Source organism: Anomaloglossus baeobatrachus, chromosome 5 (assembly GCF_048569485.1).
Source record: "Anomaloglossus baeobatrachus isolate aAnoBae1 chromosome 5, aAnoBae1.hap1, whole genome shotgun sequence".
Classification (NCBI taxonomy): Eukaryota; Metazoa; Chordata; class Amphibia; order Anura; family Aromobatidae; genus Anomaloglossus; species Anomaloglossus baeobatrachus.
The window spans coordinates 282329199-282401287 of NC_134357.1; positions in this window are offsets into that span (position 1 = coordinate 282329199).

A 72089-nucleotide genomic window follows, 5' to 3' on the forward strand; every position below is an offset into this window, starting at 1 on the left:
CCCCTCCTGGGATCCCCAGGGGTCCTCTCATAGGTACATGTGTGAGACCTGATCACTATGCGCCTGTGTAGTCACACCTCGGTCAGCCTTCTGGATTACCTGTATTGTACTGTCCCCAGCATGGGTGCAGTACTCAGTGGTGCCTGACCAGGTCAGGGGCGCCACATTTCTAATAAAAATATTTTTCTGTGTTGTGTTTTTTTTTTATCTTTACTAGAAATTCATGGTGGCCATGTCTAATATTGGCGTGACACCATGAATTTCGGGCTTAGGGCTAGCTGATAATATACAGCTAGCCCTAACTCCATTATTACCTGGCTAGCCACCCGGCATCAGGGCAGCCGGAAGAGTTGGATACAGCGCCAGAAGATGGCGCTTCTATGAAAGCGCCATTTTCTGGGGTGGCTGCGGGACTGCAATTCACAGCGGGGGTGCCCAGAAAGCATGGGCACCCTGCACTGTGGATTCCAATCCCCAGCTGCCTAGTTGTACCCGGCTGGACTCAAAAATGGGGCGAAGCTCACGTCATTTTTTTTTTTAAATTATTTCATGAAATTCATGAAATAATTTAAAAAAAAGGGCTTCCCTATATTTTTGGTTCCCAGCCGGGTACAAATAGGCAGCTGGGGGTTGGGGGCAGCCCGTACCTGCCTGCTGTACCCGGCTAGCATACAAAAATATGGCGAAGCCCACGTCATTTTTTTTTTTGGGGGGGGCAGAGAAATCCTGCATACAGTCCTGGAAGGAGGATGCTGAGCCTTGTAGTTCGACAGCTGCTGTCTGCTCTCCTGCATACACTATTGGATGGAGGATGCTGAGCCTTGTAGTTCGACAGCTGCTGTCTGCTGTCCTGCATACACTATTGGATCGAGGATGCTGAGCCTTGTAGTTCTGCAGCTGTCTGCTCTTCTGCATACACTAGTGGAGAATGAAGAACACATTGAAGAAGGAAATGACATCAGACCTTTTTTTTTTTTGTTCACTGATAAAAAACGCATAAGGACGTCCTTATGTCCTGGCTGAGGTAATCTATGGCACGGCAACCTCACCACCCCTGAGTCCAGGTAATGAAAAATTAAGTGAGAAGGTGGAAAGAGGAGCATTGCAAAAAATGACCCCAGTGGATGATGTTGAGGAATTTTTAATTGTCTTTGAAAGGACTGCAGACCGGGAGAAGTTGCAGCAGGATTGGTGGGCAGAGTAGCAGAAACCATATTTAACTGGCAGGCTACAAAAGGCTTATAATGACCATACCATGCAAGGCTCAAAAGAGTACTCCAAGTTAAAAACTGAGATATTAGGCCGCTTGGGAGTGACTTTGTCCACAGGGTGCAAAGAGTACAGCACTGGGCTTATCGCAGCGACAAACCTCCTCAATTCCAAATGTTTAATTTGCTGCATCTTCTCGAGAAATGGTTGCAGTTGTAGTCCTCCACCCCAGCCCACATGGTTGAGAGCGTGTTTATGGACAGATTTAATCACTCCCTTACAATACCAGTGCTGACCTGGGTTGTCCAGGGAGATCGCTGGAATGCAGTTGACCTTGTTGGCGTAGTGGAATGGTACCAGAAATCCTTGATCGAAAAATCCTTAGAGAAACCAGCTGTCATTGTAACCACCTACTAGGGTACCTAAAATGAGGCCAACTCTCAAACATTGTGTACTATAGCCACAAGCGGTGGGCGGCCAAGGTCCCCAGGGACAGGAGAGGGTTTGCCAAAGTCCCCAGCTTGGGACATATTCTGTTGGCATTGCCTGCAGATCAAGTTTCTCTCCTATCTGGGATCTGCTGTCCACAGTTACATGTCCATCATGCAGATCCATTGTACAGGGGAGGCACTTGAAAAGGAATATTGGTACCTGGACAAATCAGTCATGGTCAATTGGGTCAGTTAAGTTTGTGAGTCATACACATAGTAACAATACTTATTACTCTCCCAAACATCCTTACAGCCAGCCACCCCTTTCCACATCCCGTGAAACATTTAACCAACTCTTGGCAGTATCTTCCAATCAATGATCTTTCAGCTAATCACAGTTTTTCTTAGTAAACCGTCTCCATTAAACATCTTCCCCAATGCCACAAGATGGCCTTCATTCTATTTTAAGCAACTTTCTTTTATTGCATGCTTGCCATCACTTTTCAAGACTATCTGACATGTCTTTCCCACTGTCTCGTACTCATTCTCCCTTTTCCTTCCTTCTGCAGGTTATTTCCCATCTTGCTTTATTCTATACTTGAGCACAAGTTCCTTTACTGAATACTTATGCTTAGCATGGGCTCCTCTACTGGTTCCAATTCCACTGTACTCTATTTCTGGAATTTCAAAGCGAGACAAACGGGGCTATGATCCTTCCCTCTCCCTTTCTTGTTTTATCTAGGATTTAAATCCTTCTGCTCACGGAAAGAAAATAGGAAGACTTCTACGCTTCACTCACAAAAAATGCAAAATTATATCAAGTGGGAAGCCATGGCTATTGTATTTTATGCTCTATAAACCATCCACTAGCCAAAGCAAGCTAATTCGATCACAACTATACAAAACAAGCAACAGTAATTTCTTGAGGAAGTGGCATCATTGTATCATTTAATCACACATCAAATCTTTCTCCTTCTGGATTCTGCCTGGTCGTGATATACAACTCACCTAGACTTAGAGAACATCACCAGGAAGGTATGGAAAAATTGGAAGCCTCTTACCTTGCTTTCTGCAATGCATCCGCTATATCTGTCCATTCTGGGAGACATTACGCAAAATAGTCCTGATAGGAGCAATAGTTGTTGTCCAGCCCATCCAGGAAAGCTAAATTAACTGTGGGTGCAACGGACCCACTAGAGTTGATGTGCAAGGCACAATTAGAGATGATATGACAGACAAGCTTGGAGAATCAAGAGATGGGACACTTGTGTAGTGCTCAGTATAATGATTTTACTTTATTGGAATGTAAGGGTTTATGAACACCCTTACTTTTGAAGAAAGAAGGTTAGGTTTTGCGGCAAATAGCAAGTTATGGTTATACAACATCTTTTATTTGACTGTGACTGCAGAAACAAGTGTTTGGGTAAAGGATATCTCAGTCCTTCAGGAATTCAAGAACAATTGAGAAATGCATAGGCGAAGTGTAGTGTAAATATGCTATGTGGGGGATTTGAAACATAAAATGGAGATGAAGCAGACAAAATTAATTCTCATCTCCCACAATTTGCAACAATGAAGTTAGAAAACCCAGAGATGCAAGATACCTGATTAATTACTTTTTATTTACTATAAAAGAAGAAATAGTGAGGCAAGCACGAGCTAAGGGTGCTTTGGATTTTGAGCACAGTTTTAGTTCTTAGCAGACTTCTCCAGAACAGCTGTAGCAAAACACAGAGTTATGTGCTCTGTTCTGGAGGTGTTGAGAGAAAGAAACATTCCGTACATGTGGGGCTTCCCTTTTCAATTACAAGTGTGCAACCACAGGGGAAGTTTTCTTCTACGAGATCCACAGGGGTTACAGCTACTGCTTGAGGATTTGGGTTTACCAATGATTACTATAACAGATTGGCCGACAAACTCACTTGCAGTCCCTGATTTGTATGGCAACTTTCATCTCTCACGGCAACCACAGAGAGAAATACACAGACCACCCAATCAACCTCAATCAGTTGAACAGTAACAGACTGAATTCGTAACCTGCTTTTGATACCCTTGCCACTTGAGGTTCCTTAGTGGTTTAATTAATTTAACCAATGTAATTAGACTACTGGGGTTCATATCATAATATCCTATACAATGCCTTGCGAAAGTATTCGTCCCCTTTCAATTTTTCAACCTTTTACCATATTTCAGGCTTCAAACATAAAGATAAAAAATGTTATGGTGAAGAATCAACAACAAAAGAGACACAATTGTGAAGGTGAACGATATTTATTGCTTATTTTAATTTTTTGTGACAAATAATAAACTGAAAATTGTGGCGTGCAATATTATTCGTCCCCTTTAAGATAATACTTTATAGTGCCACCTTTTGCTGCAATTACAGCTGCATGTCGCTTGAGGTTTGTGTCTATCAGTTTTACACATCGAGAGATTGAAATTCTTGCCCATTATTCCTTTGCAAACAGCTCGAGCTGAGTGAGGTTGGAAGGAGAGCGTTTGTGAACAACAGTTTTCAGCTCTTTCCACAGATTCTCGATTGGATTCAGGTCTGGACTTTGACTTGGCCATTCTAACACCTGGATACGTTTATTTATGAACCATTCCATTGTAGATTTTGCTTTATGCTTGGGATCATTGTCTTGTTGGAAGACAAATCTCCGTCTCAGTTTCAGGTCTTTTGAAGACTCCAACAGATATTCTTCAAGAATGGTCCTGTATTTGGCTCCATCCATATTACCATCAATTTTAACCAACTTCCCTATCCCTGCTGAAGAAAAGCTGGCCCAAACCATGATGCTGCCACCACCATATTTGACAGTGGAGATGGTGTGTTGAGGGTGATGAGCTGTGTCCCTTTTACACCAAATATATCGTTTGGCATTGACATTGGCATTGACTTGTGGCAAACTTTAAACAACACTTTTTATGGATATGAGTCGACCATCAGGGTTTTCGGTAGGGGTACTCTGGCGCCGTGACTACGGATACTTTACTCTCGATGGCGTTATCACAGGTGGTCGGTCCCGGCTTCGTGCCCTGGGCGCTCACTCTGCAGCTGTGGAATGGGGTTCAGGGATGATTTTGGGGATATACGTGACGCCACCTGTGGTGTCTGGTAAGCGGGATATACCAGCGCTGCCCGTGGCCGACCTCTGAGGCGATGGTGACGGCAGCTTAAGATCTCTCAGCTCCTTACAGGTGGAGATTTCTTACCTCAGGGTGGCAGGTCGCTGACCAGGAGGGAAGCGACCGAGCGGTGATGGCTGCCTTCTTCTCTGAAGGGTCCTGTAGAATGGTGGAGAGATGACACACCGAGTACACATCAGCTTAAACAAGTCCTTTTTACAAGCATCTGGTTTATTTTGCACAGTTCACAGCAGCAACAGTTCGGTTACCAGAAGGCCAATGGTCACAAGTTTCGTAAGAGATTTGATGACAGAGTCTCTCTCTGAGGTAACCTTTCTTTGTTTCTTTCTCAGTCTCTGCTCTGAGGGCTCTGTGACTCCCTCTTTAACCCACTCGTTAGTCTCGTCACTGGTTTTCCCAGGGGTCTAATGCTGCACGATTTCTTTATCTATCCCGCAACAGCGTCGTGAACTCGGCTTGGGGTTAGTAGTCAGACTCTTGATGGGTACCGGGACTCCTCTTATTTAGGATCCCAGGTTAACGGTCAATGGTTTTGGGGATAAACCTGACAAACCTCCTCGGTCCCGTTATACCGCTGTCGACCTGAACTCTTCAGCCGGCTCTCGCCAGACCTAAAGCGTCCTCTTTCTGTCTGGGTTACCCCTTTTCCAGTGTCTTTCTTTTCTTTTGGGGTACCCTCGCTCAGGACGTCGGGCCTATGTTATTTCTAGCCCTTCTTTCAGTCATCAATTTACTCTCATCTCTTCTTGTCACTCCTTACTGACTGACTGTTAACTGACTAACTGTCACCCAGTCATCCTGGCAACCACGTCGCGTCTCACGCTCAGCTAGGCTCCACCCCCCTATGGACCTACTATATAAACAGTCCCAGGAATATGAAGGTAGGGGCTGCTGAGTCAATGTTACTCAATCTAATATAAGACTCTGCATTTCTTCTCTCTTTCACCTGTGACCAAAGAGCACTTCACTTTGCTGTTAAGGTGCTGTATTCCCCAGTAGTGCCTAACCACAGGGGCGCTACATACCCCCTTAGTTAATCACACTCGTCCCCGAGTGTGGCAACAAGGTTTGGGTTAAGCTAAACATTTTCTTAGAATTTACCCATAACATATTGGTAATATTTACTCTACTTTTTTTTTTAACAGAGTCTTAAAAATGAAAACTACAAAAATTGAATAAGATAGGTCACCAGCTCATACAGCATTAGTCAATTGGCCGTAAGATGTTAAAGAAACTTTTGCCACACCCAGTCCTTTGGTCTTCACTTAAAATGCATCAACACAAAAAAAAATATATCAACAGTTACGAGTGCTTTAGTTTAAGAGTTCTAAGTGTGGTGAGGTTCCATATCAGTCATAATCACTGTAGGCCTATTGGCCCTGGAGTCACCTTCCTGGCCCCTATACAGCATTATGCAAACTTCCTTTACCCCTTTTATATATTAATACTATCTACCTATTACACTATTTACATATTCCACTTTCTACATTTTATTCTCTGTATCTAAGTGGTGGACAGCCAAAGTTAATACATGTTGTCCTGCGTAAAATTGGTATACTTGAGGGTCTACGTACTCTCCTAGTGAAAATGGCAGGTACACCGACTGCAGAAATCTCTGATTCCATTACAATGGGTGGTTCTTCTGCTCTGGGAGTTTCACTGGGTTGTGGAAAAGTCACCATCGGTATCAAGTATATGCCATCTACTTGCGGCCAATCTGCAGGAAGTTCTCCTAAAATTGTCTTGACTATTCTTTCTTTCTCTTCTTTTCTCTGAATAGTAATTCTCTCTACTGGTGGCAACTGTTGAGGGTATTTCTTTAAATGATCCCTGGACACCATTGCTGTTATTTCACCTTTGTCTTTGCTAATCAAACAGGTTTTCTGGTTGTTGAAGTTTGATGGTTGTACAGTGTGGGGTTCTGCCTCCCATTGATCATCTAACTTATGCAGTCGTCTTTTTCTCTTTAAGACTAATTCACCTGGTAGTAAGAGTGTTCCTTGAGCACTTTTGTTAAAGTTTTCTTCTTGTTTATCCTTTGATTTTTCCAGGCTTCTCTCGACACATTCCTGTTTTTTCTGATATTGCTCCTTTCTTTTTACTTCCCAATCTGCATCTGAGCTATTTTCTTCAGGAACTATTATGTCCATCTCCAAATCCACCGGCAATTTTCCTGGTCTTCCTCTCATAAGGTATGCAGGGGTGCAATTTGTTGAGCTTACTGGAATGTTGTTATACATGTCAACTAGATCTGGTAACTTCTCTGGCCATCTGTTCCGCTCCTTCAAGGGCAGGGTTTTTAGCAGCTCTATCACAATGTGATTCATTTTCTCACACATTCCATTAGTCTGAGGAAGATAAGGCGTAGTACGAATTTTCTTGCATCCGTATAATTTACAGAATTCATGAAATAGTTCAGACTCAAAAGTTGGGTTTTGATCTGTTAATACTCGTTCTGGATATCCATGTGGTCCTTCTCCTGATGAAGCAAGCTTGACTGGCGCAACGCATCATGCTCATACACTGGAACTCCTGAATCTTGCATTGCAGCTTTGGTAATCCTTGTCAGTTGCCATTGAGACTTATTTTTGGCTATTTTAGCCTTGCTATATACTAATTGGTGATAGTTCTCATGGCTCCCAATAACTATTAGGTGCAATGCAGGCAAACTTGAATATAAATAGGATATATATGTAAGAGTATATTGAATTCCCTGATGGGGGGTGGGTTTCATCATTGCTAAAATTGTTGACTATATTCCCAAAATACTCTGATCATGTACAGATGTGTTCTATGCAGGAGACAGTGATTATTGTGTATGTCTGTTTTTAAATGATTTTAAATGTGAGTGTTTTACCACCTTATATTTAATAAATATTGTAATGTTTGCACAAATCAAGGTCCATGCCAATTAATATTCATTATCTTGAAACCTGGTGCCTTTTGTACCATTTTTTTGTATTGTGGGGAATCTTTGTCAAGTTTGCAGCTTGGTTCGGTTACTAGCTTTTTCTCTAGGCTCACTGCCGGATCATTATCTTGGGTTTCTTTCCAATTATAGTGAGGCAACGGGTTTAATGCTATATTCTGCTGGTTTTGATAGATAACGGCCTCTGTCTCTTCCCATTTTTTGTTCTTATGGAAAACTGGGAGTTCTACTTCCTCCAAGTCATCCTCCTCTACTTCTGATCCTGGTAGATATGCCTGAGGATTCCTAGACAGGGCATCAGCATTGGCATTTTTACGGCCTGTCCGGTACTTGATGATAAAATCAAAATTTGACAATCTGGCCATCCAGCGTTGCTCCAGTGCACCGAATTTTGCAGTGTCCAGATGCGTCAATGGATTGTTATCCGTATAGGCGACGAATTTTGAAGCAGCCAGATAATGTTTAAACCTTTCCGTTATGGCCCAGACCAAAGCCAAAAACTCCAACTTAAAAGAACTATAATTTTCAGAGTTTCTTTCGATGGGTCGAAGTTTCCTGCTGGCATAAGAAATTACCCTTTCTTTTCCATCTTGTACCTGAGATAATACTGCTCCTAGGCCTACATTACTTGCGTTTAGTGGGTAATTAGATTATCGGTCTGGCGAGCGCTAACAATGCACAGGTTCCATAAAGGTTAAGGTTGCTTTATTATTAAAATATTTCAGAATGCTCCTGTTATTCAGATACAACGCGTTTCAGCATTACAACAATGCTTTCCTCAGGTATAACAGGGGTGTTTCTCAAACAGTAAATATATAGGGGTTGCACAGGTGTTTGTTCTTATGGGTGTGCCTTTACTTAGAACTTTTGCTTCCTTTATACAAAATATAGTGAGATAAAATTTATTTGATTTCATAATAAAATGGTTATTATAGAGATAGTTGTTAAAATCCTTTTAGGGGTATTAGGTATATAGTATAAATAAATAATATATAATAAAATTTATTATGTAATAAAAATTATTTGAATTAAAATTAATAAAATTTTATAATTTTATTAAAAAATCCGTTTGAGAGTTTTATTTTTCCTTTGTATATTTCTTATAAAATTGTGTTCTCTATATTTCTACTATGTTTATTTATACTATATATATATGTATTATAATATCTTTATATATGAAGTTCCCTTAAGGATTTTTCTTGATTTCTCTTAAAGGGATTTTTTCTCTCTTAAAGGGATTTTTTTCTCTCTTAAAGGGATTTTTTTCTAAAAGGGATTTTTTACTATAGGAATCAGACATTTAGTGATCTTATCTGGCTACATTGTCCAATGTTAGATTGTGCCCTTCTGGGGCTAAAGTGCCCAATTTAAAGATCCAAAAACTTTCTCTCCTGGTTAGTTTCATTAATGCTTCTGGGTCTTTATTATCGACAGAGTCTATAATGATGAGGGTCATCTTTGTGTGATCCCTGTTGTGCTGAATACTATAATGTTTTGAGATACTGTGTTGCATATAACCATTTTTAATATTAAGCCGATGTTTGTTTAATCTGGAGTGCATCTCTTGTATTGTTCGACCCACATATTGTGTGCCGCATGGGCATTCTAGGAGATAAATTATATATGTAGATTTACAATTGAAGATATATTTTATTGGGAAGGTTTCCCCTGTGGTTTTGGAGGTGAAAGTTTTAGCTCCTTTTTTCATGACTTGACATCGGCCGTACAGTTTTTCCTAATTCTCCTGTATTGTCCGTATGGGATATTGCGTATCCACCTTGGTAGGTGTCCGCTATTAAATTTAAGGTAGCTATTGACATCCACCTTCTTAAAATGTGTAGACGTTGTGATATTACCTGTTCCATTACAGGTGATCTGTAGGTCCAGATATTGGATAGTATGCTCTGAATAATTAGTTTGACATTATTGAGGCTACTGGCGCGGCTCCTCCTTCTGCAGGGACCCAGGACTCATTGTCCTCACTCATGGCGGAACCCCCTTAGTTAATTGCGGCTAGTTGCAAAGCCTTTAGATACAGTCAAAGTTCAGCACTCACTAGGCTTTTGCATAGACAGACCCACCTTTTGTCAGTTCTCGGGTCTTTTCGGAATCAGCCACTGCACTTCAGATAGTCTGAGCAGAGTGCTGAGCAGGACTTATCCTCGCTCTCCTTTTCACCTGTTGTGTGGCGCAGCTTCAATTTCTGTGGTAGCTCGTGCCTATTTCAAACCAATGAGCAACGCCGTTTAATTACAATGACTATGGCGGTTCTGCGCGCACTTTACATAGCCAATAAAGTCTTTTTAGGCACACACTGTTGGTTTTTAAGTACGATCCTGTTCGTGACGCCAATTGAGTCGACCATCAGGGTTTTCGGTAGGGGTACTCTGGCGCCGGGACTACGGATACTTTTCTCTCGATGGCGTTATCACAGGTGGTCGGTCCCGGCTTCGTGCACTGGGCGCTCACTCTGCGGCTGTGGAATGGGGTTCAGGGATGATTTTGAGGATATACGTGACGCCACCTGTGGCGATATACCAGCGTTGCCCGCGGCCGACCTCTGAGGCGATGGTGACGGCAGCTTAAGATCTCTCAGCTCCCCACAGGTGGAGATTTCTTACCTCAGGGTGGCAGGTCGCTGACCAGGATGGAAGCGACCGAGCGGTGATGGCTGCCTTCTTCTCTGAAGGGTCCTGTAGAATGTCGGAGAGATGACACACCGAGTCCACATCAGCTTAAACAAGCCCTTTATACTAGCATCTGGTTTATTTTGCACAGTTCACAGCAGCAACAGTTCGGTTACCAGAAGGCCAATGGTCACAAGTTTCAGAAGAGATTTGATGACAGAGTCTCTCTCTGAGGTAACCTTTCTTTGTTTGGGGATAAACCTGACAAACCTCCTCGGTCCCGTTATACCGGTGTCGACCTGAACTCTTCAGCCGGCTCTCGCCAGACCTAAAGCGTCCTCTTTCTGTCTGGGTTACCCCTTTTCCAGTGTCTTTCTTTTCTTTTGGGGTACCCTCGCTCAGGACGTCGGGCCTATGTTATTTCTAGCCCTTCTTTCAGTCATCAATTTACTCTCATCTCTTCTTGTCACTCCTTACTGACTGACTGTTAACTGACTAACTGTCACCCAGTCATCCTGGCAACCACATCGCGTCTCACGCTCAGCTAGGCTCCACCCCCCTATGGACCTACTATATAAACAGTCCCAGGAATATGAAGGTAGGGGCTGCTGAGTCAATGTTACTCAATCTAATATAAGACTCTGCATTTCTTCTCTCTTTCACCTGTGACCAAAGAGCACTTCACTTTGCTGTTAAGGTGCTGTATTCCCCAGTAGTGCCTAACCACAGGGGCGCTACATACCCCCTTAGTTAATCACACTCGTCCCCGAGTGTGGCAACAAGGTTTGGGTTAAGCTAAACATTTTCTTAGAATTTACCCATAACATATTGGTAATATTTACTCTACTTTTTTTTTTAACAGAGTCTTAAAAATGAAAACTACAAAAATTGAATAAGATAGGTCACCAGCTCATACAGCATTAGTCAATTGGCCGTAAGATGTTAAAGAAACTTTTGCCACACCCAGTCCTTTGGTCTTCACTTAAAATGCATCAACACAAAAAAAAATATATCAACAGTTACGAGTGCTTTAGTTTAAGAGTTCTAAGTGTGGTGAGGTTCCATATCAGTCATAATCACTGTAGGCCTCTTGGCCCTGGAGTCACCTTCCTGGCCCCTATACAGCATTATGCAAACTTCCTTTACCCCTTTTATATATTAATACTATCTACCTATTACACTATTTACATATTCCACTTTCTACATTTTATTCTCTGTATCTAAGTGGTGGACAGCCAAAGTTAATACATGTTGTCCTGCGTAAAATTGGTATACTTGAGGGTCTACGTACTCTCCTAGTGGAAATGGCAGGTACACCGACTGCAGAAATCTCTGATTCCATTACAATGGGTGGTTCTTCTGCTCTGGGAGTTTCACTGGGTTGTGGCACCCTATCCTAACAGATCATATACCTCATAAACCAATGGTTATATACAGGAAAAATAGGAATATAGGAAATATGGTTGCACCCAGCAACACATCCATAAAACCAAAAATAATCAAAACAGACAATCCGAACCTTTGGGGATGTTACCCCTGCACAGCATCCAAATGCCTTTGCTGTCAAGTCATGAAAAAAGGAGCTAAAACTTTCACCTCCAAAACCACAGGGGAAACCTTCCCAATAAAATATATCTTCAATTGTAAATCTACATATATAATTTATCTCCTAGAATGCCCATGCGGCACACAATATGTGGGTCGAACAATACAAGAGATGCACTCCAGATTAAACAAACATCGGCATAATATTAAAAATGGTTATATGCAACACAGTATCTCAAAACATTATAGTATTCAGCACAACAGGGATCACACAAAGATGACCCTCATCATTATAGACTCTGTCGATAATAAAGACCCAGAAGCATTAATGAAACTAACCAGGAGAGAACGTTTTTGGATCTTTAAATTGGGCACTTTAGCCCCAGAAGGGCACAATCTAACATTGGACAATGTAGCCAGATAAGATCACTAAATGTCTGATTCCTATAGTAAAAAATCCCTTTTAGAAAAAAATCCCTTTTAGAAAAAAATCCCTTTAAGAGAGAAAAAAATCCCTTTAAGAGAGAAAAAATCCCTTTAAGAGAAATCAAGAAAAATCCTTAAGGGAACTTCATATATAAAGATATTATAATACATATATATAGTATAAATAAACATAGTAGAAATATAGAGAACACAATTTTATAAGAAATATACAAAGGAAAAATAAAACTCTCAAACGGATTTTTTAATAAAATTATAAAATTTTATTAATTTTAATTCAAATAATTTTTATTACATAATAAATTTTATTATATATTATTTATTTATACTATATACCTAATACCCCTAAAAGGATTTTAACAACTATCTCTATAATAACCATTTTATTATGAAATCAAATAAATTTTATCTCACTATATTTTGTATAAAGGAAGCAAAAGTTCTAAGTAAAGGCACACCCATAAGAACAAACACCTGTGCAACCCCTATATATTTACTGTTTGAGAAACACCCCTGTTATACCTGAGGAAAGCATTGTTGTAATGCTGAAACGCGTTGTATCTGAATAACAGGAGCATTCTGAAATATTTTAATAATAAAGCAACTTTAACCTTTATGGAACCTGTGCATTGTTAGCGCTCGCCAGACCGATAATCTAATTACCCACTATATGCACACTCCCTTCTGAGGGATTCGGTCAGAGCTGCAGCAAGACATAGGCACTCCATTTAGAAGTGAAACCCTAGCTGGAGGACGGTGGATCGCTGCAACACTCCAGAACCCAGAGTGCCGGGGATCCTAGGAGAAAACCAGCGGTCCTGTTTCCGGACATCTCCAACAAAGATCACGATCCAATAGGATCGATATTAAGGCTTCAAACTCCCAATCCAGATAAGATCGGAGGATCTATACAACTAACACCGGGGTTGTGCGAGGGCGCACAACCTCACCAGGTGAGCAAACCCTTATACTTCTAAACTTAATATTAGACCCGCAGGTACTACTCATAAGCGCTATTTCTCTTTTTAGGTACATTACTTGCGTTGGTATACAGGACAAATGGTAGGTTATAATCAGGATATGCCAATATTTCCTCACCAGTCAGAGCAGTCTTCATCTGTTGGAAGGAATCTTCTTGCTCTTTACTCCATACCAATGATGGTTCTGACCTTCTTCGTTTAGTTTAGCCTACCAGTAGGTCTTGTAAAGGTGCTGCCATTTTCGTATAGCCCCTTATAAAACTCCGGTAATATCCTACCAAACCCAGGAACTGGCGTACTTCTCTGATGGTGGTTGGTCTCTGCCAATCTTGAATAGCTGTTATCTTCTCTGGATCTGGAGCTATTCCATCTGTACTAACTACATATCCAAAATATTGGACTTTTGGTTTCAGCAGGTGACATTTTGATGGTTTAAGCTTCATTTCATATTTTGCTAGAGATGCAAATACCTCAGCCAAGTGTTCCAGGTGATCTTCATAGGTGTTGGAGTATACAATTTCATCGTCTAGGTACAAGAGTACGGTCTCAAAGTTCTTGTGTCCCAGACAACATTCCATGAGCCTTTGAAATGTTCCTGGTGCATTACATAATCCGAATGGCATCCTATTAAATTCACATAGCCCCATTGGTGTTGTAAATGCCGTCTTCTCTCAGTCTTCCTCTGCCACGGAGACCTGCCAATATCCACTAGTGAGATCTAATGTAGAAAAATAATTAGCAGTCCTCAATGCAGCAAGAGACTCCTCTATACGGGGTAACGGGTAAGCATCTTTGTGAGTGATCTTATTTATTTCCTAGTAATCCACACACATCCTCATAGTGCCATCTTTTTTTTCTAACTAGGACTAAGGGTGCTGCCTAGGGGTTACAACTATCTCTTATAACCCCTGCCTTTCTTATGTCCCTCAGCATCTCTTTTGCACACTGGTAGTGTTTTGGTGGCACGGGTCTATGTCTCAGTCTAATTGGGGGATAATTCCCTGTGGATATGTGATGACGTACCCCTTCGCCCTTCCCAAAGTCTAACAGATGCTTACTAAACACCTGTTCAAATTCTCGTGCTACCCGATAGATTCCATGTTTTTGATAGGAAGGGGTGGTATCAGTCCCTACATGCAACTGCTGACACCATTCCTCCAGCTGTCTCTTGGAGTTGTTGTCCTCCGCTTGATTTGACGGGGGCAAAAGCTTTATCGACTGTATATGGCTGTCACAGACAGTGTACAGCTTTGCTACTGTAGCGTACCTGGGTAATTTTACTTCCTCTTCCCCACAGTTAATGATACGAATTGGTACTCTTCCTTTGCGTACATCCACCACCCCTCTGGCTGTCAGCAGCGTAGGTCTGTGCTCTGAGTATCCTGGTTCTACAACTGCCTGGTATTCCTTTCCTCTAAGACCAATAGCTGCTTGACACCAGATCATCATTTTACTTTTAGGTGGTAACATAATCGGAAATTGGTCTGTAACCCGTACACTGGCAATTTCCCCTCCAGACAGATTTACCTGTTGTCTGTGTGTCAGGACTCGAATCTCACGATGTAGCACTCTCCTCTGTCCATGATCAGCAGCCACAGCAATCTGTTGGAGCAAAAACAATACTTCCCCAAGGCAGTTTTCAATTACATTTGTTCCAAGTACCATGGAGGGGCATTTGTTGTTAGGGTCATCTTCTACCACACATAATCCTTGGTCTTTTAACTCTACTCTCCCCAGTTTTAATGTGACTTCCCTAAACCCAACCTGGTTTAGGGGTAGTCCATTGGCTGCTAGTATAACCAAACTAGAATCTGGGGGTCTAAGATCGTCATCAGACCAATTGTGTTTGTACAATATATGTGGGATGGTGGTTACTTGTGACCCAGTGTCCAAAAGAACTGACATGGGGATTCCTTCTAGTGTAATATTAAGGTACGGGCGGCCTCCCACATACTGACTACGCCAGTCTTTTGGGGCCGACTGTCTTATTCCTGAGGCTCGGCCCTTGGGCCCCAGGAACCGCCGGTTTAAAAGACATCCTCTTGCGAAATGGCCTAGCTTGTTACAACGAAGGCAGACGGGTTGTTCTGAAGAATCCGTGTGGTCCATGGCTCTGCGTTGGAATGGTGCGTTGGTCCCCTGAACGGGCGACTTGTTGGCCCCCTCCACGGGCGACATGTTGGTCCCCTCCATGGGCGACATGTGCCTTTTCTTCTTCCATGGAACATCCTCAGGAGAATCAGCTAGCTGTGTTTTACTGGGTAGTTGTGACCCTGGCTGGTTCTGCAAGAGTGTTAGCACAAAGTCCATCTTTTTAGTCAGCTGCTGTACTTGGTTGCGCAAATCATCCTCTCTGCTTGATGTCTCAGCCACCTTTACAACCTTTACCAAATCTTTGGAAGCATTTGTTATGCCGGCGGGAGAAGTATCCACCTGCCAGGACAGGTCCACTGACTTGGCCGGCAACTTGTACTGTAATACTGTTATTGCTCTATCTTTTATAGCATCAAAGTCAACATCAGGGTGATCTAAGACCCACATATGCACCTGCTGACGACTGACTTCTGACCTCAAGCCAGCTATTAACTGTTCGGCAAGCATTTTATCCTCGTCGTCCACACTTGCTGGATCCACTTGCTTTAAGGACTGGAGTGCTACCTGTAAACGTAAGGCATAATCTCTGATGGTTTCCTTTGGCCCTTGTTCACATTGGTAGAATATCATCCTCAACTCAGCCCGGGTGCGTTTCTCAAAAGCAGCTTTTAACTTGGCAAATACAGTTTCTACGGAGTCTCTGTCAGTATCTTTCCATGACTCCACCTCCAGCTCTGCTGCACCGATTAATTGTCCTAGCACCATAGTGGCTCGCTGTTTCCCGGTCATAGCATACATATCCAGAACCGCACATATTTTCCTCTTAAAAGCTGCCAGAGTGCCTGGTTTCCCTTCATAGATTGGCAACCACTTTGCTCCGGGCACATACGGCAAGGTTATTGACATTATTGAGGCTACTGGCGCGGCTCCTCCTTCTGCAGGGACCCAGGACTCATTGTCCTCACTCATGGCGGAACCCCCTTAGTTAATTGCGGCTAGTTGCAAAGCCTTTAGATACAGTCAAAGTTCAGCACTCACTAGGCTTTTGCATAGACAGACCCACCTTTTGTCAGTTCTCGGGTCTTTTCGGAATCAGCCACTGCACTTCAGATAGTCTGAGCAGAGTGCTGAGCAGGACTTATCCTCGCTCTCCTTTTCACCTGTTGTGTGGCGCAGCTTCAATTTCTGTGGTAGCTCGTGCCTATTTCAAACCAATGAGCAACGCCGTTTAATTACAATGACTATGGCGGTTCTGCGCGCACTTTACATAGCCAATAAAGTCTTTTTAGGCACACACTGTTGGTTTTTAAGTACGATCCTGTTCGTGACGCCAATTGAGTCGACCATCAGGGTTTTCGGTAGGGGTACTCTGGCGCCGGGACTACGGATACTTTTCTCTCGATGGCGTTATCACAGGTGGTCGGTCCCGGCTTCGTGCACTGGGCGCTCACTCTGCGGCTGTGGAATGGGGTTCAGGGATGATTTTGAGGATATACGTGACGCCACCTGTGGCGATATACCAGCGTTGCCCGCGGCCGACCTCTGAGGCGATGGTGACGGCAGCTTAAGATCTCTCAGCTCCCCACAGGTGGAGATTTCTTACCTCAGGGTGGCAGGTCGCTGACCAGGATGGAAGCGACCGAGCGGTGATGGCTGCCTTCTTCTCTGAAGGGTCCTGTAGAATGTCGGAGAGATGACACACCGAGTCCACATCAGCTTAAACAAGTCCTTTATACTAGCATCTGGTTTATTTTGCACAGTTCACAGCAGCAACAGTTCGGTTACCAGAAGGCCAATGGTCACAAGTTTCAGAAGAGATTTGATGACAGAGTCTCTCTCTGAGGTAACCTTTCTTTGTTTCTTTCTCGGTCTCTGCTCTGAGGGCTCTGTGACTCCCTCTTTAACCCACTCGTTAGTCTCGCCACTGGTTTTCCCAGGGGTCTGATGCTGTACGATTTCTTTACCTATCCCACAACAGCGTCGTGAACTCAGCTTGGGGTTAGTAGTCAGACTCTTGATGGGTACCGGTACTCCTCTTATTTAGGATCCCAGGTTAACGGTCAATGGTTTTGGGGATAAACCTGACAAACCTCCTCAGTCCCGTTATACCGGTGTCGACCTGAACTCTTCAGCCGGCTCTCGCCAGACCTAAAGCGTCCCCTTTCTGTCTGGGTTACCCCTTTTCCAGTGTCTTTATTTTCTTTTGGGGTACCCTCGCTCAGGACGTCGGGCCTATGTTATTTCTAGCCCTTCTTTCAGTCATCATTTTACTCTCATCTCTTCTTGTCACTCCTTACTGACTGACTGTTAACTGACTAACTGTCACCCAGTCATCCTGGCAACCACGTCGCGTCTCACGCTCAGCTAGGCTCTACCCCCCTATGGACCTACTATATAAACAGTCCCAGGAATATGAAGGTAGGGGCTGCTGAGTCAATGTTACTCAATCTAATATAAGACTCTGCATTTTTTCTCTCTATCACCTGTGACCAAAGAGCACTGCACCTTGCTGTTAAGGTGCTGTATTCCCCTGTAGTGTCTAACCACAGGGGCGCCACAGATATCTTTGAGAAATGGCTTTCTTCTTGCCGCTCTTCCATAAAGGCCAGATTTTTGCAGTGTATAATTGATTGTTGTCCTATGGACAGACTCTCCCACCTCAGCTGTAGATCTCTGCAGTTCATCCAGAGTGATCATGGGCCTCTTGGCTGCATCACTGATCAGTCTTCTCCTTGTTTGAGATTAAATTTTTGAGGGTCTGCCGGGTCTTGGTAGATTTTCAGTGGTATGATACTCTTTCCATTTCAATATGATCGCTTGCACAGTGCTCCTTGGGATGTTTAAAGTTTTGGAAATCTTCTTTTAACCAAATCCGGCTTTTTACCTCTCCACAACAGTATCATGGACCTGCCTGTTCCGTTCCTTGGTCTTCATGATGCTATCTGTGCTTAAAACAGAACACTGCGACTATCACAGAACAGGTGCATTTATACGGAGACTTGATTACACACAGGTGAATTATATTTATCATCATCAATTATTTAGGAAAACATTGGATCATTCAGAGATCCTCTCAATGAACTCCTGGAGTGAGTTTGCTGCACTGAAAGTAAAGGGGGTGAATAATATTGCATGCCCAAATTTTGAGTTTATTCTTTTTTACAATAGTTTAAAATAAGCAATAAATTTCGTTCCCTTTCACATTTGTGTCCCACTTGTTGATTCTTTACGATAACATTAAAATATTTATCTTTATGTTTCAAGCCTGAAATATGGGTAAAGGTTTAAAAATTCAAGGGGGCCAAATACTTTCGCAAGGCACTGTAGATTACTGGAATCTGTTCAAGCATGTATAAACTATCTGATAGGCTATTGGAATCCATGTATGTTTGTAATTATTATAAATAGGTTAATAGAACCTGTATTTGTATATTATTATTTTAGGGTCAGTTATTTGAACCCCTGTGATCTTATAATCATTATCTAAATGGTTATTGGAACCTGCATATGTATACAGCTCTGGCAAAAATTAAGAGACCACTGCAAAATTTTCAGTTTTTCTGATTTTTCTATTTATAGGGATATTTTTGAGTAAAATATAAATTGTTCTTTTTTTCTATAAACTACTAACAACGTCTCCGAATTTCCAAGCAATAAATTTTGTATTTATTTTCTGAAAATGAGAAATGGTCAAAATAAAAAAAAATGAATTGCTTTAAGACCTCAAATAATGCAAAGAAAACAAGTTCATAATCATTTAGAAGCAACAATACTAATGTTTTAACTCAGGAAAAGTTCAGAAATCAATATTTTGTGAAATAACCATGATTTCTAATCACAGTTTTCATGCGTCTCTTGGCATGCTTTCCACCAGTCATTCACACTGCTTTTGGGTGACCTTATGCCACTCCTGGTGCAAAAATGTAAGCGGTTCTTCTTTGTTTGATGGCTTGTGACTATACATCTTCCTCTTGATTACAATCCAGAGATATCCAATGGGGTTTAGGTCTGGAGATTGGGCTGGCCAGACAGGGTTTTGATGTGGTGGTCCTTCGTTCACGATTGACCTCGCTGTGTGGTATGGCACAATGTCCTGCTAGAAAAAACAGTCCTCAGAGTTGGGGAACATTGGCTGAGCAGAAGGAAGCAACTGTTTTTCCAGGATAACCTTGTATGCGGCTTGATTCATATGTCCTTCGCAAAGTTTAATCTGCCAATCCTCCACCAAATTTCAAAGTGGGTGCAAGACACTGTGGCTTGTACGCCTCTCTAGGTCTCCATCTAACCATTAGATGACCAGGTGTTGGGCAAAGCTGAAAATTAGACTCATCAGAGAAGATTACCTTACTCTAGAAATTAGGTAGGAATTGGGCAGATTAAACTTTGCGAAGGACGTATGAATCAAGCCGCATACAAGGTTTTCATGGAAAAACAGTTGCTTCCTTCTGCTCATGCAATGTTTCCCAGCTATGAGGACTGTTTTTTCTAGCAGGACAATGCGCCATGCCACACAGCTAGGTGAATCAATGTGTGGATGAAGGAACACCACATCAAAACCCTGTCATGGCCAGTCCAATCTCCAGACCTGAACCCCATTGAAAATATCTGGAATGTAATAAAGAGGAAGATGGATAGTCACCAGCCATCAAGCAAAGAAGAATTGCTTAAATTTTTGCACCAGGAGTGGCATATGGTCACCCAAAAGCAGTGTGAAAGACTGGTGGAAAGCATGCCAAAACACATGAAAGCTGTGATCAAAAATCATGGTTTATCCATAAAATATTGATTTCTGAACTCTTTCTGAGTTAAAATATTAGTATTGTTGTTTCCAATTGTTTATGAACTTATTTTCGTAAAAGTTATTTGAGGTGTGAAAGCAATGCATTGTTTTGTTATTTTGACCATTTCTCATTTTTACAAAAATGTACACAAAATTTATTGCTTGAAAATTCAGAGACGTTGTCAAAGAGAAGAATCAGAAAAACTGACAATCTTGCAGTGGTCTCTTAATTTTTGCCAGAGCTGTATAACTGATTTCTAATAGGTTATTGGAACCTTTGTATATACGATAACAATATTTATTGGGCAATCAGAAGTTTTATATATATATATATATATATATATATATATATATATATATATATATATATATATATATATATATACAGTGCCTACAAGTAGTATTCAACCCCCTGCAGATTTAGCAGGTTTGATAAGATGCAAATAAGTTAGAGCCTGCAAACTTCAAACAAGAGCAGGATTTATTAACAGATGCATAAATCTTACAAACCAACAAGTTATGTTGCTCAGTTAAATTTTAATACATTTTCAACATAAAAGTGTGGGTCAATTATTATTCAACCCCTAGGTTTAATATTTTGTGGAATAACCCTTGTTTGTAATTACAGCTAATAATCGTCTTTTATAAGACCTGATAAGGCCGGCACAGGTCTCTGAAGTTATCTTGGCCCACTCCTCCATGCAGATCTTCTCCAAGTTATCTAGGTTCTTTGGGTGTCTCATGTGGACTTTAATCTTGAGCTCCTTCCACAAGTTTTCAATTGGGTTAAGGTCAGGAGACTGACTAGGCCACTGCAACACCTTGATTTTTTCCCTCTTGAACCAGGCCTTGGTTTTCTTGGCTGTGTGCTTTGGGTCGTTGTCTTGTTGGAAGATGAAATGACGACCCATCTTAAGATCCTTGATGGAGGAGCAGAGGTTCTTGGCCAAAATCTCCAGGTAGGCCGTGCTATCCATCTTCCCATGGATGCGGACCAGATGGCCAAGCCCCTTGGCTGAGAAACAGCCCCACAGCATGATGCTGCCACCACCATGCTTGACTGTAGGGATGGTATTCTTGGGGTCATATGCAGTGCCATCCAGTCTCCAAACATCACGTGTGTGGTTGGCACCAAAGATCTCGATCTTGGTCTCATCAGACCAGAGAACCTTGAACCAGTCTGTCTCAGAGTCCTCCAAGTGATCATGAGCAAACTGTAGACGAGCCTTGACATGACGCTTTGAAAGTAAAGGTACCTTACGGGCTCATCTGGAACGGAGACCATTGCGGTGGAGTACGTTACTTATGGTATTGACTGAAACCAATGTCCCCACTGCCATGAGATCTTCCCGGAGCTCCTTCCTTGTTGTCCTTGGGTTAGCCTTGACTCTTTGGACAAGCCTGGCCTTGGCACGGGTGGAAACTTTCAAAGGCTGTCCAGGTCGTGGAAGGCTAACAGTAGTTCCATAAGCCTTCCACTTCTGGATGATGCTCCCAACAGTGGAGACAGGTAGGCCCAACTCCTTGGAAAGGGTTTTGTACCCCTTGCCAGCCTTGTGACCCTCCACGATCTTGTCTCTGATGGTCTTGAAATCCTCCTTTGTCTTTCCCATGTTGACCAAGTATGAGTGCTGTTCACAAGTTTGGGGAGGGTCTTAATTAGTCAGAAAAGGCTGGAAAAAGAGATAATTAATCCAAACATGTGAAGCTCATTGTTCTTTGTGCCTGAAATACTTCTTAATACTTTAGGGGAACCAAACAGAATTCTGGTGGTTTGAGGGGTTGAATAATAAATGACCCTCTGAATAAACTTTTCACAATTTAGAAAAAAAAAAAAAAGAAATAACATTCTTTTTTGCTGCAGTACTTCCAGGCTGATCTACAGTCCAAATGTCACAATGCCAAGTTAATTCCGAATGTGTAAACCTGCTAAATCTGCAGGGGGTTGAATACTACTTGTAGGCACTGTATATATATAGTTTAATTTGCCCAATTCCAGTCTGGCTGAAAGAAGAAAGAAGAATGAAAGTAGAATTGTTGTTTCTAAATGATTATGAACTTGTTTTCTTTGCATTATTTGAGGTCTGAAAGTAATGCATTTTTTTGTTATTTTGACTATTTCTTATTACAGAAAATAGATATAAAATGTATTGCTTGGAAATTTGGAAAAATGTCAGTAGTGTATAGAATAAAAGAATAATTTACATTTTACTCAAAAATATACCTATAAAGAGAAAAATCAGATAAACTGAAAATTTTGCAGTAGTCTCATAATTTTTGTCACAGATATGCTGTATATATATATATATATATATATATATAAATATTATCCAAGAGGTCTTTATCAATATATATGTTTATATGCTTGGCCTTCAAAACATCCCCCATTGGTTGACCGTTAAGGGCTACTTTGATACTTTGTAATTAATGCGGGTTAGTTCTTTTTCTATTTTCTTATATACTATAATGTTTTTGCTGGGGGTGGCTATTGGGAGAAGCCCACCATTATTATTGAAAGACACTCCTCAAATAGAGTGAGTTGTTCTTAACAAATTTTGGGTTCTTCCTAATGGTTGCCACTAGAGATGAGCGAACCGATCGCGGTTCGGCTCGAGGTGGTTCGCCGAACGGAGGTCTCGTTCGAGTTCAGTTCGTCGAACGTTCGACGAACCGAACTCGAACGTATAGGCTATAATGGGAGGCAATCACAAACACATAAAAATGCATTATAAATGTACACAAACAGTTAATAAACATTGCCATAACACTTACCGGTCCTCGCGATCCCTTCTGCACTCTGTCTCCTGCCGCTATTCCATCCGATGATCGCTGAATCCTCCCGGTGACCTGCACTGCCAGCAGAGATGCAGGACCTATCGTGACGTCAAAATAGCCATGTGACCAGTCATGTGGCTATTATCTCATTGGCTACAGACTGGTCACATGACTATAACACGTCATGTAGGACCTGCGAGTGCATCTCTCCGGTACACGGTGCACATATGTGTATCGCCGTGTACCGGCGACATGCTCTAGCACACGGTCGACTCCCCGTTCCGTTAGGGACCGGCTGACACAGCCGGTCATTAACGGAGATCACCGTTGCCATAGCAACGCAGTTAGCGGTGACGTCACCGCTAACCGCGGCTCCGAGAGCACCGTTGCTATGGTAACGCGTCTGTCAGCGTTACCGCTAGCAGCCAGCAGTGATCACTCACGGAGTGAAGGCTGCACGCTGCTGCACGATTGTAGTGAGCATTGTAGTGAGGATGGAGGTTCCCCAGCCCCAAGTGATGAGCTGGTGAATCTCATCCTCACTACAATCGTCACTACTACTACACTAGAAAGAAAGAAGACAGAAGAGCAGGGTCGTGGAGGGCTGACAGGGGGTAATAAAGATGGAGTCTCTAATGTGTCTGTGTATTTATTTCTATTAAAGTATTTTTCCTCTGTGTGGTGTCTTTTTTTTAACCCTTTATTGGAGATTCTTAATGGCCGGGTCAAACGTGCCTGACATTAAGAATCTCTGGCTTAATACTGGCTAGTAAAACAAAGCCAGTATTAACTCATGATTACCCAACAAGCCACCCGGCTCCAGGGCTGTTGGAAGAGTTGGATACAGCGCCAGATGATGGCGCTTCTATGAGAGCGCCATTTTCTGGGACGGCTGCGGACTGAAATCCGCAGCAGAGGCGCCCACAAACCTCGGGCTAACCTGTGCTGCGTATTCCAATCCCCAGCTGCCTAGTTGTACCCGGCTGGACACAAAAATAGGGCGAAGCCCACGTCATTTGTTTTTTAATTATTTCATGAAATAAGTGAAATAATTAAAAAAAAACGGGCTTCCCTATATTTTTGGTTCCCAGCTGGGTACAAATAGGCAACTGGGGGTTGGAGGCAGCCCGTGGCTGCCAGCTGTACCTGGCTAGCATACAAAAATATGGCGAAGCCCACGTCATTTTTTTGGTGGGCAAAAAACTTCTGCATACAGTCCTGGATGGAGTATGCTGAGCCTTGTAGTTCTGCAGCTGCTGTCTGCTCTTCTCCATACAGACAGACAGCAGCTGCAGAACTACAAGGCTCAGCATACTCCATCCAGGACTGTATGCAGAAGTTTTTTGCCCCCTGAAAAAATTATGTGGGCTTCGCCATATTTTTGTATGCTAGCCAGGTACAGCAGGCAGGTACGGCTGCCCCCAACCCCCAGTTGCCTATTTGTACCCGTCTGGGAACCAAAAATAAAGGGAAGCCCTTTTTTTATTATTTCATGAATTTCATGAAATAATTAGAAAACAAATGACGTAGGCTTCGCCCCATTTTTGTGTCCAGCCAGGTACAACTAGGCAGCTGGGGATTGGAATCCGCACCACCGGTTGGCCTGAGCTTTCTGGGCGCCACTGCTGCGAATTGCAGTCTGCAGCCACCTCAGAAAATGGCATTTTCATAGAAGCGCCATCTTCTGGCGCTGTATCCAACTCTTCCAGCACCTGCCTGCTATACCTGGCTAGCATACAAAAATATGGCGAAGCTCACGTCCTTTTTTTGTAGTTTTTTGGCAAAAAAAATAAAAAATGCTTCCCTGGATTTTCCATTGCCAGTGAAGGTAACACCAAGCAGTGGGGGTTAGCAGCCAGTAGCTGCTTGGATTACCCTTAGCTAGCAATACAAAAATGGCAGCGGGAGCCCATATATATTTTTTTTAATTATTTATTTAAATAACTAAAAATAAAATGGGCTTCCCTGTATTTTGATTGCTGGACATCACAGTGCTGTAAAAAAAAATCTTTAAAAAAATGACGTAGCGCTCCACGGTATTTTTGATTCTCAGCGCAGATAAAGCAGGCAGCTATGGGTTGCCACCCCCATCTGCCTGCCGTTACCTTGGTTGTCAATCAAAATACAGGGAAGCCCATTAATTTTTTCTATTTAAAAAATAGTTAAAAAAAAAAAATACGTTGGGTCCCCCCATTTTTGATAGCCAGCTAGGGTAAAGCAGACGGCTGTAGCCTGAAAACCACAGCTGGCAGCTTTATCGTGGTTGGGGATCCAATGTGGAGGTCCCCTCAGGCTCTTTTTTATAATTATTTTATAAATATTAATAATTACACAATAAAAGTAGGGTCCCCCCCAAATTGGATCACCAGCCAAGGTAAAGCGGACAGCTGTGGTCTGGTATTCTCAGGGTGGGAAGGTCCATAGTTATTGGGCCTTCACAGCCTAAAAATAGCAGGCCGCAGGCACCCCAGACGTGGCGCATCCACTAGATGCGCCAATCCTGGCGCTTCACCCCAGCTCATCCCGTGCCCTGGTGCAGTGGCAAACGGGGTAATAAATCGGGTTGATACTAGCTGTAAAGTCACCTGAGATCAAGCCCAGCAGTTTGTGATGTCATGGCGTCTATTAGATACCCAACATCATAAACTGTCAGTACTAACAAAAACAAAAAATCGACAAAAGAAATTTATTTGAAAAAACAGTCCCCAAAACATTTCCTCTTTCACCAATTTATTGTAAGAAAAAAAATAAAGGGGTCCCACGACGACTCTGGACCGTCTAGAATATGGGGGGGAGACACTCAGGGAACGTATCCCCCATTTTCTAGGAGTGCGGACCCTTCATGTGAGGAGTGTGGGTGCAATGAATCTGCACTCACTCTCCCCGGGTCCACAGCAGCAGAGTCCATGTCGTAATGGTTGCTACCAAAGCTGCAATGCCCTGCTCATGAGGTAAGGGCATGCCTAATCAGGAGAACTACTGTAGAGGAAGCTCTGCTCACTGGTATATAGGTGCTCAGAGGTAATAATAGATAAAATTAGTGAGTAACCTCGGCACTCTAAATCTCCCAGACTAAGTCAGTAAGTCCCAATGGATAGTAATGCAAAATCACTCTTTATTGGTCCGTATTAAGAACATTTTTTTTTCATAAGCATATATGTTTTTGTCCAAAACAAGTTACAAATGACGTTTCGGCCTGAGCCTTCGTCAGATTGGACTTATCTGCATGTAATCATGAAAAATGACAATAATCAGTATCACATAAGAGTGAGAGAACAATAACATAAACTCGAACAATGTAGAGGTACAATTGGGATGCAGCAAAAAAACTGCAACACAGCAAGAAATGAAACACATGATACAAATGTCATAATACAGTACAAGGACAATATAGTAATGACAAATATGGGGTCAGAGTAGGCTTAGACAGCTCTGGTACGAAAGAGATGTCAATCATAAAGTAACATGTGCAGTAGGTGTAGAGCTACAGTATGCATGGCAGAGCTAATGGGTAGACTGACCATAGAAAAAGAACGGAGAAAAAGTGGAGAAAAAGTGGAGCATAAGAGGAGAAAAAGTGGAGAAAAAAGTGGAGAAAAAGTGGAGAAAAAGTGGAGAAAAAGTGGAGAAAAAGTGGAGCATAAGAGGAGAAAAAGTGGAGAAAAAAGTGGAGAAAAAGTGGAGAAAAAGTGGAGCATAAGAGGAGAAAAAGTGGAGAAAAAAGTGGAGAAAAAGTGGAGAAAAAGTGGAGCATAAGAGGAGAAAAACTGGAGAAAAAGTGGAGAAAAAGTGGAGAAAAAGTGGAGAAAAAGTGGAGCATAAGAGGAGAAAAAGTGGAGAAAAAAGTGGAGAAAAAGTGGAGAAAAAGTGGAGAAAAAGTGGAGCATAAGAGGAGAAAAAGTGGAGATTAAAAGGAGAAAAAGTGGAGAAAAAGTGGAGCATAAGAGGAGAAAAAGTGGAGAAAAAGTGGAGCATAAGAGGAGAAAAAGTGGAGAAAAAGTGGAGAAAAAGTGGAGCATAAGAGGAGAAAAAGTGAAGAAAAAAGTGGAGAAAAAGTGGAGAAAAAGTGGAGCATAAGAGGAGAAAAAGTGGAGAAAAAGTGGAGAAAAAGTGGAGAAAAAGTGGAGCATAAGAGGAGAAAAAGTGGAGAAAAAAGTGGAGAAAAAGTGGAGAAAAAGTGGAGAAAAAGTGGAGATTACGAGGAGAAAAAGTGGAGAAAAAGTGGAGCATAACAGGAGAAAAAGTGGAGAAAAAGTGGAGCATAAGAGGAGAAAAAGTGGAGAAAAAAGTGGAGAAAAAGTGGAGAAAAAGTGGAGCATAAGAGGAGAAAAAGTGGAGAAAAAGTGGAGAAAAAGTGGAGAAAAAGTGGAGCATAAGAGGAGAAAAAGTGGAGAAAAAGTGGAGCATAAGAGGAGAAAAAGTGGAGAAAAAGTGGAGCATAAGAGGAGAAAAAGTGGAGAAAAAGTGGAGAAAAAGTGGAGCATAAGAGGAGAAAAAGTGGAGAAAAAAGTGGAGAAAAAGTGGAGAAAAAGTGGAGCATAAGAGGAGAAAAAGTGGAGAAAAAAGTGGAGAAAAAGTGGAGAAAAAGTGGAGAAAAAGTGGAGCATAAGAGGAGAAAAAGTGGAGATTAAGAGGAGAAAAAGTGGAGAAAAAGTGGAGCATAAGAGGAGAAAGTGGAGATAAAGTGGAGCATAAGAGGAGAAAAAGTGGAGAAAAAGTGGAGAAAAAGTGGAGCATAAGAGGAGAAAAAGTGGAGAAAAAAGTGGAGAAAAAGTGGAGAAAAAGTGGAGAAAAAGTGGAGATTAAGAGGAGAAAAAGTGGAGAAAAAGTGGAGCATGAGAGGAGAAAAAGTGGAGAAAAAAGTGGAGAAAAAGTGGAGAAAAAGTGGAGAAAAAGTGGAGCATAAGAGGAGAAAAAGTGGAGAAAAAAGTGGAGAAAAAGTGGAGCATAAGAGGAGAAAAAGTGGAGAAAAAGTGGAGAAAAAAGTGGAGTGGAGAAAAAAGTGGAGAAAAAAGTGGAGAAAAAGTGGAGAAAAAAGTGGAGAAAAAGTGGAGCATAAGAGGAGAAAAAGTGGAGAAAAAAGTGGAGAAAAAGTGGAGAAAAAGTGGAGCATAAGAGGAGAAAAAGTGGAGAAAAAAGTGGAGAAAAAGTGGAGAAAAAGTGGAGAAAAAGTGGAGCATAAGAGGAGAAAAAGTGGAGAAAAAGTGGAGCATAAGAGGAGAAAAAGTGGAGAAAAAGTGGAGAAAAAGTGGAGAAAAAAATGGAGAAAAAGTGGAGAAAAAGTGGAGAAAAAGTGGAGAATAAGAGGAGAAAAAGTGGAGAAAAAGTGGAGAATAAGTGGAGAAAAAAATGGAGAAAAAGTGGAGAAAAAAATGGAGAAAAAGTGGAACACCCTTTGGTACCTTTCATGTGGCACTAAGGGGTGCTTAGCTTTGTATTTAGCCAAAAAAATGAAAAAAAAATGACGTAGGGTTCCCCCTAGTTTTGTAGCCAGCTAGGGTAAAGCAGACGGCTGCAGCCTGCAGACCACAGCTGGCAACCTCACCTTGGCTGGTAATCCAAAACTGAGGGCACCCCACGCTGTTATTTTAAATTAAATAAATAATTAAAAAAAAAAACACGTAGGGGTCCTCCAAAATTGGATCACCAGCCAAGGTAAAGCAGACAGCTGGGGCCTGATATTCTCAGACTAGGGAGGTCCATGGTTATTGGAATCTCCCCAGCCTAAAAATAGCAGGCCGCAGCCGCCCCAGAAGTGGCGCATCCATTAGATGCGCCAATCCTGGTGCTTCGCCCCAGCTCATCCCGCGCCCTGGTGCGGTGGCAAACGGGGTAATATAAGGGGTTAATACCAGATGTGTAATGTCACCTGGCATCAAGCCCTGGGGTTGGTGAGGTCAGGCGTCTATCAGATACCCGACATCACCAACCCAGTCAGTAATAAAAAAAAATAGACGACAAACACATTTTTATTTGAAAAAACACTCCCCAAAACATTCCCTCTTTAACCAATTTATTAGAATGAAAAACAAATCCAAGTCTAGTGTAATCCAAGGGGTTGCCATGACGATCCACACTGTCCCAGTCAATGAAGAGCAGGATGTTCCCCATTGGCTGGGAGAGCGGTGCAGTGACCTGAGCTAACATCAATGGGTCAGCCCAGGTCACTGCAGGGGATGACAAGTGCTGCTGTCAGCGAGGTACATTACCTGCGCTGATCTCCAACACTGCCGACAGCCCCTGTCACTGAGCTCAATGACCGGCGCCTTCACACCAAGTATCGCGAGAGGTCCGTGACGTCACCGCTAGTCAGTCTCGGGTCGGAAGCGATAGGTGATGTGACAAGCGGCGGCCATGGAGGACAGTGACAGCGCTGAGGTCGGGATGGCGGGACTTCATCACCGCAGGTAAGCCGAGCTGGGGGCGGGTGGGGGTGCGTGTGTGAGAGTGTGTGTGTGTGTGCGTGTGTGTATATGTATGTATACATGCCGCGGGCAGGAGGGGGCGGAGCGAGCTGAGCGGGGAAGTGTGGGCTTTCTGCACGTAACTAAGATAAACATCGGGTTACTAACCAAGCGCTTTGCTTGGATACCCGATGTTTATCTTGGTTACCAGCTTCTGGCAGGCTGCCAGCGATGGCTCCTGCATACTGTAGCTGTAAAAAGCCCTGCTTTTTGCTGCTAGAACCGTTCTCGAACGTTTCTAGAACTATCGAGCTTTTAGCAAAAAGCTCGAGTTCTAGTTCGATCTCGAACAGCCCAAAAATCACTCGAGCCTAGAACTGGAGAACCACGAACCACGAACCACGAACCGCGCTCAACTCTAGTTGCCACGAACAGGCTTGGCACAAGATACTCCCTTTCCCAGAACCAAGGAGTTGCTCCGTCCATCACCCGTTACCCCTTTACAGGGATCTGAACTTAAACAGTGCTCCCTGGGAAAGGGCCATAGACTCACCTGCAGAAGGATAGACAGTAAGCCTGGTGAAATCCAGGACTGCATGTTAGAAAAGAAACAAACAACAAATGGATTGTCAAATGTTAAGTCGAGGTCAATAAATAAGAATATCAGGTCAAATACTATAGATGCACAAATATTTTCATTTTGCACATTGTACCTTTTTAATTTAGAAGAGTAATGTATTTATTGAAAAAAAGCCACTTCATGTTAAAATTGAAATGACAAAGGAAACCAGAGCTTTAAGGATAAAAATGGTTATTTTTTATTTTTATTTAGGCAAAAAAATTGTTTATAACAATGTTTCTAGAAATTACAGAAAACCACAAAAAGGTCAGTGCAAAATAAACATGCTAATGATGGGTATGTAAACCAAGGGGGAAACATTTTTATATAAACCCACAGTAAGTGAGGAGGTGAGTAGTAGAATAGCTGAGCAGTGATAGTAAGCAGAACCCAATATCCAGATTGTATGTTAGATCACCATATTGAACTATATCAGAGCAATTTATAAGCTCCACTCTAGATTCACAAGAGGGATCAGCAATATAATGCGCACTCTGAGCAGGATGGTGGGATCATGTAAGAAAAAAAAATTGTATTAAATAATTATGGCTGATTTCCCATCAAACAGTAGCCCAACCAAGCCCTCAAAAGCACCAAAAGACCCCTTCCTTTTCTTTTCAATGTTTTATTTATGGAATTTTCAATACAGACAACAAAACATTTATCATTAGTGAATATGCTTATCTCATCAGAATATATTCAATAGATGAGGAACAGTGACAGCATACATTGCTTCAGACCCTGGCCATCCTTAGGTTGAAGCTAAGAGGAGAAAAAAAAGAAGATAAAAAAACAGCGAGGATGGCCATGGCATGTATTTCAAATCAATTATCAACCAGATCTATTAAACAAAAATACACCAAAGACAAAGGGAAGAAGAGGGGTAAGTGGGGAAGAAGGGAGAGGGGGGGGATGGATACGAGTATGGAGATTAGGTGGGCTCTGAGGGTATTGGAGCGAGAGAGGAAGGGTTTGGTAAGAATTGGTACTGCCTGTCATTTACGTACCCCAACCTGTTATTACTCTTCTACTGCAATTATAGAAAGATATTCTGCGGATTTCCTAAATGCAATCCAAGGATTCCAGATAGTATTCTCTGCACATTTGTCCTGAGGAAGAGGACGGATATGTCCTTGAAACGCGTAGACCTGTGAAAATAAAGAAAAGAGTTTTACTATCTTCACCTGGACTCTTGTGGTTTGGCACGGTATTCTAAACCTGCTTTTCTCCTGCTGATTGAAACTAAACCTTGTGAAAGGAATTTAACCCCTTCACGACCGGCCGATTTTTCGCTTTCCATTTTTTTTTTCGCCATTCCTTTTCTGAGAGACATAACTTTTTTATTTTTCAGTCAATATGGTCATGTGAGGGCTAATTTTTTGTGGAACGAGCTGTACTTTTAAATTAAATCATCAGTTTTACCATGTAGTGTACTGGAAAATTGCAAAAAAACTCCAAATGCAGAAAAATTGCAAAAAAAGTGCGATAGCACTATAGTTTTTGAGATATTTTATTCACTGTATTCACTATATGGTAAAACTAATGTATGGGTGTGATGCCTCAGGTCAGTGCGAGTTCGTAGACATCAAACATGTATAGGTTTACTTTTTTATAAGGGGTTAAAAAAAAATAGGAAGTTTGTCCGAAAAAAGTGGCGCACGTTTTATGCCATATTCCGTGACCCGTAGCGTTCTCATTTTTCGGGATCTATGGCTCAGTGATGGCTTATTTTTTTGCGTCTCAAGCTGATGTTTTTAACGGTACCATTTTTGCGCAGATGCTACATTTTGATCGCCTCTTATTGCATATTGCGCAAAAGTTGTGGCGACAAAAAAATGTCGTTTTGGCGTTTGGAATTTTTTGCCGCTATGCCATATACTGATCAGATTAATTGATTTTATATTTTGATAGATCGGGCGTTTCTGAACACGGCGATACCAAATGTGTGTATATTTTTTATTTTTTTAACCCTTTAATTTTCAATGGGGCAAATGGGGGGTGATTTGAACTTTTAGGTTTTTTTGTTTTTTTTTTAATTTTTTAAAACTTTTTTTTTATTTTTTTTTATTTTACTATTCCCCCTAGGGGACTATTGCGATCAGCAGTCCGATCGCTCTGCACTATCTGCTGATCACAGCTACATAGCTGTAAACAGCAGATACGCTCACTTTCTCTTTCACTGTGCCGCGGACACAGCAAAAGTGAAAGCAATTCATGTGTAGTACAGGAGTCATCACATGACCCTGTGCTACCATGACAACTACCGGAAGTCACACGTGCGCTTCACGTGACTTCCGGTATCGGGCGGTAAGTAAAAGTTTACCGCGATCGCGCTTATAATGGCGCTGTCACATATTGACAGCGCCTTTTAAGCGGTTAAATGGCACGAGCAGATAACGATTCTGCTCGTGCCTAGCAGGCACACATCTCAGCTGTGAAAATCAACTGAGATGTGCGCCGATCGCACCATGATGCCGCCGGCAGACCGCGGGCAGTAACGTTATGACCGCTAGGACGTAATTTTATGGCCCGCGGTCGTTAAGGGGTTAAAGTAAGCTGCGAGAGAGAAGCCAGTTCCTCCGTTTGAAATAGAAGGTCTAATTTGTTAAGCACCTGCTTTTTATACGGAATACTGGTAGTGAGCCAGAGGGTGGGAATCAAGAGTTTACCTGCTGCTACTACAAAGGCCGCCAGTTTTGACAGAGAATTATCAGCCGGCCAAATCGAAAAATTAAGTAAGGTCATTTCCAGGGTGAGTTGGACTTTACTGCCCACAAGAGACGAAACAAGTATTGAGATTTCTCGCCAAAAGGAGCTAATTATTGGGCAGCCCCACCATATGTGCATGTACGTGCCCTCCTCTGCACAGAGGAGCACAGTGAGGAAGAGGACGAGTACCATTGATGCGACTGCACAGGCATAGTGTACCACCTAGTTACCACTTTATATGAGTTTTCCTGAATTCTGATGCAGCGTGAGGGGCCATGTGAGCGTGTATAAATAAGGTTAACCTGTGGATCAGAAAAAACAGTGCCCACGTCTTTCTCCCAATTTCCCACATAAGCCCTCTTCTTGGGCGTATTATCAGAAACCAGTGAGTTGTAAATTTGTGAAAGGACCTTCGTGGGGGGTTTCAATTGAGAGCATAGTGCCTCAAATTTTGTAAGCGGTCTTGGTGGGCTCCTTTCTAGTTGTAGGTGGCGAACAAAGTTTTTTATTCTATTATAATGAAGAAAGGTTAGGCTTGCGAGTCTAGGAGAGGCACGCAATTCTTGGTATGTTAATAGAGCTCCATCTTCCATCAACACATGCATAGGGATGTCAAAGCTAGGGGGCCGATTCTCAGTATGCAAACCCATGTAGGTGTGACGTAGGCACAGTATATCTGAAATATGAGTCAATGGAGACCCATATGGTGCAAGTATCTTTACTAGACTTTTCCATTTCGACAACGTGGCTCTCGTCAGTATATTAGTGATTGCATTTTTCTTGTCAAATCCAGATGGTAAAAATAAAAGGGAGCGGAGGGGGATTGGGGCCAGACAGTCTTCAACACTGACCCATGTCTTCTCTTTGGGTCTCCGGATCCAGTCCAGAGCTCTAGCAGCTAGTGCCGCATAATAGTATAAACGGATATTTGGCGTCCCCATTCCCCCTGCACGTTTGGGCAAAGATAAGGTACAGAAATTTATGCGGGATCATTTGTTGTTCCAAATAAAATTTCTAATAAGTAAATTGGCCTGGGCTAGATATGATTCTGGGACCAGAATTGGCAGCATTTGGAATAAGTATACAAATTTTGGAAGGATTATACTCTTTATCAAGTTATTTCGCCCAATCCACGATAAGTAGAGGGCCTTCCAGGAATTGGTACAATCTGAAACCTTTTGGAGCAATGGTTTGAAATGAAGTTCGTAAAGAGTTTTGGTGTTTTGACCAATCTTAATGCCCAGGTATGTAATATACTTTGGTGGCCAACGGAACGGAAAGTTGATTTTAAGGCTGTTAATTAGGTGTGTGGGGATGTTTAGATCGAGGGCTTCCGATTTAGATGGGTTTATTTTAAAATTCGATAGGGAGCCATATTCTGTCAGAATTGTCATGAGCTGTGAGAGGCCTCTTGTTGGACGTGACAAGATAACCAGAAGATCATCCGCGAAAGCCGCAGTTTTGTGCATTACGCCTCCTACGTCTATTCCCTGGATATCCCCGCATTTTTTAATCGCTTGTATCAGGGGTTCCATTACCAAGACAAAAAGGGTAGGGGACAGAGGGCATCCCTGTCTGGTCCCATTCTGTATGTCAAATGGGGCAGTTAAGGAATTGTTGAGTTTAATTCTTGCCGATGGATATGTGTACATTAGCATTATAGCCTGGATAAGGGGCTGGGGGAAAGCATGTGTGTGAGGGTACCCTTAAGGAAAGTCCAGTCCACCCTGTCAAACGCTTTCTCAGCATCTGTGCCCAGTAGAACCAAGGGGATTTTGTTTAAATTAGCATGTTGGAGGAGATGCAAAACACGTATAGCATTGTCTTTGCCTTCCCGTCCCTTTACAAAACCTGTCTGATTAGTTGATATAAGAGTGGGAAGGAATTTGGCTATTCTATTGGCAATCATACTAGCGAAGATTTTTAAGTCAACGTTCAGAAGAGAAATTGGCCTAATTGGTTGCAGAGCTCCGGGTCTTTCCCTTCTTTGTGAATCAGCGAAATGTGGGCTTCTAAGGCCTGTTTATGGAAGGGATGTCCAGCCATAATGGTGTTACACGTGTTGAGTAAGTAAGGCATTAGTGTACCAGGAAATGCTTTATAATAGGTCACCGGGAGACCATCAGGTCCTGGCACTTTCCCCTGAGGGGTTCTAGACAAGGTGGACTGAAGTTCCGCAAGGGTAAAGGTTCTGGAGAGGGCTGTTTGTTGGTCCGAGGACAGTTTGGGGAGCTGCAGTTTGGAAACAAAGTCATGAATGTGGGGAACTCTCTTTTCTTTTTCTAAGTGTGTCTCGTTCTGGCAAATTTGATAAAGCTCTGTATAAAATTTTTAAATTTCTGCCAAGATCCAGAGGGGTCTGTAGTACGGCCGCCCCCTGCTAATTTAAGCGATTGAACAAAGGTGCGTGTTTGACGCTTTTTGATTAGAGACATCATCAATTCTGATGCCCTGTCTCCATGTACATATAACTTTTTTTTCTAGTTCATATAGAACTTGGCTGATTGCTTGTTAAGCAGGTCTTTCAGACATTGCCTTTTAGTGGCCAACTGTTCCAGTACCGAACTCCTCTGGGATCTCTTATGCAATAGTTCCAGGGCAGCTATTTCTTCGTATATTTTATGAAGTGTATTTTTTCTTATTCTATTTAAGTGCGACGCAATTGAAATTATCTCCCCCCTAATTACCGCCTTATGCCCTTCCCAAAGGGTGGGGGATGAAACCTCTGGGGTCTCATTTATTCGAAAATAATTTTCTAGAGCGGTTTGTATGCGTTTCTTGTTATCAGCGGAAGATAATATAGACTCATTAAGCCTCCATGATCTGATGTCTGAGTGAGGTTTCTGGAGAGTCAGATGAGTTGTGACGATCAAGTGGTCCGATAAGACTGCCGTAAGGATATCAGCCTTAAGCACTGCGGGCAAGAGGGATTTAGTTATGAATATGTAGTCGATTCTGTGGTAAGAGTGGTGCGGATGAGAGTAATAAGTGTAATCTCGGTCGGAAGGGTGAAAATATCTCCATGAGTCCCACAGGGATAGCTGTTGCAGAGAGTTTTTAACCCGGGACAGGTCTCTCAAGGATATATGATACCTCTTTGCCGTGGAGTCCACGGAGGGATCCAATGATAGATTCAGGTCTCCGCGCAAGAAAATCGATCCCTCTAAAAAGAGACCAAATTTCTTAATCGTAGACAAAATCCACTTCATTTGTTTCGTGTTTGGAGCATAGATGCTTCCAATCGTAATCAAGGATCCGCCAGTAAGACCTTTAACAAAGATGTATCTACCATTTGGGTCTGCTTTGTATTCGATTACCGAGAACGGGATATTTTTTGAGATGGCAATGGAAACTCCCCTGGAGCCTTTTTTTGCAGGGTTGGGGCATAAAACCACTGGTTATAATGGTGTCTATCAAAGTTGGGGATCTTATCTGATAGAAAATGTGTCTCTTGAATAGCTAGAATTCCAATACCTTCCCTACGGAATCTGTCTAAAGCTTGTGATCGCGGGATGGGAGAATTAAAACCATGTGTGTTGTGACTGGCTACTTTAATTACCTTATGTGTAGAAGCCATGGTGAAGTGCATACCGGACGACGGTTCGCCAATAAGGATACCTCTCAGAGCCGTATGTTGGAGGGGGGTAAGGAAAGACCAGGGAGGAAGGGGGATGACAACACAAAATGTTCAATTCTAGAAAAAGAAGTAAAACAATGTTAATATTTAACAACATAAGTTCGATTTAACTTGTGACCGAATAGGTGAGAATCTTAAAGGTCAAATGACATGGACATGGCGTTTCAGTTCTATGTTCCCAGATGCAGGGGATGATGATAGTGGGTGTGACGTCTTTGAGATGTCTCCTCAGGGTATTGACCCTGGCATATCGCCCCCAAGGCGAGTTCAGAAAAGCCATTGGGGAAACTCTAGCTTCAAAGTTCCGCACGTGGGGGTTCCCTCAGTACTGGTGAAGAAAGAGCAGGTCTGTCTCAACATCTCAAGGGAGGGATAATGGGTTATTTGAGGGTCTAATCAGTTCCCAAAAGAAGCTCAGCCCCCCACTCCTTACTATTCCCAGAGAGGAGGAGTGTGGATGGAAGTACGCCCGTTTTAGAGAGTGACGACAAAAGTGCATCAGACTTGCTTGCTTGTTGAGTTAAGCAGTAGCATTTTTGCTGCTTTTTGCTTGTGCTTCTGGGCTTTGGGCGTGGTTATTGTGTGCCATGGGGCCGGATTAGGCAGTGATTGGACTGTGGATGCAAGTTGTGTTACCTCCAGGTCTGGGGGGTTTTCCAAAGCAATGTTCAGTTCTTCACAGATCTTAAGAATTTCTTTTGATGTTCTGGCCTGATATATTTTATCCATGGATATCAAAGTGTAGACTGGAGGAAAAACGGATTTAAAAACCGCGCTAGGAAACCACGAGCAAGGATGTAAATGAATATTTTTCTTTTATTTAGATAATTCCAACGCGTTTCGGAAGGAGACAGATGGGTCTCCGAAACGCGTTGGAATTATCTAAATAAAAGAAAAATATTCATTTACATCCTTGCTCGTGGTTTCCTAGCGCGGTTTTTAAACCCGTTTTTCCTCCAGTCTACACTTTGATATCCTTTGCTCAGACACGGGGCCGCTGCTGAACCACTAAAGCACTCATCCACGTTCTCTAAGGGGTTGTGACTGGCACAACCCAGCCAGGTGAGTGTGTTTTAACCCTTTTTCCCTCTGCCCTGTAAATCGGGTAAGACCCTATTGCGCCTTTTCTCTCCTACTACAGCTTCTCATATTTTATCCATGGCAGTGACTGCAATCCCAAAAGGGAACAGCCATCTATACTGGAACTGCTTCAGGCCTAGGGCTTCTGTGAAGGGTTTGAGTGCCCGTCTTTTGGTGAGTGTGGATGCAGCGAGATCCTGTAATATTAAAATATTGGCTCCTTCGTAAGTGATACTTTCGGCCTCCCTGGCTCTTTTGAGCACCAGCTCTTTAACACGAAAGTCCAAGAAGCGGCATTTAGTGTCCCGGGGGGGTTCAGACTGCTTGGGCCTGGGCCTCAGAGACCTGTGTGCTCTGACTATATCCAATGAGTTTGAATCATCTGGGAGGAGCAGTTTGGTGAATATTTCTTTGAGAGTGGAGTCTAATGCTTCTGCGGCAACCGACTCTGGCAGTCCTTTAATGCAAAGGTTGTTCCTTCGTTCCCTGTTCTCGTGGTCTTCCAAGGTGTTGTAGATTTGATTGATATGACCTTCATGGGCCTGGAGACAAGTGAGGGTAGAGTTTACTTGGTGAATTGCAGCAGAATTGGCAGCCTCCAATGCATCTACTCTGTGACCGATTTGCGCCACATCCTACTGTCCGTGAGGTCTTTAAGTACAGGGGCCATGATTTTTGCAAGGAGGCGTTTCATAAACGATCTTGACAGAGATTGCTCCTTCTGCTTTCCTGTCTCCTCCATATTGCTCTCTTCCTCAGACTCCGAGTCTTCCTTTGCAGGTGGAGCAGAGAGCAGAGATGACATCTGTTTTGGGTTCTGCATGTGTTTTTTGATAAATTTATGAATATCTGCTTGAGTGGATGACGATGCAGATCTATAAGTGGCTCCCGCTGCTTTATTTCCAATTTTCACCATCCTCTATGCTCTGCCACTCGTCTAAAGAAATTGACTCCTATCCGGTTATTATTTCTGGTGAGGTTAAGTCATACTAACTTCTCAAGGTATGATGTCATAAGAGAATGAAGTAAGACTCCCCTTTTGAGGTATTGTATACAACTGCTATTGCAGTGGACTAAAAGACCCCTTACATTGCGCGTTTCGCATACACCATATATTTGCTTCTTCAGGGAAGGTCAAAATACAGGCACACAGGAAAGAGGCACAAACAAGATCTCTAGTGGCCAAAACTGACACTGGCACAGATAATACAGCTATTCGTCTCTTTTTTTTCCCTTCTCCTTAATCCCTTCACCCCGGACGAATTTCCATTTTTGTTTTTAGCTCACCTTCTTCTGAGAGCCGTAATATTTTTACTTTTACATCAATCTTGCTATATGAAGGCTTATTTTTTGCTGGATGAGTTGTACTTTTGAATGAAACTATTTGTTTTACCAAATAGTGTGCTGAAAACTTGAAAAAAAAATACAGTTGCGGTGAAATTCACAAAAAAAGTGCAATTGCACAATTTTTTTTGACATTTTATTCACTGTATTCAATATATGGTAAAACTAACATATCACTATGATACCTCAGGTCAGTACGAGTTCGTAGATACCAAGCATGTATACTTAGACTTTTATCTAATTGGTTATAAAATTCAGAAGTTTGTCCAAAAAAAGAATACTGCTTTTGGCGCCATTTTTTTAAACTTGTTATGAGGGAATATCCCAAATTATGAGCCATATAGTAAATACTCCGCCAGCACACTTGCGTTGGTGGAATATATGCACCACTCGCAATAGAATGCAACAAATAGAGAAAAAACAAGTGTATATGCAGAAATGTATTTATTCAAAAAAAGACACAAGCAAAACAGCAATAGAACAAGGATTAAAAACAACTACCACAAAATCAAGGGGGGCATACATGGTGAGAAACCATGTATGTACTGGCGTAGTCCTGACTACGGGACCTGTCGGTTCACTGGCAGGTGAACACCTAAGCAGGTACACGGAGAAGCCTACAATCCAGGATATTACAGCCCTGTATTCTTCAATAACGTTTAATCGGCATCCTGTCTTCTGGATTTGAGGATTTTGTACACAGAGACTCAGCATCAACTTTTTCCTCTCCAGACAGGAGAAAAAACTACTCCACGCAAGGACCACATCTCACGGAGCCCTCTCGGTTAGCATCGGTGTCAGGTAACCTACACTGGGGATCTGTAACGGGCCCCCGGTGCACTGATCTAATTACCGCTAGACTCCCTGTCAGGAGCGCGGTATACTCAATCCTAACCAGGGATCGTGAATGAGTGCAGCGTGGCTGTTAGTGAAAATTCAACAAACAGTAAAGCTTTAACCTCGGTGCAGGCACCCTTAAGCAGGAAGATTGTCTTTATATACGGGCTGGTACAGTCATAGTGCTTCTTTGTAAAAACTTTCTGCAGCTATAAAAAATCTTTTTCTTGAGAAATTCACCCTCCTTTTTAATCGGACTAATAACATCAAAAAATTTTTTTTTATATATTAGATCGTGGTTGCCACCGGCCGGGGCCCCACGACCCTTTAGTCCTACTGTGCTTATAAAGTGTATATGATTCGTCCATTGTTATTTACTTGTAGAAATGAATCTTGTTTATTTTGTTAGGGATTAGGAGTAATGGTATTAATAAAATAATTTTCACTCTTATTATTCAGCGCCGATTCCAAATATGTGTATATTTTTTAATTTTTTTAACTGTTTTATTTTCAATGGGGCAAATGGAGGGTGATTTGAATTTAGGTTTTTTATTTTTTAAATCATTTTTAACATTTTTTATTTTTTAGTAGTCCCCTAAGGGCCTGTATGGATCAGCAATCTGATCTCTTGTTTATTTCATAAGCTGCACAGCTCTGATCAGCAGAAATGCAGTATTCTTGTGAAAGCCATGCTCTGTCAGCTCTCACAGGAAATACATCGTGGTCACATCAAGGGCCATCACAAGACCTCGAGCTACCATGGCAACCATTGGCTTCCTGTGACCACATCATGGAGCCGATGACTATAGCGGAGAACAATGTGATCCCCGTCATGGCCATTTAAATCACTTTGCAATATTTTGACAGCGCAATCTAAGTGACAAACAGGTGCGGGTGGATCGCGGATCCACACGCACCTATTAGCCCCACATGTCTGCCATTCATATCAACAGACATGTGCGGGGATCACCGCTGGCTCATTGCAGCAACCAGCAGTGATTACCAAGACATGACTGATATCCTACCAGTACATTATAGGTTGTGAAGGGTTAGTTAAAGTAGACTTCTTAAATGTAACCACAGAAATGTTGTCAGATTCTATATGGAATAGAGAGGATGAAAGTTCAGAATGTCTTTCATCAGAAAACACATTTTAAAAGTAATCATATCCCCGAAGTAAAGAATCATTATTATACACACTGGTCTCATAGCTCAAATCCGATTTCTAAATTCAAGAGGATCAGTGTTGCTATCCATAAGAAAGAACTTTTTACTCTGATTGGGTTGAATGCTGATAAGACAGTTCAATTTCTGTTCCTAAAAGTTTCAATTATGAAAGAAATTTTCAATTATGAAAGAATGTTTGCACTCCTTCCCCATGAGACAACAAAGGATGAGTGCACCTACCAACAGGCAAAAACATTGGAAATTTGAAGCAAAAACAAGATTGTACACGTAACTCAGTCTCACCTTTCCACTGGCCCACAAAGATTAGAGTCTTTGTGACTTCTGAGCTTCCAGGGTCAACTATCCTAGACCTGAAGCACACCAATTTTGACAGGCATCCACTGATAAGAGATAGTGGAAAGCTTAGGAAGCAGTTCTGTTATTCCCCAGCTAGAGTCGAAGTTCCTTGGATGGGAGCATGTAAAATCCTTCTCTTGGTGCACTTCTGTGATTCTCCAGATGGAGCCGAAGTTCTTCAGCTGGAATCATGTAGAATAATCTACTGGTGACAAAAGCAATGCACTTTTATACCACTCAGTTCTCAATTCAGGGTTTTGGGTCTTACAGGATTGGTAGAAGATGGCTAATCTCTCAATGTTGGCAAGTTCAATCCAACGGCCTAATTTTTCTCTGAACTACACTGGCAGAAGGGCTGAGGGAATATACATTTACAGAAAATAAGCTCCAATCAGTCTGGGAAGAGACAGTGGTTAATTTCTCTTGATTTAACAAACATTAGGACTAGTGATGGGCAGACTCGTAGATATCCAGGATCGGTGTGTATAACAAGATTAAAAAAAATTCTGGTTCTTGCCCGGAATTGATTCTGGCCAGATGCTGGTCACCAAATAAGTCTATGGGGACCAGAATCCAGAACTTAAAAATGATGGTACAAGGGATAGGGGATTGGAGCAGGTGCGATATTGTTACCGAGTCTCCGGTGCAGCTGTAATGCTACTTCTGGGGCCGCTCATTATTGAGCATCTATATGCACTGATTCCCCCACCCACTGCCAGTCATGGTGTCTATGATTGGTTGCAGTCAGACACGCAACGTGTCTCACTACTCGCAATCACAGACCTTGTCTGCGGCTCTATCGGGGTGTAAAATTAAATAAATAAAAAAAAAAGATTTCCCCCATAATATGATACCCAGCACATATAAAGCTTACAGCTACAGACTACAGCCCCCAGCCATGAGCTTAGATTAGCTGCATATCACAATAAGAGGAATCGCATGCAGTCAGATTACCTGTGCTCAGAGGTGGAGGGCCATGGCAACCTCCAGCTGTGACCGCAATTAACCTGAGTGACATCACCACTAATCGCTCAGCTCAGACTCCTCCTGAAGCTTCCAGTGGGCGGTCATTGTTTTATGCAGGCTGTCACTTCAATGTAACACAGCTGAAATCATTGTGAAACCTCAAGTTAATTACCTCAGACTTGGTTGTGCTGTGGGTTAATAAAGGGGTGAAAGAAGGTTTGTTTCTTTTGTATTTTATTTCAAATAAAGGATTTTTTGGTGTATGTGTTTATTTCTTTGCACTCACAGATTAGTAATGGGGTGTCTCATAGATGCCTCCCATTATTAATTATTTGCTTTTTTTAAAATAAAAAAGCCACATGCGGTTCCTCTTATTTTGATACACAGCCAAGATAAGTGCATGGTTGTGGGCTGCAGCCTGTAGCCATAAGCTTCATTTGTGCTGGGTATCATAATGTGGGAATACCCTATGACAATTTTTTTATTTATTTAGTTTTACACCACGATAGCGACTGCAGACAGGGTCTGTGGTTGAATGCAGTCAGACACGCTGTTACATAGGCTGGGAGTGCTGTCTGACTGCAATCAATCACTGTCGCCAGTGGGTGGCGAAAGCAATGTATATGAATGAGCAATAATGAGTGGCCCCGTAATCTTTTACAGCCATGCGGGAGGCTTGGTAAGTTTTCTTATTTTCTTTATTTGTCCTTTGTTTTGTTTTTATTTCCTCAGTTGCCGAATCTAGATCCTTACCCGGAGTTCCCTGAGAACTCTAGGCCCGGCACTCGGGTACTTTTGAAACCGCGTAGATCTGTACTTTTAAAGTCAGTCTCCGCCCATCATAATTTAGGACTCATACGTCTGGCCTAATTAAAAATAGTTCACCTCACACAAATGGTCAAACGCTGTGTCAGCACAGTTGCGACACTATCTTCTTTATCTTCCAGCCGCTGGGGGCTTCTCTCAAACCATGGCAGTGGTGCCCTAATCTAAATCTCCTACAAGTTTCTCACAATGTAAATTCTATAGATCTAACAATGAAATATTTTTTATTACATCCCGAAAGGGACAACACTCCACTCTACTCAATGGGAGGCTGGGAGGCTTTAAACTGTAAAATTAGAGGTATTCTCATCAGAGAAAGATTAAGAATAAAAAAAAGCCACCCAAATAAAAATAATTACTGAATCAAATACATGATCTGGAGCAAAATCACACGCGAAATCCAATTGCTACAATTCTTATTTATCTATATAAACTGAAAGATAATCTTAAAAAAACTACTGGATCAGAGCTATGCCATGCATAAGGATAGAATGCAACAATTTTTATATAAATTCACTGACAAATGTGGTGGCCCATATATAAAAATAAACATCCCAGGACTTGTACCACTTATATCCCTGCCATTATTACCTCAACTGGACTTGAGGTTAATGAATCTTGGCAGATTACTGAAGCATTCAAAGAGTATTACAAATCTCTAAAAACACATTAAGGGTAAACATGTAGAAAAGTCCCCATCATGTCTGGAGACAAAATAGATAAATATATTGGAAAAACAACCCCTTCATCTTTATTAGAGGACACACTGTATAAACTATCTTAGAACAGCCAGTTAGCGAGGAAGAAGTAACACAAGCTATTAAGTTGTCCCCACAAAATAAAAGTCTTAGTCCAGACGGATTCACTGCAAAATTTTATAAACTATTTGCTACTGGCCGGATTCCTTCCCGTCTGCTTCCTGGTTGCGGCGTGCCACTCGTCGGCCATTGAAGCTCCTGATCTTATTGCTGCATATTTGTAATGTTACGGGCCGAGATCCTGCCTTGCCTCGGCTAGATTCCTCCCCGTCGCGGCATGCCACTCGTCGGTCTGTTTCTCAGTCTTTGGGCTGAATTCTGTGTGGTTTTGGGACTAAGTCCAAAGAACAGGGCAACTGCACATGCGTTAAGTAAAGTAACGGAGTTTGGCACTATGTGTGGTTTAATCCGTTCTGAGCATGTCTGCCATGTGGCAGCCGTTCATTGGTTGTGAGTGACATCATAGATGATGCGGGGATCACATGGTTCTCGGCGTGTGACGTGGCATTGCCTGATTGGTCACGGGTGACATCACCGATGACTTGCTGGCATCGGATTCGTTGTGGTTATGTCACTGATGATGCTTTCCCATCCAATTAGTCCAGATTCGGTCTTGCCCTGGACATCACCATCTTGTGGGTGGGTCTTAGTTAATAAAAGACCCTGGAGCACGCCGCACGGAGCTCAGTCGTTCTTGTGCATGTATGAGGTAGCCGCCCATGTATGTGCTCTGCTGCTAAACTACTATAGTGAATCGCTACCTATACACTGGCGATTCTATACTGCCGCTTCAGCAGCTTTTGTTCCCCCTGCTCTGCATTAGCCGGTTAGGCCCATTCCTCTGGGAGTAGGGTCTGGTTGTGGGTTGCACACAGGCTGTCAGGCAGGTGTAGGTATTCAGCGTACCACCATACAGTGTGGTTAGCATCTGGTACACGCAGGTCAGTGTGTTTAACACTGAGCCAGGATACAGCGGGTATGATTAGTGCTGCTGTTATCCATTTTTATACTGTGTGTGTGTCTCAACACACAGCATTCTATTCTTTACACTTTGCCTCTGTGAGGCAGCAGAGGCAGTATTGTTAGGACCGCCGTGACTGTTAACGGGACAATTTTCCTATCAAACATAGGTGTCCTCTGTGACGTAACAAGAGGTTCACTTCCTTTTATACCCACGTGTCCGGTAGTCGCTATAAGTTTAATAGCGTACTACCTTATTTAACATATATTCTAATTTGCTTATCTCCGTGAACTTACGGAGACTACGTTAATTCTGTTTATTGCTGGCAGCGGTCTACTATCACTGCACGGTGGACCCTGGCTGTCTGAATATTTAACATCTATATTATGTCAGACAGGACCCCCGTAACAGTGAGTGATTTGAACTTTGAGGTTTTTTATTTTTTTTAATTTTTCAAAACTTTTTCTTAGATTTTTTTTATTTTAATAGTCTCCTCTAAGGGGCTATAGGGATCAGCAGTCTGATCGCTCATTGTTTTCTTCCGATCGGAGCAGCACCGCTCAGATCAGGAGAAAAGCTCATCTCTTGCAAGAGGCAGCACTCGGCTACAAGTTACAGGACCCGAGTCATGTGAGCTACAGGAGTCACCATATGACTCTGTGCTGACATGACAACCATCAGATCCACTTGACTTCCGGTGTCGGGCGGTGGGTAAACTTCTATCGCGACCGCTATTATAATGGCGCTATTACATTTTCACAGTGACATTTATTGGGTTAACAGTTAGGGGCAGATCGCGGATCTTCTTGTGCCTGCTAGGCACCTATATCAGCTGTGCAAATCAGCTGACATGTGCGTGAATTAACCCCGGCTACCCACAGTAGCCAGGTGGGATTAACACTATGACGGCTAGGACGTAACTTTACTGCCCGTGGTCATTAAGAGGTTAAGAGTTTTTTGCATACGTCATAATTATGCAAAAACATTATTCTAGCTCCTAATTTTTCTTTTGCCACGCATTAAAATGTGAATTTTATTTTCATCTAACAGTTTGAATTATGGGTAAAAAAAAGGTAGAAAAAGTTTTTAAATAAATCTTTGTACAATTTTTTTTACATGACAAAACCCTGGCAATTTAACAGGTCCATAGACTTTTCACATCCATTGAATATTTCAATAAAATAATATAAAGATCTTTTTTGCTGACATTCCCTTTGTTTAAGTTAGTTCAGCATAATTTGTAATGATTCTTATGACAAGTTGACAGGATACAAATTACTTATGTAATCTAAGGAATAATATTTTGTGCCTTTCAAGCAGTATTTTGTTTTACATATACCGTAGAATGCGATAGAATGAAAGGAAAGTACATATAATCGATATGAATAAAACAATAACTACTCCCTTTCTCAAAAATTGACCAAAAATAACTTTATCATCTATTCCTTCTTTAAAGAACTGAAATAGCTAACGTATTAATGTAGAAGTCTTGTGGACCTAAACATTCTCTTTTTCAGTTCAATGTGTCTACAGTATAAAAAACAGCCCACCTATACTTTACAAAGTGCAGTAATTTCAGGTGTTAAATATTTCATTTTGAGTTTCCATTTATATTTCAAGTTGACAAATGTTCATTTTGGTTTAATTCAAAAGTGATTCACATGAACGTACAAAGCTATATATTTTGGCCTGAAAAAATGAATAAGAATATAATGAGGCAATGGAGATGAAAGTAAGTGGATGGTATAATTCAACAGAGTAATATGCACATCAGCAGGGGTATGCAGAGCTAGTCTATCCTGCCAGGATATTGCCTCAGCTAAGATTTTAGATTTCACTACACATTTTGCAATTTGACTTACAAAACTCAACGGAACTTAATGTGCTTTACTTTTATTTATTTTGGAGTAAAGGGATGTTTCTGGTGGGGTGCGCTGCTACCGGGAAAGTAGTCGTTCCACTCTGTTGTAATATTTAATAGCAGCTTTATTAAGTGTTTCAAGTATGGGCTTATAATGGGGTTGTGAGGTGCACAACCTGGTCAGGTAAGCCCCCCACGCCTCCCCCTAACTTTCTCTAACTTGTATTACCCTATGTGTGCTTGTCTCTCTTCTTTCCAATACTTTTATTTATAAAGCAACAACTCTGAAATAAACTCTTAAGATTATCTCTGAACATATTTTAATCTTGTGTGGATCTAAATAATGACTGAATCATTTCAATACAAATCCTTTCATGTCAAATCCTATGAAATGTACTTGTCTCAGCATATTCAAACAATTTGCAATTTAAATCATGCAAATTATTAAAAAAAATAAATGCCAGGTCACTTTTACAAATAGATTGCAGAACATTGCAAAAGCTACAAAAGTCTCACAGGACTGCTGTGTAGGATTCTCCATAATACCGTACACCTATCACATGGTATGGAACAGCCAATTAGGAGAACGATCAGGGACTGTGTAAAAGCCAAGACAGGGAATGTAGCAGCCATTTTAGAGTAATTCAGGCTAGAGAAGAACATCAGAGCTCACAACTTAGCTCGCAATACAGTGCGATCTAAAGGGTTAACAGGCTCGGGAGATCCACCAGCGCCTGTTAGCTGCACATGTCTGCTGATCAGATTGGCAGATATGTGTGGGGAATAATGCAGGCTTGCCGTGCGAGCCCACATTAAAGGGACAGACGTGACCAAGGACTTATAGGTATGTTAAATAACACAGGTCTACAAAATAATATTTTTAGTAATTGTGACACCCTGGACCCCAGGGGTCACAGGTAATTACATCAGCCACATACACACACACCCCCTCCCCCTGTGAGGTCACACACATGTCACCCAAAAGGGAGACTTGATGCCTCCCCCAGGGCAAGGAGAGCACACCAGGTGGGCGGAGTCTGGTGGAAAGACACGCCCACCGAGGATACTACTGTCCTGGGGCAGGAAGTTCAAGCAGATTAGTTTGTACAGTGACAGTGAGTGGTAGTGGAGCAGCTGTCAGGGACCCGGGTAGGAGCCTGGGCCCCTTGGAGAACGTCAGGCAGGCAGACGGTGGTGGCCGTCTACAGGAGTACCGGTACAGCAACCAGTGGAACCGTACGGACCGGGCCTGGGTTGGAGCCCGCCGGTCCCAAACCGGGGAGTCAAACGTGTACCGGAGCACCAAAAGGAGGGTACTCAGACCCCATCCTAGCTTAGAAGCCACTGAGTATAGGCAAATTGACTGATTGCTGGCCGGACCTCAGGGGTTCATCCACAACTAAAGTCCCGAAAGAAGGCAAAAGCCCACCGAGACCGGGTGAGCGCCACCGCCAAGGGCCTAACACTCGACCGGCCAGCGCCTGCGGGCAACCGAGGGCTCCTCCGGCAGCTCAATGCTGGGGAGCGGGATACCACTGCTCAGGCAGGGGGGAGCCGAAACACAACATCTAGAGGTGCACGGGAAGAGGGGCCACCATCAACCCCGCAGGGGGACATCAGAAAACCAGCCGCGGGAACCGACCAGACCCAAACTTTGGTTTACCAGTGACTCAGTGTGAATTAATTGTGAGTACACCAGTGCCATCCGGGCACGACACACTACACCATGGCACGGCGCCCTGCACCCGGACAACAGCATCAAATAACCCTTACAGTGTCCCCCACCGGGCCCCGGGACACACCGCCCCTACCCACGGAGGGGCTAACATCTTGGCTGCGGCCGCAACACCGATCCCAGACGAGCCCGCCATCACTTCAGCCGCAGCGGTGGTGCCTCTCCCGTCACCACGACCCGTGGGTGGCGTCACGACCCGTGTGTAACCACAAACCCCCCCACACCGCCTCCCTGTTTTAACAAGAGTGACGTGGCCTCCGATCCGGAGGCGCTCGTGCCACCTACAACCCGAGCCCGGACCTCGAGTGGCTCAGCCCGAGCAAGCAGAGGAAGTGGCCGGGCCCCTCTCAGGGCGGTACATAATCTTCGCAGGTAACTTTGTACTTTTATGAATCATCTTTTTGTCCTAATTTTAAAAAAATGTATATAGTTTTCCTGTAACACGTATGGTTTCCATGGAGCAGCATCACTGTTATAAGATAAGGGAAATATACTGGTGACATTAATTTAACAGTAATCTACATAGAAAAAAATCCTTCACTTTACAAAACAGCTTTTTATTAAACCAATATAATTTCACACGGAAAATAGAAACCAAAATATGAGAAGAAATTAAAAGTGCTTGACATTAGACTGTCGTTGATACGATTTTTCAGGGTTGTCCTTATATAACATCCAACAGTAATTTGCCATCATAGAGTCATTTCAAAAAACCCTCGTAGCGGTGCTCCATTACTTTAATGTCCAGGTGAAACCGCTCGCCTTGTTCATCGCTTATATCCCCTAGATTTTGAGGGCAGAAATCTAAATGTAAATACAAGAAGGGCATTTTCAGAGGCATGCGACATCCAAGACACTGGTTTGCATTTAGCATTTCCTCAATACCTTCAACATATTCTGGAGATTTATTTTTTCCTAAGACGTTTTCACAGATCCACTTGAAGCTTTTCCAAGATCTCAATTCCTCATCATTTAGAGTTACATCAAACACATCGTCTCTCATAACCTCTCTGATCTGAGGACCAACAAATACCCCTTCTTCAGTTTTGCTGAAGAAATGTTGGAGAATTTTTGTGAAATTTACTGGAACCATTGTGAATTTGTCTTTGCCATGGTTTTCACAAAGTTTTTAATCAATCCCAACTTTATATGTAGTGGGGGAAGAAAGATGTTTGTTGGAGCAAATAAGGGATTGATGAACATTGTCTCTACCTGTTACAGGGGGATAACTGATAATAAAACGTAAAGGAGTATCAGCCAGTCAGGGTCCACCGTGCAAAGACTCTGCTGCAGACTATGGCAGAGTGCAATACCTCTGTTAAACTCACAGAGGAATATAATTAGTAAATAAGGCAATTCCTCCCTTACTTGGAGGGTGTGTGGAATGGTCTCTGTTAATAATCACAGAGACAAAGGCAGTGAGTGTGAAATGGCACCTACCTAGGTCCGTTCCTCTAGTGGTGCCAGGAGACGGACAGCAGCGTAAGCCGCACAAAGCTCCTACCTGCGTTCGCTCCACTAGTGTGTGAGGACACGAACCACTAGATATGGCACCTGCCTAGGTCCGCTCTTCTAGTGGTTCAAAAGAGACGAACAGCAGCGTAAGCCGCACAAAGCTCCTACCTGCGTTCACTCCACTAGTGTGCGAGGACACGAACCACTAGATATGGCACCTGCCTAGGTCCGCTCTTCTAGTGGTGCAAAAGAGACGGACAGCAGCATAAGCCACACAAAGCTCCTACCTCTGTTCGCTCCCCTAGTGTGCGAGGATACAAACAACTGCCAGACGCAGTATAAGGAACGTTACCCTAGCGGCAACGTCCACCTACGAGTAAAATCACAAGGCCCAACCGGACCATGTGCCTCAGGCACCTGCCTATGTCCGCTCCCCTAAGAGGTAAGGATACGGACTTCAGCCGAAGCTGTAAGGTATAACCGGTAGCGCTCACCTAGCATAGACAGAGAGATGTCTAGAGGAACGTGCACAGAGCGTCTACTCTCATGCATGAACCAAGAGGACTGAGCGCCGTGCGTCAGGGTCTTATATAGACTCTGTGCCTCATCCAAGATGGAGGACACCAGACCCAATCCGCTGCAGAACGACAGGAATGACGTCACGCTGGCCTATCACCGAGCAAAGCGTCACAAGCACATGACCAGCGACCAATCGGCATAGAAGGTGTCAGAGACATGTGACCACGTGTCACAAGCACATGACCAGCGGCCAATCAGCATAGAAGGTGTCAGAGACATGTGACCTCGTGTCAGCGATGATGTCATCCGCACATGTGCAATGGCTCCAAGATAGGACTTAGTCTCCAGCGCTTGCACATGTGCAGTAGCAAGAAATCTGGACATAGTCTCCAGTGCTCGCACATGTGCAGTAGCAAAAAATCTGGACATAGACTCCAGTGCCACAGTAACCGTAACAGTACCTCCCTCTCAAGGGCCCCCCTCCCGGCGACGCAGGTAATCGGCAACTAAGTCGGGAGCATGGACAGCCTCCTCAGGCTCCCAAGAGTGATGTTCCGGGCCGTAGCCCTCCCAATCTATCAAGAAGAACCTGCGCCCTCTAGCCATCTTAGAACCAACTATGGCTCGTACCTCATAGCTAGAGCGAGAGGAATCAGAGGCAGGAGAGTGCACTTCACGAGCGTGAGGTAAAACAGCCGGCTTTAGCAGTGCGACATGGAATTTGTCATGGATCCTAAGATGGACGGGTAACTTCAATTGGTAGACTACAGGATTTACCTGTCGAAGAACCTCATAAGGACCCAGGAAGCGACGAGCAAATTTGACAGAGCTCACTCTAAGTCTCACGTGTTTTGCAGAGAGCCACACAACGTCCCCCGGAGAAAAGACAGGAGCCGGGCGATAAAACCGATCGGACACCGTCTTCATACGGTCCTTAGCTGCTTGGATCGACTCTTGAGTCCGATCCCAAACCTCTCTGGCATTAGTTGCCCAGTCGGCCACAAGAGGAGGAGGTGCAGCAGCGGGAAACGGTACCGGTACCCTAGGGTGTTGCCCATTATTGAGTACGAATGGTGTCTGCCCAGTGGCCTCAGCCAGCGAATTGTTAAAGGCAAATTCTGCCCAGGGTAGGAGGGAGGACCAGTTATCGTGGTTCTCAGCAACAAAGTGTCGAAGGTATATAATTATGGATTGATTGGTACGCTCAACCAAACCATTGGTCTCCGGATGGTATGCCGAAGAGAGATTCAACTCAATTTGCAGAAGGCTACAAAGATCTCGCCAGAAACGGGAAGCAAATTGCGGGCCTCTATCACAAATGATACGATCTGGCATCCCGTGAAGCCTAAAGACATGCTTGAGGAATAGTTTGGCTAGTACCCTGGAAGATGGGATTCTCGATAACGGTACGAGATGAACCATCGGGGAGAAATGGTCCGTAATGACCCACACAAATCTATGTCCCTGTGAACACGGAAGATCACCCACAAAGTCCATGCCTACCACCTCCCATGGTCTATCTGGCACTGGTAAAGGATGCAAGAGCCCAGCCGGTCTCTGCTGTAATGGACGGTTGCGAGCACACGAGTAGCAGGAACCGACATATCTCTTGACGTGGCTGGCTAAGTGTGGCCACCAATACCACCTCTCCAGTAACTCTCGTGTCCGCCTAATACTTAAATGCCCACCCACCTTTGAGGTATGGGCCCACGACAGTATATCATTCTGTCAATCAGGCGGAACAAAGGTCTTGCCCAGTGGGATTTGGTCTAACGTCACAGGGGAGAGCGTATGAAAAACCCTGGAGGGAAACATAAGACGAGGTTCGTCAATCTCTTCCTGGGTAGAAAGCATAGAGCGAGACAGGGCGTCTGCCTTGTTATTCTTACTCCCAGACAGATAGTTGATGGAGAAGTGAAAGCGGGAGAAAAACAAGGACCAGTGGGCTTGGCGAGGATTCAGACGCTGAGCGGTTTGTAAGTACGTCAGATTCTTATGGTCTGTATAGACCTGGAAAGGATGTTTTGCTCCTTCCAGCAAGTGACGCCACTCCTCCAAGGCTAATCTCAGGGCGAGCAGTTCCCTATCCCCAATGGTATAGTTTCTCTCTGCCGGTGAAAAGGTTTTAGCAAAGAAGAAACACAGCCTTTTTCTACCTACACCGTTCTTTTGATACAAGACCGCACCAGCACCCACTGAAGAGGCATCAACCTCCAAGAGGAAGGGCTTATTCTCATCGGGTCTTTGAAGAACGGGAGCAGTTGAAAAGTGTCTTTTTACTGCCTCAAAAGCCTGAGATGTCTCAGTAGACCAGACTTTGGGATTAGCACCTTTCTTAGTCAAGGCCACCAAAGGGGCCACCAAAGTAGAAAAATGGGGTGTGAACTGCCTGTAGTAATTTATGAATCCTAAGAAGCATTGCACCGCCTTCAAGGAATGAGGTTCGGACCATTCCAGGACAGCAGAGAGCTTCGCAGGATCCATAGCCAGACCCTCTTGTGAGATAATGTAGCCCAAAAAAGGCAAGGATGACTGCTCGAATACACATTTTTCGAGTTTAGCAAACAATGAGTGCTCCCTTAAATGGGAAAGGACACGAACGACATCCTGACGATGAGTCTCCAGATCAGGAGAAAAAATCAGGATGTCGTCCAGATACACCACTACAGAGGATAACAGTAAATCCCTGAACACATCGTTTACGAAGTCCTGAAATACTGCGGGTGCATTACATAAACCAAAAGGCATGACGAGGTATTCATAGTGACCGTCTCGGGTGTTAAAAGCGGTCTTCCATTCATCACCCTCTCGAATTCGTACCAAGTTATACGCACCCCGCAGATCCAACTTCCTAAAAACTTGAGCTCCCCTCAGTCTGTCAAAGAGCTCCGAAATTAAAGGTAACGGGTATTTTGTTCTTTATTGTGATTGCGTTGAGACCCCTGTAATCTATGCAGGGACGCAAATCACCCTCTTTCTTCCGAACAAAGAAAAACCCAGCTCCCGTGGGAGAGACAGACTTATGAATGAACCCCTTCTCTAAACTCTCTCTTATATAGGTCGACATGGCCTCCGACTCAGGTATCGACAAGGGGTAAACCCTGCCCTTAGGTGGAACCGAACCTGGGATAAGGTCTATGGCACAGTCATACGGCCTATGGGGTGGAAGAACCTCAGCACCCTGTTTGGAGAACACGTCAGCGAAATCCAAATAGGGTGTAGGTATGGGAGAGAGATCAGTTGATGCAACCGCAACGACATTAGGTGGTAAGGGAAGACATCGGGACTGACATTTCGAACCCCAACTAATAATGCTGTCAGACTCCCAGTCAATGTGAGGAGCATGAGTCCGAAGCCATGGGAGACCCAGAAGGACGTCGTCTATACCCTCAGGCAAAACAAGAAAAGAAATCTCCTCTATGTGACCCTGAGACAGGGAAAGGCGCAAGGGAACTGTCCTCAATGTAATAGAGTCAGACAACATAGTTCCATTAACAACACGGACAGGAATCTAACATGATAGAGGGAATATTGTGTCTCTTTACAAATCCTGAGGACACAAAAGTCGCGTCAGCTCCGGAATCCACAAAAGCCATTATAGGCCATGTATTCTCAGAGAATGAGAGCTGACCTGGGATACTACACTTAGAGGGTGCAGAAGACGTCTCTAGTAACCCCCCTCTAATGGTTACTAGGCCTGGGAGTTTCCCTGATGGCTAGGACACTTGTTGGCATAGTGCCCAGCCTGACGACATACGTAACATATAGGAGGACCAGACTTGCGTAGTCTGGAGGACGTATGACCTAACTCCATAGGAGTGGGAGATGTTTCAGATGCTGAGGAAGATGGTAGTGGACCCTCAACAACTGGAATAGCCCGATGCTTAGGGCGTGAGGAAGAGACCTCGAGTCTACGTTCCCTATGGCGTACGTCGATCCTCGTTGCTACTGTGATCAAGTCTTCCAGAGAAACAGGGACCTCACGAGTAGCAAGAGCATCCTTGACATAGCCTGCCAACCCTCTCCAGAAGATAGGAATCAACACCTTCTCTGGCCAATCTAGTTCTGCCACCTGAGTTCTAAAAGCAATGGCATAAGAACTAGTGGATAACAACCCTGAGATAGATCTAACAGTCTCAGGGCCGCATCATGGGTAACCTGCGGACCCATGAATACCGCCTAAAGAGCATCAAGAAAGTCTTGATGTCTCAGAGTAACCACATCAGAGCGCTTGCATAGGGGAGTCGCCCATTCTAAGGCTTTGTCCTGAAGTAAGGAGATGATAAAGCCTACTCTGGACCTCTCCGTAGAGAAGCGAGAAGAGTTGACCTCTAGGTGTATCTGACACTGACTAATGAAACCACGACATGATCTGGCATCGCCAGAATATCTGTTTGGCAGAGCAAGTCGAGGATTATGTGCAGATGTCACCATGGTCTGAGGTTTATCCTCTATACTCTTGAGCCGTGACTCAAGTACTTGTATGTAACGGTGTAACTGCTGATATTCTGCCATAACTGCCAGACCCTTGGCTCAGTCCTAATGTTACAGGGGGATGTCTGATAATAAAACCTAAAGGAGTATCAGACAGTCAGTGTCCACCGTGCAAAGACTCTGCTGCAGACTATGGCAGAGTGCAATACCTTTGTTAAACTCACAGAGGAATAAAATTAGTAAATAAGGCAATTCCTCCCTTACTTGGAGGGTGTGTGGAATGGTCTCTGTTAATAATCACAGAGACAAAGGCAGTGAGTGTGAAATGGCACCTACCTAGGTCCGTTCCTCTAGTGGTGCCAGGAGACGGACAGCAGCATAAGCCGCACAAAGCTCCTACCTGCGTTCGCTCCACTAGTGTGCGAGGACACGAACCACTAGATATGGCACCTGCCTAGGTCCGCAATTCTAGTGGTGCAAAAGAGACGAACAGCAGCGTAAGCCGCACAAAGCTCCTACCTGCGTTCGCTCCACTAGTGTGCGAGGACACGAACCACTAGATATGGCACCTGCCTAGGTCCGCTCTTCTAGTGGTGCAAAAGAGACGGACAGCAGCATAAGCCGCACAAAGCTCCTACCTCTGTTCGCTCCCCTAGTGTGCGAGGATACGAACAACTGCCAGACGCAGTATAAGGAACGTTACCCTAGTGACAACATCCACCTACGAGTAAAATCACAAGGCCCAGCCGGACCATGTGCCTCAGGCACCTGCCTATGTCCGCTCCCCTAACAGGTAAGGATAGGGACTGCAGCCGAAGCTGTAAGGTATAAGAACGCTACCCTGCCGGTAGCACTCACCTAGCATAGACAGAGAGATGCCTAGAGGAACGTGCACAGAGCGTCTACTCTCATGCATGAACCAAGAGGACTGAGCACCGTGCGGCGTGCGTCAGGGTCTTATATAGACTCTGTGCCTCATCCAAGATGGAGGACACCAGAGCCAATCCGCTGCCAGAACGACAGGAATGACGTCACGCTGGCCTATCACCGAGCAAAGCGTCACAAGCACATGACCAGCGACCAATCGGCATAGAAGGTGTCAGAGACATATGACCACGTGTCACAAACCAGTGGCCAATCGGCATAGAAGGTGTCAGAGACATGTGACCTCGTGTCAGCGATGATGTCACCCGCACATGTGCAATGGCTCTAAGATAGGACTTAGTCTCCAGCGCTTGCACATGTGCAGTAGCAAGAAATCTGGACATAGTCTCCAGTGCTCGCACATGTGCAGTAGCAAGAAATCTGGACATAGCCTCCAGTGCCACAGCAACCGTAACACTACCTGGAGCATAGATGTTTCTATGTCCTCAATCACGATGAATGCTCTACTGTATTTCTACTGTACCATAAATACAAGAAGCAACAAAATTTTGTGAAAACTCCTTGCATTCCCATTAGCAGACCAATCACTTTCAAATCTCCACAGATATTCCATTGATGATGCTTATATTGTATAGCATCAAAAACTACTGACAGATTTTCATAACTTTCCTTTAGATGACATGAGTGAGCAATAGGGATTGATGGTTTCATATTTTCATTGTAAAGAAACACTGCTTTCAAACTTCTCTGGGATGAGATAATAAACAATCGCCAACCTGCATCAAAATACTATTGATTCAGTTCTTCAAAGAGGCCATTCACATTGTTACAGTACATCACTGGTCCATCAACTGTGAAAAATTGTGTTAAAGTGTTACTTCTGTTTTGGTAATAACACACTTTCACATCATCATGAAGAAGATTCTTCTGTTTCAAGCTAGAGTCAAGAAGTTCAGCTTCATCCTTTAACAATTAAAAGTCTCAGATGAGGTCATTTAATACATTTTGAGTGAAGCGTTCTAGCTGCTTGGCAGCTCCATCAGGTACATACTCATATTGACTTGAGGTCTCCATGTCTTCGCCAGTAGCTTCAGCCCCATAGTCTTTATATTCTACCTAATTTTCATCCAATCCAGACAATGGTGGTACAGGAACTGGCAAGGTACCATCATGTGGAACTGACCTAATTGCAGATTTAAGTTCAGGGTAATTAATCTTATATTTGTTCTTTGTAGAATAGCCCTTCAGTTTGACAAAACAAAAGTAGCAGGCCTCACTATGATTTTTAGGTTCTCTCCAAATCATGGGAACAGCAAATGGGATAGTCACTTTTCTCATATTCAACCACTCACGAAAAATATTTGAACAACTTGAGCATATCACATGAGGGGCCCAATATACATTGAAAATGCAGAAATAACGTAATAACAAAAATACTTCTATCTCAGAAACTTTATGTGATAGAGCAAAACTAAGCCTGTTTTTGGAATTAGCACATAACACTCCACAAAACAGACATATTACCTTTGCTGATGTTTTTTTTTATGTTGACCAGTGTAATCATACAGAGTACTATATTATTTGCACACTACTACACTTATTTTGCTTAATGCGGAAGTTACAGTATGTACATTAAAGTCTGGAGTATAGATGAGCAGATCTTTTGAAATTCAGATTAACTAGTTTTGCCAAAATATAATGCTCAGTGTTACACTTGGTGTCTATTGAGCCCATTTTGAGCTATGTAAATCAAACACAGACTATTTATTGTCCAAGTCACCTCAACCTATTTGGTTAGTTGAAAATGGATGCTAGTGATGCTAACCAGTAGAGATGAGTGAACCTTTGGAATTACAGCTTGGAGGGCACAGTTGAACCTTAGATAAGGTTCAGTTTGTGACTCTGACTTGACATAAACCGCAATGGAAGTCAGTAATTGGGCAATTTGTGTCTCCGCCCACATGCAGCCAGCCATAAGCAGAACACTACTGGGGGAAGGTGGTGGGGGCTTTCAAAAATGTCTTAGGTTTTTTTTGTGTGTGTTCACATTATATCTGAGCATGCTGATTTTACCCCCAGTGCGAGCCGTTCAAACACTTCACACGGCTTGCACAGTGCTGAGCATCACTTATACCGAAGCACAGCGCTGCTCTCTTAAATGGTTTGCACTTGTAACTAACTCGAACTTTGAACCCAAACTCTTTTTTTGTAGTCTCTGTTTGAACCCAAACTTCGAACCTTGAACATCAGGTTCATTCATCTCTACTAACTAGCAGCCTATACAGTGTTTCCACCCATATCTTGTCACCACCATTAAGTTGAGAATGGCAGCAGCTATAGGCATAGAAGTGGTGTCTAGGAATAGTAAAGTAGCCAAGCGCTTCGCAATGAAACCACCTATTGTGCCACCCGGTGGAAACCAATGGAGTTAGCATTTTTATCTCGAAAATGGAACGAGATAGAGAAAAAAAGTGAATTACAAAATTGTAGGGCATCATCAACTCAATACGAATCAACACCTTGCATACAGAAATGCTATGATTAGAACGTGTAAAACTCACAAGGCTGCGGACGTGAAGGGATACCTCATGGAGACCTTCCTACAAGTCATTGGGTATGGTGGCTGCATGGAGTGGCCTCCACGCTCACCTGACCTGACCCCATTGGACTTCTTTCTGTGAGGTCACATCAAACAGCAGGTGTATGCGACCCCTCTACTAACATTGCAGGACCTATGATGACGTATCACAGACGCTTGTGCAAACGTGTCACCTACCATATTGCACAAAGTGCAGCAAGATACAGTATGCTGTCCAGAGTCCAGATGTGCATTGCAGCTGACGGTGGGCACTTTGAGCATCAACGTTAAATGAGCGCCATATGCGTGACCAGCATTCAATGTTTTGGGTCGTCATGGGTTTCATATCATAGCATTTCTGTATGCAAGGTGTCGATTCGTATTGAATTGATGATGTCCTACAATTTTTTAATTCACACTTTTTCTCTATCTCTATTCGATTTCGAGATAAAAATGCTAACTCCGTTGTTTTCCACCAGGTAGCGCAATAGGTGGATTAATTGCGTAGCGCATGGATACTTTACTATACCTAGACACCACTTCTATTCCTATACCTGCCGCCGTTCTCACGTTAATGACGGTAGACAGGATATGGGTGGGCACACTGTATAGCATTACAAAGCAGTTTTAGATTTTGGAGGCTAATTATATTATATAAATTATATTATATAACCAGTCCAAAAATTATTCCTTTCTATTGGCAGATGCATGACTTGCTGCTGTTTATACTCAGGTGGTGCCAATGAAAAAAGATATGTCATTTTCACACTTTTGTATGCAAAGATTTTATTGTTTGAGGAGTATCAATCATTTAGCAAAACGAATAAGTAGTAGCTTTTTCCCAAACCTGACAAATTTATATTTACATTATAATGTATATTTGTTGAAGTGCACCAGACTTTTGCAATAGATTAAAAAAACCTTATGGTTCATCATGTTAAATATACTGTTAGTGCTGATACCTCAACAATTTGTAGAATACGGCTCCAATTATCTAGACACCAGTGCATTTTGGAGCTCAAGATAAGTCCAGAGAGTGGCATGTGTTCTTCAAATGAGAGCAGAGATTGTCACCTCTTTTTGCAAGACATAATAGTGGCTTGGTATCTTACAGCAAGGTTGAGAGCACACCATCATTTCTCATTAGGCACCAAAATCCACAAGCTGTTAAAGCATATTCGTTATTTCAATTTTTGTTATATAAATCAATAGTACACATGAAAATAAGCAACTCTGTAATATATCTGATCAGACACATTTTCTTCTTTCTCTGCCAGAATTGATCAGTCATTAATAAAATTCTCAATTCTCAGGTAAAATCTGTATTCAGTGAAGACTTTCCCATTATTGAGATAGGAGATGGCAGTGGTTACAGATGAGATTCTATGTAGATAGAAGAGGGAGGTGGGGGGAAGCTCTGCCCACAGCCCCTCCTTCTGTTTTTTGCTCCTCCCTCCTCCCGTCATCAAAGAATCTCATCAACAGTTTTATTTTTATTTAATTGGTGAACAAAAATTAAGACATTTGTCAAAAAAAAAAAACCAATTGTGCTTTTGTTGCCATTTTCTGAGATCCATAGCGTTCTAATTTTTCAGGATCCGGGGCTTTGTTGTGTTTTATTTTTTGCATTTTGAGCTGATGTTTTTCATTATACCATTTTGGTGTAGATTAAATATTTTGATTGGCTTTTATTACAATTTTGCAGCTACCAGTAATTCTGGCATTTTGATATTTTTATCGCCACGCCCTTTATCAATCAGATGGATTTATTTTACATTTTGATAGATTAAGCATTTCTGAATGTGGCAATACCAAACGTGTACATTTTCTTTTTTTTTTTTTAATTGCTTAATTTTCAGTGAGGCAAAAGGGGATGATTTGACCTTTTTTTCCATGTACAAGGGCATCTCAATAAATTAGAATATCATCAAAAAGTTAATTTATTTCGGTAATTCAATACAAAAAGGGAGACACATATATTATATATAGAGTCATTACACACAGAGGGATCTATTTCTATATATTATATAGTCATTACACACAGAGGGATCTATTTCAAGTGTTTATTTCTGTTAATGTTGATGATTATGGCTTACAGCAAATGAAAACCCAAAAGTCATTATCTCAGAAAATTAGAATATTATATAAAACCAACTGAAAAAAAAATGTAAACTCAAAAATGTTGGCCTACTGAAAAATATGTACAGTAAATGCTCTCAATACATGGTCAGGGCTTCTTTTGCATGAATTACTACATCAATGCAGCGTGGCATGGAGGCAATCAGCCTGTGGCACTGAAGAGGTGTTATGGATGCCCAGGTTGGTTTGATAGCAACCTTCAGCTCATCTGCATTGTTGGGTCTGGTGTCGCTCATCTTCCTCTTGACAATACCCCTTAGATTCTCTATGGGGTTTAGGTCAGGTGACTTTGCTGGTCAATCAAGCACAGTGATACTGTGGTCATTAAACCACGTATTAGTACTTTTCCCAGAGTGTACAGGTGCCAAGTCCTGCTGGAAAATGAAATTTTCATCTCCAAAAAGCTTGTTGGCAGAGGGAAGCATGAAGTGCTCTAACATTTCCTGGTAGATGGCTGCGCTGACTTTGGCCTTGATAAAACACAGTGGACTTACACCAACAGATGACATGGCTCCCCAAACCATCACTGATTTTGGAAATTTAACACTAGACCTCAAGCAGCTTGGATTGTGGCCTCTCCACTCTTCCTTCAGACTCTGGGACCGCAATTTAAATTTACTTTCATCTGAAAACAACAGCTTAGACCACTGAGCAATAGTCCAGTTCTTTTTCTCTTTGGCCCAGGTAAGAAGATGCTTCTGGCGTTGTCTATTGGTCATGAGTGGCTTGACAAAAGAAATGAGACAGTTGTATCCCATGTCTTGGATGCATCTGTGTGTGGTGGCTCTTGAATCACTGACTCCATCAGCAGTCCACTACTTGTGACTCTCCCCCAAATTTTTGAATGGCCTTTCCTGAACAATCCTATCAAGGCTGTGGTTATCCAGGTTGCTTGTGCACCTTTTTCTACTGCACTTTTTTCTTTCACTAAATTTTCCATTAATATGCTTGGATACAGCACTCTGTGAACAGCCAGCTTCTTTAGCAATGACCTTTTGTGGGTTACCCTCCTTGTGGAGTGTGTCAGTGACTGCCTTCTGGACATCTGTCAGGTCAGCAGTCTTCCCATGATTGTGCAGCCTACTGAAACAGATTAAGGGAAAATGTTAAATGCTTAGGAAACCTTTGCAGGTGTTTTGTGGGAATTATTTTAATTTTCTGAGATAATGACTTTTGGGTTTTCATTGGCTGTAAGCCATTATCATTAACATTAACAGAAATAAACACTTGAAATAGATCACTCTGTGTGTAATGACTCTATATAATATGTTTCCCTTTTTGTATTAAATTACTGAAATAAATTAACTTTTCAAGGATATTCTAATTTATTGAGATGTACTTGTACATCATCTGTCAAGAAGGAGTTAAAATAATTGAGGTGGGATAGTTAGATCAATGCAAAGTATTAACATTATTTGGTGCTTAGTATTTTACATGGTCTTATAATGAACTTGAGGAGGAGAGTTGACAGTTAAGGGTCTTAAAGGGAATCTGTCACCACTTTGACCTTTTTACACTGTTAATATGGGCATACAGGGTATAGAATGCTGAAAAATGTCATACCTCTATGTCTCATATCAGAGGCCTTGTTGAAAAAAAATATCTTTTATCACTTGATGTAAATGAGCTTTTCCAGGCTATGGGGCAGAGGCTACCACCTTCAGAGATTACATTAATTAGAAATGGTCGTTACCAGTGTGAGAGAAGATAATGACACAGAACAGGAGAAATTAAATGTGTCTTCTTTCAAACATATTTTTTGCAGCTCCCTGAGCTCTGCTTCATTGCAACAGTGATAAAACAATGTCTGCCTGGAAACTGGAGGCTGAAGCTGAGAGTCACCTGCAGAGGTGTCAGTTGTAATCACACACAGCTCTGCAGTGAGAGCAGACAGTGACCATCACACATCACACTGGTAATGCCCCTTTTATTTAAAATAATCTCTGGAGGCAGAATTTTCTTCCAGGCAGCATCCGCCCCATAGCCTGGAAGACCTCATTTACATAAAGTGATAAAAGATGATTTTTCCATAAGGCATCTGATATGAGACTATGAGACATACAGGTATGACATTTTTTCAGCATTCTATAACCTGTTTGCCCATATTAACAGTTTAAAAAGGTCAAAGTGGTGACAGATTCCCTTTAAAAGGAATTAAGAGACTGAGAAAGAACAATACAGGACCTTATTATAAATTGTTAGGGGAAGGAGAACAGTATAGCCTTGTATAATGATTTGTTGGGGAGAGAGAGGACCACACAAGATGCTATCATGAGTTAGGGAGAGAGAGGACAACACAAAGCCTTATATATACTGGAGAGAGAAACAACAATATTATCCTATATTGCATTGGGATGGTGGGGGAGGTCAAAACAGGACATTATAATAAATTAAGTGGGAAAGACAGAAGGAATTTGGGGATTTGAGAGGAAAATAGAGTTTTATAATGAATTGGGGAGAGAGACAGGAATGCAAAGTCTTATAATGACTTAGGAGGAGGGAGAAGACGATTCGGCCTCTTACAATGAATGGGGGAGCGAGTAGTAAATATAGGCTCTTTTACTCTATAGGGGAAGGGGGACAATAAAGGCTCTTTTAATGATTGAGTTGGTAGATGAGAGGGGAGAAAAATCAATACAGAGTTGTAAAGACTTGTACTCTTGAGTGAGGCATTTAATCTATTTAGCTTCCCATTGACAGGTGGCTGCAGTTGGGACCCTGTTCTTCTCTACCCTTATTCACATTGATGGCAGAGACACAAGGTAAGATTTAAATGTTAGAGTATGACAGTCCTGACTGGGTACACCTTGTTGTGGTGGGATGACTCTTAGGGCGGCTTTGCACACTACGACATCGCAGGTGCGATGTCGGTGGGGTCAAATTGAAAGTGACGCACATCCGGCATCGCATGCGATATCGTAGTGTGTAAAGCCTTGATGATACAATTAACGAGCGCAAAATCGTCGTAATCGTATCATCGGTGCAGCGTCGGCGAAATTCATAATTACGCTGACGCGACGGTCCGATGTTGTTCCTCGCTCCTGCGGCAGCACACATCGCTGTGTGTGAAGCCGCAGGAGCGAGGAACATCTCCTACTGGCCTCACTGCGGCTTCCGTAGGATATGAGGAAAGAAGGAGCTGGGCAGGATGTTTACATCCTGCTCATCTCCGCCCCTCCGCTCCTATTGGCCGCCTGCCGTGTGACGTCGCTGTGACGCCGCACGACCCGCCTCCTTAGGAAGGAGGCGGGTCGCCGGCCAGAGCGACGGTCGCAGGGCAGGTGAGTGCATGTGAAGCTGGCGTGTGAAGCTGGCGTAGCGATAATTTTTGCTACGCCAGCTATCACACGATATCGTACCTGCGACGGGGGCGGGCACTATCGCGTGCGACATCGCAGCATCAGCCTGCGATGTCGCAACGTGCAAAGCCCGCCTTAGGCTATGTGCCCACGGGGGAAAGTGTCTTGCGGATATATCCGCAGGACATTCCACAGGAGCTCCCAGAACTCTGCAGCACAACTGTCTGTTTTCATGCTGTGGATGTGCTGCGGTTGTATTGCAGAATGTCCTGCGGATATGCTGCATTGAGGATACAGTACCATGGCTTTGGCACTGCATCCTCAATGCAGAACAAGTGTAGGAGTGGTCGGTGAGTTCATACTTACCTCCATCACGCAGCACTTCACTTTCTGGCGATGTCTATCCGCACTTTGCAGGAGAAGGTGGGCGGGCCTGAACTAGCTCTGGCTGTCACATGACTGGAGCTCATGCAGGCCCCACCCACCACCTCCTGCTGCCTGCTCCTGACTCCACTGCGCTCCTCTGCTCCGGAGGAAGTGACTCCAGTGTCTGCTATCCAGACAGGTAAGTATGGGGTACTGCGGAAAAATCCGCAGGAATAATTGACATGCTGCAGATTTTTCCGCAGGGAAATCCTCATTATTTACGCTGCAGAAAAAAATGCAACATGGGCACAGCAGTTCCAAAAAGCCATAGGAATTGATGGGGACTCGCTGTACTGCGGAATTTTGAAAAATCCATGGAAATTCTGAGAAATAATCGCGGCAAATTCCGAGAATTTTCCACAGCGTAGACACATAGCCTTAGGCTTTTTGATCAAACAGTGTGAACCAACTACCCTAGCTTATTTACATTTACTTCTACTATTTGCTTATTTTATAGAGTATATGATCGTTTTGTGTTTTTCTTTTGGGCTTGGTTACAGTTTGAACATGCTCCTATTATTGTAAGTATACCAACTTATTCTCTGGCTTGTTTTTCTGTATCACTGCATGCGGTAGTCAAATCTATGAGCTAAAGACTGCACTGCAAAGTATAGGAGGATTTTGTATATCTGTATATAGCAGTGTATTTCTATGTCTCTGTATTTAGAGAGAAATTATAAGTAAGATTGTTTTCTTCCTAAATATTACTAAAAATAATGAAAAACAATCACAATATCATTAATATATGCTTTTTAAGTAAATATCACAATTCACAGCTATGTTTAATTTCACTGGTAATCAAACTCCCAACCTGTATCATTGTAGGCAGCACCAGAATCCATGAGCCATAGCATACACTGGTCCATATAGAAGGAGTTTGAATAGTTGAAGCTGCATTTTAGACTTTGCATGCGCAGACAGAATAAACAGATACATAGAGATACATTGAGCATACAGTATATAGATAAAATATATTTCTGAGTACCTGTATTCTAGAATGAAATTGTCACATTTATTTACTGAAAAATAAATGATTAATGAAATTAATGAAAAATATTATGGAAATGTCATTTTTAATGTTTTTAAATAAATAAAACATCACAAATCAGCAAATAATATGAAGATATTGGGTGTCCCTGTAATCATAACAACCTGTAAAGCACAATTGCTTCAAATCTGTACCAAAAACATCAAATATGGAGGAAGTGGCATAAAAAATGCAGAACAATGCAATAATCAAAGAAAACTGTTAATGCTTACCTAAAGAAAACAAAAACGTTAAATTTAAACAATAGCCTTACAGGCAAAAAAGTAAGATGTTATATAGTAAAGCTTACATAAAAATGAAAAAATTACGGCTGCAATCTGTGAAATTCTAGTGAACTCCATGCTTGAAAATAATTTGGGCCACAGAATATATTGACACTTTGTGTACAATTTTATCATTTTCACTTAGGTGTGTACTCACTTTTTTTTGCTACCGGTTTAGCTATTAGGCCGGGGCCACACGGGGACTACTGCGATCCTCACATGACACTCGGCTCACGCTGGCAGCACAGTGGGAGCCGAGTGTCATGCGAGTGTCATTGCGACTGAGGTCCGATCATGCGATCGGACCATAGCTGCGGGGGGCGGGCCGGCACTGAGGAGGGGCAGGCTGGCACTAAGGAAGGGAGGGAGGGAGTTATCTCCCTCTCTCCTCCGTTGCCGGCTATTGCCATTCTCGCCCTGCACTCGAAGTACACTAGTGTAATGTGAGTGCAGTGCGATTTTTTTTTTTTTTCTTTTTTTTTTTCCTCGCCCCATAGACTTGAATGAATGTGAGAGAAACAAGGATCGCATTGCACCCGCTGCATGCTGCGACTGTTTTCTCGGTCTGATTAGGGCTGAGAAAATAATCGCTCATGGAAGCGGGACCATAGGTTAATATTGGTCCGCGTGGAATGTGATGTTTTATCGCATTCCACTCGCTCCGATTTTCACGCCGGGTGTCTTAGGCCTTAATGACTGTGTGTTGAGTTATTTAGAGGACACACCAAATTTACAATATTATACAAGCTGTACACTGACTACTTTACATTGTATCAAAGTGTCAGATCTTAAGTGTTGTCCCATGAAAAGATATAAAATATTTACAAAAATGTCAGGGGTGGACTTTTGTGACTTAGTGTATGTTTTCTCTTTTACATATGTGGATTTGATTTGATATTCATGATTACTGACTGCTTTATATTGTTCATCTTAATGTATCATAGTTCACAGTGGGATTCCCTGCTGTGATATAAACTACTCAGGTAACAAGAGAGAAAGCTTAACCTTTAATAAAGATTTCCCTTTGTACCTCCAAATTACTCAGACTTGCTGAATATATTGTTCAATTAATAATTTAGCCCAATGGTTCAAAGGAATTCATTTCAATTTATTCATTGACCTTTATTCTCCCTCTTTTATTGCTCATTTATATTTGTTTTTTTTTTGCACTACGCCTAATTAAACTATTTTTCTTTTGGAAGAAATGAAAATATTCTATTATATAGGTTTACAATAAATGGCTTTTCTGCATTTACAAACAATTTATGTACAATTTTAGTAGAATACATTAATATGGTGGATACTATAATTAGATAGTTTGTGGCATGCAATATTTTATGATGAAAATTATTTTAATGTAATGTAGCTGGCAATAAATGTACAGTAAGTTAGCCAAATTATGCAATTATATGTCGTAGGGGAAATACATCAATTGATTAAAATAGTCCTGTATTAACAACGGATATAAAATAAGCAGATGACTGGTACACTAGTACACTGTTCCAGGAATGGTGAACATGCACTTTTAGACATTCCCTGTGATTATTGATTAGCATTATTCAGATGCAATCAAATGTGTTAAAGGTCACCCAATTATATATTAGTAAACAGTTTTCTCAGCAATAGTTTTCATTTAAAGGGAACCTGTCACCACGTTTTTGGCCTATAAGCTGTGGCCACCACCGGGCTCTTATATACAGCATTCTAACATGCTGTATATAAGAGCCCAGGCCGGGGGTATAACATAAAAAACACTTTATAATACTTACCTAATGGTCACACGGTGGGCCTTATGGGCGTCTCCGTTGTCTGGTGTGGGCACCTCCCCTTTCGGCCATCTTCATCCTCTTTCTGAAGCCTGTGTGCATATCGCGGCTACGTCATACACACTCGCCGTTCCACGCAGGCACACTATAATACTTTGATCTGCCCTGCTCAGGGCAGATCAAAGTGCGCCTGGTCAGGACCTGAATGCCGGCGAGTGTGGATGACGTCAGACCCATCATGCACTGTGGCTAGAGAAGGAGAACAAAGATGGCCAAAAGAGGTGGCGCTGGCACAGAAAACAGAGACACCCATAAGACCCAGCGTGCGACCTTTAAGTAAGTATTCTAAAATGTTTTATATATTATACCCCCGGCCTGGGCTCTTATATACAGCATGTCAGAATGCTGTATATAAGAGCCCAGTGGTGGTGGCCACAGCAGATACACCAAAAAAGTGGTAACAGGTTCCCTTTAAAGCACAACTAAAATGTACTGTCACAGTCAGTTGTGTTCTGGTAATTAAAGCTGCTATAGTGCTCCTGGGTCCGGTGGGAAACTTGGTGACTAGTGAGAAGAGCTATTACATTGTGTAAAGGGCTTTAAGGGAGGGGAATACTGTGTGGAAGGCTTTGTGGGGGCAATCATACTTTGTAAGTCTCTGGGGGGCCATTGTACTACATTAAGCTCTGTGTTGAGGCAATTATACTATGGGGGAGAGCTGTATGGGAGCCATTAAACTGTGTTGGGACCTTTATATTATGTGCGAGGGCTTGGTGAGAGCCACTATACTATGTGGAGGGCTACATGAGGGCCATAATACTGCGTTTAGGGATGTGTGGTGGCAATCATAGTAAGTGATGGGCTGTAAAGGGGGCATTATAATTAGAGTTGAGCGCAGTTCGTGGTTCGTGGTTCTCCAGTTCGCGGCTCGAGTGATTTTGGGGCATGTTCTAGATCGAACTAGAACTCGAGCTTTTTGCAAAAGCTCGATAGTTCTAGAAACGTTCGAGAACGGTTCTAGCAGCCAAAAAACAGCTAAATCCTAGCTTGGTTTCTGCTGTAATAGTGTAAGTCACTCTGTGAATCAAACTATTATCACATTTCAGTGTATAGTGTGCGTGAACAGCGCCTTCAGATCACTGCTGTTTCTATAATGGCGATCGCCATTTTTTTTTTTTTTTTCTTGTCTTCCTTCCCTAAGCGCGCGCGTCTTGTGGGGCGGGCCAGCATGTCAGCCAATCACAGACACACACACACCTAAGTGGACTTTGAGCCAGAGAAGCAACGGCATGTGTGATAGGATCTGCATGTCACATGTCCCTGCATTATAAAACCGGACATTTTCTTCACGAACGCCATTATCTGCCTTCTGCGTCTTTGGTGTCAGACATCAGTGTCGCAGCTCCGTCCTCCTGAGTCCTATAGCCGATACAGCTGTATGCGCTGCATACACAGCGTTAGACAGCTTAGGGAGAGCACATTCTAGCAGTCCTTTTAAGGGCTCAAAGCGGCAGGGTCAGAGAGCCATAGGTGACAGGTCCTGCAAACAGCAACAGCGTCTGTGTAGCCCAGGTCAGGGATTTCCTCCCTGCATTTCACCATTAGGAGGGAATAGAAAGGCAGGCTTCCATTCCTCTACCCAGAGCCCCACAATCCTGGCACTGTACCCTCCTGTCCTCTGCACACTCCAACTCATTATAACTAAGCCATTATACTAGCAAACATTCAGTGTACCTAGTGGCATCCTAAACGTGGCTATTGGACTTTGCTATAGTCCCACTAGTGCAAAGACATTAGCAGAGCACATCTGCCTGCATTGCACACTCCAAGTTTTTTAAACTAAGCAATTTTACTAGCAAACACTCAGTGTACCTAGTGGCATCCTATACGTGGCTATTGGACTTTGCTATAGTCCCACTAGTGCAAAGACATTTGCAGAGCACGTCTGCCTGCATTGCACACTACAACTTTTTTAAACTAAGCAATTTTACTAGCAAACACTCAGTGTACCTAGTGGCATCCTATACGTGGCTATTGGACTTTGCTATAGTCCCACTAGTGCAAAGACATTTGCAGAGCACGTCTGCCTGCATTGCACACTACAACTTTTTTAAACTAAGCAATTTTACTAGCAAACACTCAGTGTACCTAGTGGCATCCTATACGTGGCTATTGGACTTTGCTATAGTCCCACTAGTGCCAAGACATTTGCAGAGCGCATCTGCCTGCGTTGCACACTCCAACTAATTATAACGAAGCCATTATACTAGCAAACACTCAGTGTACCTAGTGGCATCCTATACGTGGCTATTGGACTTTTGTCAATTCACAGTATTGGAACGTTATTTGCAGGACATCTGCCTGCATTGCACACTCAAACTTTTTTAAACTCAGCCATTATACTAGCAAACACTCACTGTACCTAGTTGTATCCTAAACGTGGCTATTGTACTTTTGTCAATTCACAGTATTGGAACGTTATTTGCAGGACGTCTGCCTGCATTGCACACTCAAACTTTTTTAAACTCAGCCATTATACTAGCAAACACTCACTGTACCTAGTTGTATCCTAAACGTGGCTATTGTACTTTTGTCAATTCACAGTATTGGAACGTTATTTGCAGCACGTCTGCCTGCATTGCACACTCAAACTTTTTTAAACTCAGCCATTATACTAGCAAACACTCACTGTACCTAGTTGTATCCTAAACGTGGCTATTGTACTTTTGTCAATTCACAGTATTGGAACGTTATTTGCAGCACGTCTGCCTGCATTGCACACTCAAACTTTTTTAAACTCAGCCATTATACTAGCAAACACTCACTGTACCTAGTTGTATCCTAAACGTGGCTATTGTACTTTTGTCAATTCACAGTATTGGAACGTTATTTGCAGGACGTCTGCCTGCATTGCACACTCAAACTTTTTTAAACTCAGCCATTATACTAGCAAACACTCACTGTACCTAGTTGTATCCTAAACGTGGCTATTGTACTTTTGTCAATTCACAGTATTGGAACGTTATTTGCAGCACGTCTGCCTGCATTGCACACTCAAACTTTTTTAAACTCAGCCATTATACTAGCAAACACTCACTGTACCTAGTTGTATCCTAAACGTGGCTATTGTACTTTTGTTAATTCACAGTATTGGAACGTTATTAGCAGCACGTCTGCCTGCATTGCACACTCAAACTTTTTTAAACTCAGCCATTATACTAGCAAACACTCACTGTACCTAGTTGTATCCTAAACGTGGCTATTGTACTTTTGTCAATTCACAGTATTGGAACGTTATTTGCAGGACATCTGCCTGCATTGCACACTCAAACTTTTTTAAACTCAGCCATTATACTAGCAAACACTCACTGTACCTAGTTGTATCCTAAACGTGGCTATTGTACTTTTGTCAATTCACAGTATTGGAACGTTATTTGCAGCACGTCTGCCTGCATTGCACACTCAAACTTTTTTAAACTCAGCCATTATACTAGCAAACACTCACTGTACCTAGTTGTATCCTAAACGTGGCTATTGTACTTTTGTCAATTCACAGTATTGGAACGTTATTTGCAGCACGTCTGCCTGCATTGCACACTCAAACTTTTTTAAACTCAGCCATTATACTAGCAAACACTCACTGTACCTAGTTGTATCCTAAACGTGGCTATTGTACTTTTGTCAATTCACAGTATTGGAACGTTATTAGCAGCACGTCTGCCTGCATTGCACACTCAAACTTTTTTAAACTCAGCCATTATACTAGCAAACACTCACTGTACCTAGTTGTATCCTAAACGTGGCTATTGTACTTTTGTCAATTCACAGTATTGGAACGTTATTTGCAGCACGTCTGCCTGCATTGCACACTCAAACTTTTTTAAACTCAGCCATTATACTAGCAAACACTCACTGTACCTAGTTGTATCCTAAACGTGGCTATTGTACTTTTGTCAATTCACAGTATTGGAACGTTATTTGCAGGACATCTGCCTGCCTTGCACACTCAAACTTTTTTAAACTCAGCCATTATACTAGCAAACACTCACTGTACCTAGTTGTATCCTAAACGTGGCTATTGTACTTTTGTCAATTCACAGTATTGGAACGTTATTTGCAGGACATCTGCCTGCATTGCACACTCAAACTTTTTTAAACTCAGCCATTATACTAGCAAACACTCACTGAACCTAGTTGTATCCTAAACGTGGCTATTGTACTTTTGTCAATTCACACTACTGCAAATCTATGTGCAGCACCTCTGCATGACAACCTCGTGCTCTGTTTTTAATAAGCTATAATGATAGCACAAAATACTGCCATTTTGTGGCATCATAGAACTGGCTGTTGTATTCCATTAGTGCCCCACTGGTGACAAGCTATTTCTAGCACCTCTACATCACACCCTCATGCACATTTTGCTACGCTAATGTTATAGCAAACTCATGGAATTCATTGCTGCATTTCATAATTCGGAGGGATAGAAAGTCAGGCTTCCTTTAGCTTTTCCTTCTGTTCATAGACAGCATCTCCAAGACAAATTTCCCCTCCACGTCTAAGTGTGGAGAGGCAGCTAGTGCGCATGCGTGTGCCGATGTACCCCAGCTGCAGCATAATTACAGTGTTTCGCCTAGTGAGTATGCTCAGCCTGACTGTGCCATTCCTGACGCTAAGTTTTCATTTCGGGATACAGCGCATGCTCCCACACTAAGTGTGAAAAGCCTCTTTGCACAGGTGCTTGCATTCCGTGCCGGGTATAAGTCCTGTTTTGGGCATAGACACCATGCTAAAGCTGATAGTCTTTTTTCAGAGACTGTATTTCATGCTACTGAGCATGCTCAGGCACTTCCTGCATCAGAGACTAGGTCCGGTAATGAACTCTTTGGCCCTGGCCCTGATGTGGGGGTCCCATATAGACCACAGGGCATCAGGTGTCCTCCCAAATGGCTTGCAGAGGCCCACACCTATGACTTGTCACCGCATTATTGATGCTAAGACGATGACTGGTGAGGTGTTTGGGTCATGGCAGCCATGAGGTCATCATTGAAGTTGC